Here is a 72,089-nt window from a genome sequence, read left to right as displayed (position 1 = left end):
TTGGACAACCATTTGTCCTAGTTCATTCTTGATTAGCTTATTAAATAATTATAGAAAATTATTTAAAAATGATTAAGAATTATAAAAATTGTACAAAATTATTATTTTAATTATTAAAACTATAAAAACTATATATACACATATTGTATTTTTAAAGAATTCAAATATACATATATAAACACACGAGGGCAAATCCAAAAAAATTTTCAGGGGGACAAAATTGAATTATAAATTTTTGAGAGGTCAAAATATAGATTTTATCATGTATTAATTTATGCTTTCATGATTTTTGAAGGGACTAAATAGGATTTTTGTTTCTTTTTTGAGGGGGCCAAAGCATAATTTTGTTATATATTAATTTATAATTTTACCATTTACAAGGTGATAGAATTGCAATTTTCCAATTTTCTTGCATTCATCCTTGTACGCACACATGCAGGGGCATAGAAGGGGGTTGGCAAGGGCCTTGAGCCCTTTACTGAATGAGAAAATTACTTTTTAGTCATTCCCCATAATTAAAATATTCATTTTAGTCTATTTTAAACTTTGATTAAATGGAAAGTTATAGTTTTAGACCTTTTGAAAAAATAATAATTTAATTTAAGCATTTTTAATATAAAATTTTTAGTTTTGGCCCTCCAAATTTATAATTTTATCTCGGCCCCTAAAATAAAATTTCTGACATCACCCCTACAAACATATATCTTCTTAATTGAGTTAATATTTTAGTTAATTAAGTTGATGACTCATATTTTATTATTTTTTTATAGTCTTAATATTTTCTATAATTTATTATAATTCAAATATATATACATGTATATATAGTAGTAAACTTTCATAATAATTTTTTTATTTTTAAAATTAATAATTTTTAAATAATTTTGTATACTTTTTATAACTATTTAATAATTACTTAAGGAATCACTCTAGAATAGACTTAGACAAATGGTTGCTCATATGTCCAGGTTCATTATGAACCTTATTTTAAATAATTTTAAATAATTCTATAATTTTTATAATTTTTATTGTTCATATTCATTTTAAAAATGATTTTTTAAAATAATTATTAAAATATTTTATTTTTTGTGATTTTTTAACTTTTAAATATTTGCTAACGCGACAAAATATTATATTAATATAAAGTACATATGGCACGCCATGTGCCGTTGTCTAGTTTCTCTATCAACCACATCATCACTTAATAGTAGAAGCAGATGGAATTTTTAACCATGGTAGTAGGTTTCACATTGATTCCAGATGCATCGGCAGATGTGCACCCTTCCAGTGCTAAACCAGAACACCCAAAACCCTTTTTCTGCACCAATGAAAATTTTGGTCCCTACTAGTCACGGTCGACTTGTTCTAATCAATTCTGGTCGCACTGACTGAAACATAGTGCATCATTCGGTGCATGAATAATATTAAAAAATAATTATTTACAATTATGCTAAAGTCTTAACTGGAATGTGACTAATCGAAAAAAGCTACATCGGAATGTAATGTTTAAGAAAAAAATTTAGGATATACTTCCGCATTTAAATTATAAAAACTAAAATATAATTAAGAAAAATCCACTCACTCAATTATTAAAGGAAAAATATCCGTTCACCCTTTGACTTCTTTTATAAAAAAAAAAGAAGAAGAAGAAGGAAATGAGCTAAATCCTTAAATTTTCATATTGAATAATGGATTTTTATTATCAATTTTGAATTTATTTGAAGAATAGATTTTTATTTATCGAGTTTGTTAACGAGTAATTTATATGATTGATGAATATTTTATATTTGAAATTTATTTAGTTTTATTCATTTGATATTTTAATGTATTTATATAGATATATTAAGTATTTTAAAAAATTGATAAATCTGAAACGGTACGCTAAAATAGATCACTACTGGTACGTACCAATTTCAGTAAAAAAACGGTGCATCTACCAATGGGATACTTGACCACTTTGTTAGGGAAAGCAAAGTGTAATCCAATTACTTGTACAGGGGGGCTCCATGATAGTTTTACCTAATCCTACTCATCTATTAATTCCATGTCACTTGCATAATCTTTTTAAATGAGTCAAATCATCACTTAATGACACTAATGGATTGATTTTTTAATAAAATGATCAACTTGAAATTTGTTTCTAACATATAGGGGCTTATTTGCCCATTTTTTGAGTCAATGGAGTAAAATGCAATCCAACTCCTAGTACAAGAGTAAAAAGAAGAGGGGTAAATTCAAAAACTATACATGAACTATGGTTTAATGTGTAATTGTATACATAAATTTTGATTTTGTGTAATTTTATACATGAAATTTTGATTTGATCTAATTCTTGTAAATTATTGACTCAATTATTGATATAACATCATTTTATATTTATATTTATATATTACATACATAAATAATCATATTTATCTAATATAAAAATAAATTGATGTATTTATTTCTTATATGCATGATTAAATCAAAATTAAAGTTTTAAATGTATATTTGAACAACAATTAGAGTTTAACGTGTATAATTACACCAAATTAAAGTTTATATATAGAATTATACATTAAATTAAAATCTATGTATGATTTTGATATTTAGGGTCTGTTTGATTGCCAGTAAAATATTTTCCGTAAAATGATTTCAGGAAAATGTTTTACTTTTCTGTAAAATGATTTACTGGAAAATATTTTCTGGTGTTTGATTGAATCTGTGTAAAATATTTTCTGTTGTTTGGCAGATTTCCTAAAAATATTTTCCGGAAAAGTTGTTTTTACATATATTAATATATATTAATAATTTTTTATATTTTAAATTGTTTTTACATATATTGCAATGATTTATTTATTATTAAATAAATCAAAATAAATATATAATAATACTCAATTATTAAGTTAGAGTATTAACCGTATGAACTAGATAAATGAATCAATGAATCGTAAAGTGGCAACAAACTTTATTCAAAAAAACATTGAAATTCAATTTTATCGTTTAAGATTTTGATGTTTGTATATAATACTGTCAATGTACACTTCTTAATTTGAACATCTATGGAACTGTCAGGATCTGCCTGCTGAACTTTTTGTGTATGAAGAAAGGGTTGGAACTTGGAAGTTGCGAGTCGCTACAAAGACAGAAGGAGCCAAAGATTGAAGAGAGTTAAAGCAAAGGATAGAAACCACAACATGAAAGCCATAGCTGCAGACAATTGATATCTACTGCATATCTTTGACGGGCAATATGTCGAGCTGACATTGACCAAAAGACTTGTCACACTAGCAGTTGAGCAAGCCGCGGCTAGTGAGAGAAATGACAAGGCCTGCAATCAGATAAAACAAATATTTTTACATCAAATTATGATAAGGGATAACACCATGGTGATGATATGCATAATAAGCCATGTAACATACCTAGTTTCCAACAATACCCTTGGTTGTCGTGGTAAGCCTTTAACGAACACGAAATATGTATCAACCAATGCTAATGACACACTCTATGGAGTCACTAAACCCATGACTGTCACCAAGTAGATGTGAAAAAATTTAAAGGAAAATTGGAGATTGATTTATCACCCAACAATTGGTGAGCAACAATGAAAACACAAACATTATCTTCTATATCATCATATCTAATGAGCAATTGAACATTATAGTTTGTACCTGCAATTGATCGAACAACACCATAGACAAGGCTAGTTTAGACATTAGAAGACCTTATCCTATGGCAATTTTTTATCATTCAATAGCTTCTGTTACTAGTGCAAAGGCTTTGAAATTGCAAGAACATATAAGGTAAGACGACCATTCCAGTCATAGCAAGTTGGTACTTATGGTCTTATGTCATAGTAAATTGGAACTTATGGTCTTGTACAAATGCTCCCAACATTGTGCATTTTATACACAAAAAAGACACATTTTTTGCATTTCCATTCACCTAGTGAAAACTTTTAACAGAGGAAGGAGAATAACAAATAATTTCAATCTGAATAGAGTCGAAAATAAGAAGTCCGAAAATCCAGCCTTGGATAACAAATATCATCAGCAAATAAGTTATACAAGTTTCTTCTCACTGCAGTATAGTAGAAACAAACTTTTATTGCCTACAAAGGATGGAAGATGCTAACTCAAGCCTTAAAATAGTTCATCTACCTGCAATTGCACTTCTCCTTAGGCAGGTAGCTTCTTCTCTTAAGTTTCGTGGATTTCGGCAACAAGAAATACAGGAAATCTACAAGTTCACCGGAGGACTTCCCTGTAAGAATCGAAATGGAAGCTAGAAGTGTTCATTGGTGTGCAGAGAAATCAGTATGGCAGTAAATGCAATTTATAAACTTTGATCTTTACCTTGAACAAAAGATCATAAGTAATATGTTCCCAAAGCAATGTTATAGACATTGAGCAACATTTGAGAGGTATCATTTCTTCATCAGAGGATGAAGTGGGAGAAGCCGCTGCATAAGCGTTCTTTGCTGCTATAGATGCAACAGAAGTTGCTTTACGAACAATGGAGCCAAGTCCGAAACTAAATAAGCATGAAGAAGACATTAAGAATAAACTAAAAGCTAAGGTGTTTAGAACATAAGTTAAGCAGTCTACATGTTTTGCTCCCTTTAAACTAGACCAGGCTTACTCGACATGAAATCAACTGCAAGTTTAAAGACTAAATGCGCATGTTTTTCCACAGACCATGATTATTTTTGATAAATGAAAAATATGTTGATTAAAAGGCACCAACAAGAGTGTCAACCCGTTGTAAAACTATAGTAAAACAGAATATGTTTAGCATATCAATCAATTTCTCACATTCACATTAACACAAGCAGAACATATTTATCAGATCATGAGCTAGGTTTTTGCAAAATTCTGAAAGAACAAAAACAGAAGGTAATTCTTGGAAAGATTGATTTCAGGTAGTATACCATCATATGCATCCCGGACCATTTGATAGCTGACAAATCCAGAAAAAAGTGTGAACCATCTGCAAAATGAGAGGTTGACGAGTACCTATTTCAATTTCACGCATATTGAAACGGAATCCAAGCAAAGCTTCAAGGAGAGAGCTTTTTCCATCAGATTGACTGCCGAGGGCTACAATTTTCGGGAATCGGCAACTTCTCTTCGAAGGCCACCGCCATGGCTTGGAGGCGATTGTAGGCTTCGAAACAGGAAAGGGAAGGGGTAGGGGAAAGGGAAGGATAAGGGGAAAGGGGTAGGGGAAAGGGAATGAGAATGAGAAGGAGAAAGGGGAGAAGAATGGGTCATTTTCTGGAAAATGTCTTACCGAATTCAAAACGGTAAGACATTTTCCTAAAACAACAACTCCTTTTCCCAAGTTTTGTAAAATATTTTATAATAGGAAATAATTTTCCCCCAATCAAACACCAGAAAATGTGGAAAACCAATTCCGAAAAATATTTTCCTCTATCAAACAGACCCTTATCCCAATAGAAAATCATCATCATCTATTATCTCTCTTTTTCTTTTTCTTTTTTAATTCTCTATGTTTTATTTTATTTTTATTTTGAATTTCCCCCAAAAGTCTCTCACTCTTGTTGTTGTTATTGACTTCATAACGATGGTTCATCGGGGACATTCTCAATATTTAATAGATCATCGAAATCCTTTATTTTACTAGTTCCATGATTTGGATTATCTCATCCCTAATTTTAGTAGGGTTTTGCTTTTGTTTACTTCATCTTATTGAAAATCATTTTTAAAGTGTATCAAAAGTGATAGAAACATTTGAAGGAAGTTTTTGCCTTTGCTTTGGTTGTTTTTGAGGTTTAATGTTTTGCAGAATTCATGTTTGTTTGACGATTTATAGAAATTAATTCTTTCAAAATTTGTGATCTTCAAAAGTAGGATTTGAATCTAATCTACGCTCTTCCACTAGGAAAAGTGTAATAGCCCGTTTTCAGTGAAATCGGAACAATGGTTTCGGGACCACAAATTCGAGTTAGAAAGAATAATTATTTTAATATTATTTCATGGTCTGCATTATGATAGGAATAACGTATGAAAATTTCATTAAGAAAATTTTACCGATTACATGTTTAATTGATAAAATGACCAAATTGCATAAAATGCAAAAGTTGAGTTCTAGTAGCCATAGGTAGCAAATACCTATGGAATTCAAAACTTGAGGTCCTTATATGGAAATTAGACCATTAAATGGAGTTAGTAGATAATTATGACGATTCATCCATGGAAAATTAAATAAAGAAAATGACTAAATTGGAAATTGAAATAATTAAAGATGATAATAATCTAAATCATCTTATTTTCATAATCTTCCCTAAATTTTTTTATGGAAACCTTAGCTAAGAGAAAAGAACTTAACCAAGCTTAATTGGGTAAGCATTCTTGTCCCATTTTTAGTAATTTTTATATTTCTGATATTGTAATAACATAATCTAGTTAATAAGGAGTTAAATCGAGGAAAAGAAAAAGTGTCGGATTAGTAGATTTTCACACACGAACAAGTGTTGAGGTAAGTTCGTGTAACTAAATTGTGTACATTTATATGTTTGAATTAAATGTTGTATATGTAAATATTGAATTGTACAATTGTTATGTTTATGAAATTAATCATATATCTGAAAAATGTTCGATAAATATTAAATCTCGTTTGAATACATGAAAATCGATTGGATACAGGGCTCCCGTATTGGTTGTGGTCTTGCATATGTTGCAGACACACTATAGCTCAAAAGAGCATCCCGTTATATGGTTCTTACGAGCTTTCCGTTATAGCTCTTTGGAGCGTCCCGATAAGTTGTGATTCTACACGTGTTGTGGACACACCTTAGCTCTTATGAACATATTGATATATGGCTCTTCGTGAGCTTTCTGTTAAGTTGGCTCTTTGTGAGCTTCCCGATATGGCTCGCTTGAACTTCCCAACATATGACTATCTGGAGCTTCCCGATTAATTGCTCTTCGAAGCTACTTATTATAGGCTAGCACGAGCTTCCCTGAATACGGCTCTTATGAGATTCCTGTTTTAGCCCGGATAAGCTTTCCGTTTATGTGCTTTTATAAGCACTCCCGAATATGAGTTGACAGATTTACCATATTGTACACTTTGTGTGTACTGCCCATGTATCCATCGATATTTTAAATGATTTAACAGGTAAATTTCTGGTATGAGATTATATGAATTCAAGATGAGTGACTATGGGAAATACTTGATATACAAACATGTGATATGTACATGTTCAATGGAAACTTGAAGTGATAAATATATGTACGTGGAAATGGAATATTGATGAGCTCATCCATATTTCTTGGTATTTATATGAATTACATATCTAACAAGTTTGATGAGGATGTATATGTGTTTAGGTTATTGATTACATTGATTTGGGTGTACTATGTATGCTTACTTTAAATGAACATGATTGGTAAGTTAAATTCCTGTTATACGAACTTACTAAGTATTAAATGCTTACTTTGTTTTATTTTCTCTGTTTTATAGTACTCGGAAGCTCGTAAACGGTGGAGCGGGTCGGAGCAAGATCACACTATCCTTCAGCTCTTTTTGGTATAAATATCAAACTTTAATTAAGATATAATGGCATGTATAGGTTAAATTGGTCAAATGTTGGCATACACATGTTTTGGTTGAAAATAGCCATTGGAATGGCTTGTAATGGTCATGTTTTGATATATATATATAGTATTATCATGTTTGAGGTATGAATTTGATTATGCATATATGCATTTGGTATCTAGGTAAGTATAAGTTCTGGAATGACGTAATAATAAACTGTCTATTGGGAAGCCTAAGGGCATATTGATCGTATGTGTAAAATTTCAAGTTTAAGACTTGATTTTGGCTTGGTTTAAATGTCTTAAATTGGTTGAAGAATGTGTTAAAATGTTGATGTAGGTGGAAGACTAGATTGGGTGAGAAATAAAGCTTGGAAATTGTCTTATTTCATCCACACGGGCAGAGACACGGACGTGTGTTTCAGCCGTGTGTGACACACGGCCTAGCACATGGGCGTGTGTTTCAGCCGTGTGTCCCCTGCATCTTAAAATTTTAAAACAGAATGCTCAGATATTTTCACATGGGTAGAGACATGGGCGTGTATCTCCGTAGTGTATGTCACACGGCCTAGCACATGGGCGTGTGTCTTGGCCGTATGAACCCTGCACCTAATTATTGCAAATTAAAATGTTCATACGGCCTAGCACACGAGTGTGTGGCTTGGCCGTGTAACCAAGTTAGTATACCCCCTAAATTGGACACGAGCTGGGACATGGCCGTGTGCCTCACACCGAATGCCCACACTACCTGGAACACGGGCGTGTCACTTGGCCGTGTAAGCCACACGGCCTGGCCACACAGGCGTGTGTCCCCTACACCTAAGAAAAATTTTGAAATTTCGTGAAAAATTCTCTGAGTTCCCAATTTAGTCCTAACTTGTTTCTAACGCATACATTGGGCCTCTACGGTCCATTTAAGGGACAATATGATTGATTATGTTTCATTTTTTGATATGAATAGTAAGTGATATGAGTTAACTGTATATAATCTGGAAACTTCGGTAATACTCCGTAACCCTGTTTCAGCGACAGATATGGGATAGAGGTGTTACATTTATTGGTATCAGATCTAAAGTTTAGTCGATTCTCAGACTAATGTAGCAAGTACGAGTCTAGCTATACATGCCATTATATAAATTGTGATAGTGTGATATCTCCTGACCATTTTAAACATGTTTTTCATATAGTAATGTCGTCCAACTGAGCTGAATCTGAGAAAGCTGAGAGCAATGCTCAAGCTTCAGTTCAAAGAGCTAGTTCAAGTAGTAGAAGGCCCGTATCTAAGGGCCAAGGTGAGGAATCTAAAGAACCCTTCTTTCAAATAATGAATGAATGGATCACTGAATTTTTAAGAACAAATCTTGTTGTACAACAACCTCCCCCTCCTGTTTCTCAACTGGTTCCTGATATGTCACAAGGTATTGAACCTGTTAGAACTGGTAAGCCTCCGGTAGATAAAATTAGTAAATATGGGGTAGAAGAATTTAGGGCTACTACTGAAGATGATCTGGAAGGGTTTGAATTCTAGCTAGAAAATACCATCAGAGTTTTAAATGTATTGTCTTACACCCCAGCTGAATGTTTGAAATGTGTTGTATCTCTATTAAAAAACTCAACCTATCAGTGGTGGAATACATTAACTTCTATTGTACCAAGAGAAAGTGTTACATAGGAATTTTTCCAAACAGAATTCAAAAAGAAGTATGTTAGCCAGAGATTTCTCGATCACAAATGAAAGGAATTTTTAAAACTTAAACAGGGATTAAATATGCCAGAGAATGTTTCTCGACTGAAGTTGCCATATATAAACGTTTTGAAGAGGGATTAAATGAAGACATCAAGTTGTTAATTGGGATTTTAGAATTAAAAGAACTCATTGTACTGGTTGACCGAGCACATAAAGCTGAACAACTAAATAAAAAAAAGAGATAAGCAGAGATGGAATCCCGGAATTCGAGTAAAATATTTATGGGAAAGTCACAATCATTAGCTTTAAAAAAATCAAAGAAATATCATGATCGTTCTACCACATCTGTAGGGTATTCTGAGAGAGACCAAGGTATTCAACGCTCTAATCCGAGATCTCTAACCCCATCAATAGTAAGTGCTGGAAGTGTCAGAAATCTCGAACCTAGATGTAAGCATTGTAATAAATTACATTTTGGTGAGTGCCATATGAGAAGTGGAGCCTGTTTTAGATGTGGTTCTCTTGACCACTATCTCAGAGATTGCCCGGAAAGGCCTGAAAAAGATATTGTTCAGACTTCAAGGTCGAGCAACCCCGCCTCAAGAGGTAGACAACCCCATCATCCAGGCAATGTCAGTGGTAGCCAGGGTGTGAGGAGAGATTCAACCGTCAAATCTGAAGCACGAGCACCGACAAGGGCATACGCTACTCGTGCACGTGAGGATGTCTCTACACCTGATGTTATTATTGGTACTTTTTCTTTTCTTGATAATGATATTACTGCTTTGATTGACCCTTGTTCAACATATTCATACATTTAAACGAATTTAGCGTTTATTAAAAATTTACCTGTTGAGTTCACTGAATTCGTGGTTAAAGTTTCAAACCCCCTAGGCCAATATGTGATGGTGGATAAAGTTTGTAAAAATTATCCGTTAATGGTATGGGGTTATTCTTTCCCGGCTGATTTGATGTTGTTGCCATTTGATGAATTTGATGTAATTCTGATAATATACTAACTTACTCAGCATGAAGTAGTGGTAAATTGTAAACAGAAGTATGTTGTGTTAAAATGTCAGAATAGTGAATTGCTCCGTGTCAAATTTGATAAACTAGACAGGTTGTCTAATGTGATTTCAACTATATCAGTACAAAAATATATTAAAAAAAGGGTATGATGCTTATCTTGCTTATGTGTTGGACACTAAAGTCTTCGAGTCCAATATTATGTTAGTACCGGTTGTTTGTGAGTATCCTGATGTGTTTCCAGAGGGATTACCTGGATTACCACCGGTCAGAGAGGTTGAATTTTCTATAGATATTCTTCCGGGGACAACATCGATATTTATAACACCTTACAGAATGGCTCCCACTAAATTAAAAGAGTTGAAAGCACAATTGCATGAACTAACTGACAGAGGTTTTGCTCGACCAAGTTTTTCATCGTAGGGTGCACCGATTTTATTTGTTAATAAGAAAGATGGATCGTTGAGACTATGTATTGATTACAGACAGCTCTACAAGGTTACAATTAAGAATAAATATCCACTGCCTCATATTAATACCAATTTGATCAATTGAAAGGTGCGACTGTATATTCGAAGATAAATCTCCGTTCCGGTTACTATCAGTTACAAGTGAAAGACTCGAATGTACCAAAGACAACCTTCAGGACCAGGTATGGGCATTATGAATTTCTTGTGATGCCATTTGGTTTAACAAATGCACCTGCGATATTTATGGATCTGATGAATAGAAATTTTAGACCGTATTGAGATAGATTTATGGTGGTATTTATTGATGATATCCTAGTATATTCCTTAGATGAAAATGAACATGCTGATCATTTGAGAATTGTTTTGCAGACGCTGCATGAGAAACAGTTGTATGCTAAATTTAGTAAATGTGAATTCTGGCTTAGAGAATTAAGTTTTCTTTGACATAGAGTATCTGCTGAAGGCGTCAGAGTGGACCCGAATAAAATTTTAGCAATTGTTAACTGGAAGCCACCGAAAAATGTGTCTGAAGTCAAGAATTTTCTGGGATTAGTTGGTTACTATCGGAGAATTGTGAAAGGGTTTTCGACGATAGCTTCTCCAATTGTAACACCTCAACCCATATCCCTCGCCAGAACCGGGTTATAGAGCATTACCGAAGTTTACAGATCAAACAGACAGAAATTTCAAACATTTCATATCATCAAAACAAGTAATCAAAGCATCATTGTAATCCAAACTATAGACATACCAAATCCAAATCAATTTGCCTAGTTCATGAGCACTTAAACATAGAATTAAATTCACATGCACCTATCTAGATTTAGTTCAATTTATCATGCCATAATATGACTTCAAAAACAAACACACATTTATATGTATAAAACCAACCAAAATTAAACTTATAACCTCATTTACAATCAAACCACAAAATAACTATTATTTAGACACCCGAGATACATGCTGACACAATGGATAAACATCACCACAATTGAGTTCAGGATCGTTGTTGGATGCTGAATCAACGATCAAAAGTTAAGTACCTCACCTACGCACGGAAAACAAAACCGTATGCTGAGCAAAACTCAGTGGTATTTCTATAATCCAAATATAAAAAAATATGAATCACAAATATACAATCTAAATATTTCAATAACCATATCACATTTCATTTGTTTCACAATATCTCAATTCTCATATTTGCTATATAAATAACTTTTCACAATATAATACACATATCATTTAAACTATAATTTTGTTCATTCCATATCCAATTCATGTGTCTCAATCCATATTTCAATTCACTGTCCCATTTTCATTTCACATACAATATCATCTAACATCAATCATAATGCAATTTCGATTAACTACCCCTATTAACACGACTCGGACTTGGACGAATACACAGATCCAACCAAAACACACCAGTTTGGCACCCAGTGCCCCATCGGATAATTCGAAGTAATAATTTGACACCTAGTGTCTCATCAGCTAAACCGAAGTGAATTGGCACCCAGTGCCTCATCGAATATATCCGAAGTAATAAATTGACACCCAGTGTCTCATCGACTCGAAGTCAAAGAAATCCTTGAACTCTTCCAATCCTATGGCATGCCATCTAGATTCGACTCAGCCCGATACAGTTAATAGGGTTCCAATTCACTTTTTAGATACAACCAATATTCATTTCAATTCAAATAATCAATATATTCAATATATATACCAATTCAAGCAATATAAATTCCATAAATTCATCACTTACTAAATCAATCCATTTCAATTGCAAAACACAATAATTCTCACCTCGACACTTACCATATATATTAAATTGAATTATAACAATTAACAACTAAATTCGGATTATAGAAATATAAACAAGAAATTCCGAGCTATTCCTCGTCGACTTTATCTTTCCCCTTTTTAGTCTTAGATTTCGGTACAATGTTAGCTACAGAATTAAAACAATTAAAATCCATCAATACAATACAATTCAATTTCATATTACATATTTCAATTTTTACTCAACATTTGTCTAAATTCCAATTTAGTCCCTAAACCAAGACTAATTTTATTTCTTCACAATAAATTCTATATTTCCATTCAATTTCCACTTTAAACTAGAATTAACTCTCTAATTTCACTTAAATCCCTAAATTTCAAAATTTTCACAATTTAGTCCCTATTACTCAAAATTTACAATTTATTATACAATTCAATCCTTTTTCACTTCTAACTTAAAAATATATCAATTTAATCCCTAATACTAAAGTTATTCAACAATAACAACATTTAATAACTCAATAATTTCTAAAATTTTGACATGGGTCGAGAAGTATTTAATACCGGGATTTCAAAAATAAAAAAAATTAAAAGAAAAAGGGACTAAATTGACTAACCAATTGAACTTGGAACTTTGAAACCCTAGTTTTCTCCTTTTTTACTTTTTCTCCTGCTTTGTTTTTGCTTCTCTGTTTCTTTTTGCTTCTCTGTTTCTTTCTCTATTTCTTTTTCTTCTTTTCTTTGTTTTATTATTATATAATATAATATATATAATATATATACTTAAACAGTAACATAGAATATTATAATATTATACTATATACTTTAACTTTAATTTTTTAATAATAAACACTTATGCTGTCCCATTTATGAGCAATGGCATAATTGCTTCTTTAGTCCTTTTACTTTTTCTTTAATCTATAATTCAACTTTCACCCTATATGCAATTTAGTCATTATGCCTAACTACTTTTAATTCAAGAAAATTTACTTAATCGAAACCTAATTAACCACACAACTAGCTTCGTAAATATTTTTAAGATACTTACGAGTTTGATTTACGGGAATGGAGTCCCGAGAATGCATTTTTTTAATATGATCCTTTTTAATTAATTAATCATCGAAATATTAAAATTTCATAATGACGCTTTAATACTACCTTAATGACACTCCGTAAATATTTATAAAAATATTTACGGCTCAGTTTATAAAAACAAGGTCTCGATACCTTATTTTCTAAAACACTTCAACTTAATTAATCACTTATATAACATAAATTATCAAATCAAAAACCTTTTTAAAAATCACATTTGACTCATAAATATTAAATAATAATATTTACGAACTTACTCGTCGAATTTGGTGGCCCTGAAACCACTGTTTCGGACACCACTGAAAAATGGACTGTTACAACTCTTTCCACCTTACAAAAATTTTGACCTCGAAATTTCTTACCAGGTAAAAGCTATTAAGTTAAGTCTTTCTTCCACCTTTTCAATCGAAGTCCATAAAAATCAATCATAACTCATATCATTTCCGAACTCATATCAGTCATTTGAGAACTTGATACTATACCTGAACTTAACTGAGTAGCTCTGATGTTCTCCTGTCATCACTTTATCATTAGTAGTATAACTATCGAGAAATTTCCAGTAATCGTCTGTCGAAACATAACCGAAAAACTCGGATTATCAAACTCTGACTGATATTTCTGACGTGGTTGCATCTGTAACTTTCAACTGATATTTGTTCCCCTTTTTCCATGAAAGCGTCAAGCAATATCATTTTACACAAGTGCTATAACTTTCACAATCGGGACGACTTTAACCCATAATAACATTTCCCGATTAGAACTGACCTGATAGATATATTTCTGTATCAAGTCTTCTAGAATCTGAATTTCTCATTCTGACAGTTTATCTATTTACCTATGAATGCACACAATATATTCTCGGACCTAAGGATAGACTCAAATGCGTATAACTCAATTAACTTTTCAATAAATAACCCACTTTGATTAAAACAACTGAGTCAATTTTATATATCAGATAATAACATTTCAAAATAATCTCTTCTTCTTGTTGTCAAGACAACACAGACATACAATCTATCTCAATTCCCTCAGAATACTAATCAAAGATCCTTAAAAACTGCATTAACTTAAACAACACATAACATCCCATTTGAACTTGTTGACATTAATCAAGATTACCTGAGGAATGAAAACCAATATAAAAGTTTGAGCTCAATCTTCCACCATATACTCTTTTATCGATGTCAACTTTTCACGAAAACTAGAAAGGGATTATATATAATAAAGCTATTTCAATTATTAGCATCGAAGCTTTGAACTATACCGAAGCCACAACCATCAGATAGATTAAAAACCATAGTGCTATAATAGGACCGACGTTTCAACTGTATAGATAGAACAATACCTCAAAATCAATAGTGCACTCCAAAATAGAAGAAGAAAACCAAAAGTAGTCCCAATAACAACTAGTGCAGTAATACAACTTCTATAATTTGATATCCATATCACCGAGCTGCCATGATCGAACTAGGATTTATAACAGTAATAAATGTAATTACCTCTGGCTAATGAATATCTTTTATAGATGAATCATGTTTGATAAATTAAACAAAAATAATGATAAGAAAACTAAGATAATGAAATCTAATATGTGAAGCTATACTGAATTTTCGAGACTAAACACCACATTGAATGATAAAGAAATCGATGATATCCTAGAGAAAGTCCAGAAGAAAAATATCGCTCATACACACTAGAAACAGTTGTGATAGAGATAATGTAAATTGCATATATGTAATTTAGAACATCGACTAGTAGAAATAGAAAATAGTATCATATGAGTCTTATCATCAAGTCTTCTATCGAACATAATGGATTAGAAAACCAAAGAAAGATAGAGCAATGCCGATCATGAATCAACCAGACTAATAATAATTCCATCTAACATTATGATTAGCTAACGTTATCTTACGATAAGAATCACCTCTGAAGATGAATTATTACATATACCTCTGAGAATAAATAAACATATAAAATACCTAGAAGAGATCACTATAAGATACTCGACTATAACAGCTGCATTCAGATATCTTTGCAATTTTATCACTACCCCACTGATTACTACAGTCATTAATGATCCCACATTATCCCAATCACTAAAGAAATCAATTTAGAAAAAATTTAGGTTAACCCGTTCTTTAAATACCATACTTGAGTAAGTTGATTACTCGTGAATAACTTCTTCCTTAATGGTGACATTGCGTAATAACTTCTTCCTTAACAGTGACATTGCGTATCCCGAATAATTTTTAGAAAAATCTAATATCTCTTCTAGAACTCTCTTTACTTGCTGACCCATCCTCGACTCTAGCCGCATTATTATTCATTCAGCTATTAAACTCTTCAGTTTCACACTTAAAAGCTTAATGAATATAAATATTGTAAATTCCATTGTATAAGGCTGTATAGGTGAGGGGGTGAAAGTCGTAAAGCCTCAAAATTTGACTCTCATATATACACACATATAACATAGCATTTATCATCAACATAATCATTATAATCATTCCATATTTTCAACTATAAAACAAAAACAAATATATCAGCATCCAAATCCCAACTCAATTCAACTCAATATGGCATGTACCTCTAAACTCAAATCCGAGCTCGATTTAGTCTGAGAATAAACTAAACCTGCAAATCTCTAATACCACTAAATGTAACACTTCCAACCCATATCCCTCGCCGGAACCGGATTACGAAGCTTTACCAGAGTTTACAGATCAAACAAACAAAAATTTCAAATATTTCATATCATCAAAACAAGTTATCAAAGCATCATTTTAATCTATATTATAAACATACCAAAACCAAATCAATTTGCCTAGTTCATGAGCACTTAAACATAGAATTAAGTTCACATGCAACTATCTAGATTGAGTTCAATTTATCATGCCATAATATGGCTTAAAAAAAACACATATTTATATGTATAAAACCAACCAAAATTAAACTTATAACCTCATTTACAATCAAACCACAAAATAACTATTATGTAGACACCCTATGTAACACCCCTTACCCGAGACCGTTGCCAGACTCGAGCACGAGGCGTTATCTGATTTAACTTACCAGTTAGGAGCATAAAAATTTGCTTTTAACATTAATTCGCTCACATTCAATCAATATGTCCCTAAAAATGACCCTCGAGACCCTAAAACATGCAACAGAAATGATTTGGGTCCAAACCAGAAACACTAAAATTTTTTCGAATACTTAAACAAATTAAAAAAATAACTTATATCACTATTCACAGAAAAGTTGTCCACTCGCGTGACAGTCACTAATTTAATTATAACTCAAGTTACGAAACTCGAAATTTAGATCCGAAAATTTTCCTTGAAACTACACTCAAATATCTTCTTACTATAAAATTTCCAGAATTTTTGGGTTAGCCAATTAGTACAGTTTATTAGTTAAAGTCTACCCTGTTTCTCTACTCGACAGTTCTGACTAAAGGTGCTCATGGACAGAACCGAGCCCAGAAAAAATTTCGGCCCACATCCTAGGCCAGGGACTAGCCCAGGTCAAAATATAGGCTTGAAATTTTGTCCAGACCCGGCCCGAGAAAAAATTCCAAAGCCAGGTCCATTTTTTTAATAAACACCAAAAATTTATTTTAAAAATAAAAAAGTATTTTAAAAATATTTTAAAATTAAAAAATAAAAAATAAATATTTATTATATATTCTAGCCAGGCCGGGGCCGGGCCAAAAAAGTGGTGCCTGAGGCCCGGACTGTTTTCTAAAAGGGCCTCGTTTTTTTTCCCAAACTCATATTTCGGGCCTATATTTTTACCCGAACCCTCCCATATTTTGGGCTGGCCGGGCCGCCCAACCCATGAGCACCTCTAGTTCTGACCTCTCTATACTAAAAATCAATTATCGCATTGTACAGAATTCATATAATGTTCTCGTTTGTTTCTTTTGAAAACAGACTCACTAAGGATTCTAGACATATAAATTATGAATCATAATTCTTTCCATAAAATTTTTAATGATTTTCTAAAGTCAGAACAGGGGACTTCAAAAACAACTCTGACCCTGTCTCACTAAAATTCAAATATCTCCTAATATAAAATTTCTTTGCCTACACCATTTCTTTCGTGTGAAAATAGACTCGATAAGCTTTAATTATATATCTCATTCACTCTCTAATTCCATTTCTACTATCCTTGGTGATTTTTCAAAATCATGTCACTGTTGTTGTCCAAAAACTATTCCATTGCAACTTTTTACTCTTTTATAATTTCTTTGTATTTACTATCAGTTAGGCATCCATAACACCAAACATGTTCTTAATTAGCCATTTCAATAGAAAATCATTAGCCATATCATATAAACACACTCAAAATGACTAAGTCTCTATACATGCCATAGCTTTGCACGTTTGGAAATCGCATAATACTGAAATGTCTGTAAATAGTGTGAGACGAACTCCGACGTCATTGTGATCCTCGAACTAACTTGGTGATACTATAAAAATAAGGAAAATAAAGAAAGTAAGCATAAAGCTTAGTAAGTTTACAAGTAAATAAATAACAACATTCATCATAAATAATCATACTCATAAATTTCATCAAACATTAGAATCTTTACTCGCTTCTTTACTTACTCACTTACTTGTTTACTTACTTGCTTACTTAAATAACTCATGATTATAACTTACTCTTCCTTTGCTGAAATTTCTTTCTGAACTGATAACGAGATATTCTCAATCCTTATATCTTACTTGAATTTATTATTATGATTTTATCTAAACTTTCATATAACATGGTCTATTTACTAGCCTGTTGAATCACTTGGAATACTAACGATACTCGGGTCTGTTGTCTGAATATAACATGCCAAAGCTATGTCCCAGACATAGTTTTACATGGAATGTTTTCTGTACTGCCAATGCCATATCCCAGATATGGTCTTACATGGGAGTTCTCATATCGGTGCCCATGCCATGTCCCAGACATGGTCTTACAGAGGACCTCTCATCTCGGTGCCAACGCCATATCCCAGACATGGTCTTACATGGGACCTCTCATAATCTTAATGATGCCAATGCCATGTCCTAGACATGGTCTTACATGGGATCTCATTCCTTTAATGTCATGACATTTGTATCCGATACATTCCCAATGTTTTAACGGGGTTTTTATCACTGATTCTCTGTCATCTCATACTTGAGTCAACATTAGATATTTCCACGAAATAAATACATAATTGCTGAAAAACAACAGCATTAATAATAATTATCAAAATATTGCATTTATTTACCATAAACTTACCTCGGTACAAAATATGATCAAATCTAGCACTTTAGTATTCAACCTTTTTCTTTCCTCAATCTAACTCTGGATTTTGTTCTTCTTGATCTATAATAGCAAATTTATCTTATTTAGTACTCACATTCATCAAAACAATCCTTGACTCGAACTTTGAAAAAATTATAATTTTGCCCCTAAACTTTTACATAATTACACTTTTACCCCAAAGCTCGAAAATTAAACTTAATCACTTATCCTTATGTGTTATGGCATGCTGAACATTTTTCCCTTCTATGGAAACATCAAATTCTCACTCTAACACTTATGAACATTAGGTATTTTTACCGATTATGTCGTTTTACTCGTTTTCACTTAAAATCGCTTAGCAAAAGTTGTTTAACATAATTCCAAGCTTCATATTCTACCATAAAACATCAAAATAAACACATTTCACCTATGGGTATTTTTCCAAATATGAACCATAGGTTAAATTATTGCTAGAATAAGCTAAATCAAGTTACCGGGACTCAAAAAACGTAAAGAACATTAAAAATGAGGCTTGGGATCACTTACTATAGAGCTTGGAAGCTTGAAAACCGTAACTATGGCTTCCCCCTAGCTAAATTCAGCCAAATGAAGAAGATGAGCATATTTTTCCATCTTTTATCATTTTTAATTCTTTTTTATTACAAAATGACTAAAATACCCTTTACTTAAAAATATCCTATTTCACTTATCTCATTCATTTTTGTCCATAATTTAACCAATGGTCTAATTTCCATTTAAGGACCTCCGATTTAAAATTTCATAACAATTGGACACCTCAAACATGTAGAACTCAACTTTTGCACTTTTTACAATTTAGTCCTTTTGACTAAATTGAGTGCCCAAACGTCGAAATTCTCAAATGAAATTTTCACAAAATCATTCTGTGAAATTGTAGACCATAAAAATATAATAAAATAATTTTTTTGATCAGATTTGTGGTCTTGAAACCACTGTTCCGAGTAGGCCTGAAATCGGGATGTTACACCCTAGGTTACGCCGACACAAAGGATAAACATCACCACATTTGAGTTCAGGATCATTTTTGGATGCTGAATCGGTGATAAAAAGTTACATACCTAACCTGCGCACGGAAAACAAAATCGTACGCTGAGTAAAACTCAGTGGTATTTCTATAATCCGAATATAAAAAAATATGAATAAAAAATATACAATCTAAATATTTCAATAACCATATCACATTTCATTTGCCTCACAATATCTCAATTCCCATATTTGCTACATAAATAGTTTTTCACAATATAATACACATTGTTCACAATATCTCAATTCCGAGCTCTTCATCGTCGACTTTATCCTTTCCCTTTTTAGTCGAGGATTCCGGTACGACGTTAGCTATGGAATTAAAACAATTAAAATTCATCAATACAATACAATTCAATTTCATATTGCACATTTCAATTTTTACTCAACATTTGTTTAAATTTCAATTTAGTTTCTAAACGGGGACTAAATTTATTTCTTCACAATCAATTCTATATTTTCATTCAATTTCCACTTTAAACTAGATTTAATTCTCTAATTTCACTTAAATCCCTAAATTTAAAATTTTCACAATTTAATCCCTATTACTCAAAATTTACAATTTGTTCTACAATTCAATCCTTTTTCACTTCTAAATTAAAAATCTATCAATTTAATTCCTAATACAAAAATTATTCAACATTTAAAAACTCAATAATTTCTAAAATTTTGACATAGGTCTGGTAGTATTTAATACGAGGATTCCAAAAACATAAAAATTAAAAGAAAAAGAGACTAAATTGACTAACCAATTGGACTTGGAACTTTGAAACCCTAGTTTTCTCCTTTCTTTCTTTTTCTCTAGATTCGTTTTTGTTTCTCTGTTTCTTTCTCTATTTCTTTTTCTTTTATTTCTTTGTTTTATTATAATATATATAATATATATTTTAACTTTAAATTTTTTAATAATAAACACTTATGTCGCCTCATTTATGAGCAATGGCATAATTGCTTCTTTAGTCCTTTTACTTTTTCTTTAATCTATGATCCTACTTTCACCTTATATGCAATTTAGTCATTATACCTAATTACTTTTAATTCAAGAAAATTCACTTAATCGAACCTAATTAACTACACAACTAGCTTCGTAAATATTTCTTAAAAATATTTACGAGTCCAATTTACAGGAACGGAGTCCCAGGAATGCATTTTTTTAATTTGATCCTTTTTAATTAATTAACCATCGGAACGTTAAAATTTCTTAATGAAACTTTAATACCACCTTAATGACACTCCGTAAATATTTATAAAAATATTTATGGCTTAATTTATAAAAACAATGTCCCGATACCTTATTTTCTAAAGCCACTTGAACTTAATAAATCACTTATATAACATGAATTATAAAATAAAAAACCTTCTTAAAAATCACATTTGACTCGTAAATATTAAATAATAGTATTTACGAACTTACTCGTCAGATTTGGTGGCCCCGAAACCACTGTTTCTGACACTACTGAAAAATAAGTTGTTACACCGATGACCCGGTTGTTGCAGAAAGATGTGAAATTTGAATGGACTGATAAGTGTCAGTAGAGTTTTCACAGACTGAAAGCCTTGTTGACTGAAGCACCAGTTCTAGTTCAGCCTGAATCGGGTAAAGAATTTGTGATTTAAAGTGATGCGTCGTTGAATGGTTTAGAGTGTGTTTTGATACAAGAAGGTAAAGTAATAGCCCATGCTTCTAAACAGTTAAAACCACATGAAAAGAATTACCCGATACATGATTTAGAATTGACAGCCATTTATTTTACATTGAAAATTTGACAACACTATCTGTTTGGTGAAAAGTGCCATATATTTACTTATCACAAGAGTTTAAAGTATCTGGTGTCGCCAAAAGACTTGAACTTGAGATAGCGCAAGTGGCTTGAATTATTGAAAGATTATAATATGGTTATCGACTATCATTCGGGAAAAGCAAATATGTTTGCAGATGCTTTGAACAAAAAAGTCATTGTTTGCATTGTGAGCAATGAATACCCTGTTGTTTTTATCTGATGATGGTTCAATTATAGCTGAACTACAAGCTAAACCAATATTTTTGCAGCAGATTTGTGAAGCTCAAAAAAATGATGATAAATTACAAGCTAAACGGGTACAGTGTGGATTAGTTTTTTATTCAGAATTTTAGATTGGTTCCGATGATTGTCTATTATTCAGAGGCAGAATATGTGTACCGAAGAATTCAGAACTTGTACAGAAAATTTTAAACAAAGCTCATAATGGTACTATGTATGTTTATTCGGGAAGTAATAAAATGTACAATGATTTGAAAAAGATGTATTGGTGGTCAGGAATAAAACGCAATATTTTTGAATTTGTATCTAAATGTTTGATATGTCAGCAAGTTAAAGCTGAATATCATGTGCCTTCAGGATTATTACAGCCAGTGACGATATCGGAATGGAAATAGGAAAGAGTTACTATGGACTTTGTATTAGGATTACCCCTATCTCCGAAAAAGGAAGATGTCATTTGGGTAATTGTTGATCGTTTGACGAAGTCTGCACAATTTATTCCTGTACCTATGGATTTCTCCCTGGATAGATTGGCTAAGTTATACGTTTCTGAGTTGTCAGACTACATGAAGTGCCAGTTTCCATTATTTCAGATAGAGATCCTTGGTTTACATCTCGATTTTGGAACAAGTTGCAAGAAGCTCTAGGTACACAATCCTCACACTAATGGACAATCCGAACATGTGATACATATTTTGGAAAATATGCTTCGGTGTTGTGTGTTCGAATTTGAAGGTAATTGGGAAAATTATCTGCCTTTAGTTGAATTTGCATATAATAATAGCTATCAGTCAAGCATTAAAATGGCACCGTACGAGGCTATGTATGGTCGTAAATGGAGAACTCCGTTATATTGGACTGAGCTCAGTGAGAAAAAGATACATGTAGTTGATTTAATCCGTGAGACTGAAGAAAAGGTAAAAGTGATCCAAGATAGTTTGAAAGCAGCCTCTGATCATCAAAATTCTTATGCTGATCTTAAATAAAAAGAGATAGAATTTCAAATTGGTGATAAGGTATTCTTGAAAGTATCGCCTTGGAAGAAAGTTCTCCTATTTAGCCGTAAAGGAAAACTAAGTCCACGATTCATCGGACCATATGAGATCACTGAAAGAATCAGACCTGTTGCGTACCGATTAGCATTACCACCAAAGCTTGATAGAATTCATAATGTTTTTCACGTGTCTATGTTGCGATGGCATCAGTCAGATCCTTCACATGTTATTTCTTCGACAGAAGTTGAAATTAGCCTGACATGACTTATAGTGAGGAACCGATCAAAATTCTAGCATGTGAGATGAAAGAGCTAAGAAATAAAAAAGGTAGCTTTAGTGAAAGTTCTTTGGCAACAACATGGGATAAAAAAGCTACCTACGAACTGGAAGAAACTATGAGAAAGCAATACCTGAACCTCTTTACTAGTAAGATTTTCGAGGACGAAAATTCTTTAAGGGGGGAGAGTTGTAACAGCTCGTTTTTAGTGAAATCGGAACAGTGGTTTCGGGACCACAAATCTGAGTCAGAAAGAAAAATGATTTTAATATTATTGTATAGTCTGCATTATGATAGGAATAACATATGAAAATTTTGTTAAGAAAATTTTACCGATTACATGTTTAATTGATAAAAGGACCAAATTGCATAAAATGAAAAGGTTGAGTTCTAGTAGCTATAAGTAGTAAATAACTATGGAATTCAAAACTTGAGGTCCTTATATGGCAATTAGACCATTAAATGGAGTTAGTAGATAATTATGATGATTCATCCATGGAAAATTAAATAAATAAAAGGACTAAATTGGAAATTAAAATAATTAAAGATGATAATAATCTAATATCATCTTATTTTAATCATCTTCCCCAAATTTTTTTATGGAAACCCTAGCTAAGAGAAAAGAACTCAAGCAAGCTTAATTGGGTAAGCATTCTTGTCCCGTTTTTAGTAATTTTTATATTTCCGAGATCGTAATAACCTAATCTAGTTAGTTTGGGGATTAATTTACAAAGTTATCAAAGTATTAAAATTTTTCCATGGATGAGTATGCTGAAATTTTGAAATTCATGGTAGAAAATGAAAGGTTGTTGATAGGTAAACAACTTTCGTAAAGGAAATTTCCATGAAATTGTGATTTAGGTACTAAATTAAAAAGATGTAAAATTTATGGAAATTTTCTAATTTCTGTGAAATACATGGACCGTTATTGTTATATGTAAAAATCAGTTAGGCTTGGAATAAGGATTAAATTGCATGAATTTCATTTTCCGAGCCTAGGGACGAAATTAAAATTAATTAAAAGTATAGGGGTAAAATGGTACTTTTGCCTAAGATATGAGTTGGGTTGATTTGAATATGAAATGTGATAAATTGATAATTAAATTCATTTATATAGATCCGAAAAGATCAAATAAGGAGTTAAATCGAGGAAAAGAAAAAATGTCGGATTAGTAGATTTTTAGACACAAACAAGTGTTGAGGTAAGTTTGTGTAACTAAATTGTGTACATTTATATGTTTGAATTAAATGTTGTATATGTGAATATTGAATTGTATAATTGTTATGTTTATGAAATTAATCATATATCCGAAAAATGCTTGATAAATATTAAATCCCGTTTGAATACATAAAAATCGATTGGATACAGGGCTCCCGTATTGATTGTGATCTTGCATATGTTGTAGGCAAACCATAGCTTGAAAGAGCATCCCGTTATTAGCTCTCATGAGCATCCCGTTATATGGTTCTTGCGAGCTTCCCGTTATAGCTCTTCGGAGCGTCCCGATAGGTTGTGATCCTACATGTGTTGTGGACACACCTTAGCTTTTATGAGCATCCCGATATATGGCTCTTCGTGAGCTTCTCGTTAAATTGGATCTTTGTGAGCTTCCCGGTATGGCTCGTTTGAACTTCCCGACATATAACTATCCGGAACTTCTCGATTCATGGCTCTTTGGAGCTACTTGTTATAGGCTCGCATGAGCTTCCCTAAATACGACTCTTATGAGCTTCCTATTTTAGCCCGCATAAGCTTCCCATTTATGTGTTTTCATAAGCACTCCCGGATATGAGTTGACGGATTTACTATATTATACACTTCGTGTGTACTGCCCATGAATCCATCGATATTTTAAATGATTTAATGGGTAAATTTCTGGTATGAGATAATATGAATTCAAAATGAGTGACTATGAGAAATACTTGATATACAAAGATGTGATATGTACATGTTTTATGGAAACTTGAAGTGATAAATATATGTACGTGGAAATGGAATATTGATGAGCTCATCCATATTTCTTGGTATTTATATAAATTACATATCTAACATGTTTGATGATGATGTATATGTGTTTATGTTATTGATTACATTGATTTGGGTGTACTATGTATGCTTACTTTAAATGAACATGATTGGTAAGTTAAATTCCTGTTATACGAACTTACTAAGCATTAAATGCTTACTCTGTTTTATTTTCAGTTTTCTAGTATTCGGAAGCTCATAAAGGTTAGAGCGGGTCAGAGCAAGATCATACTATCCTTCAGCTTTTTTTGGTATAAATAGCAAACTTTAATTAGGATATAATGGCTTGTATATGTTAAATTAGTCAAATGTTGGCATACACATGTTTTGGTTGAAAATAGCCATTGGAATGGCTTGTAATGGTCATGTTTTGATATATATATGGTATTATCATGTTTGAGGTATGAATTTGATTATGCATATATGCATTTGGTATCTAGGTAAGTATAAGTTTTGAAATGACATAATAATAAATTATCTATTGGGGAGCCTAAGGGCACATTGATTGTATGTGTAAAATGTCAAGTTTAAGACTTGGTTTTGGCTTAGTTTAAATGTCTTGAATTGGTTGGAGAATGTGTTAAAATGTTGATGTAGGTGGAAGACTAGATTAGGTGAAAAATAAGGCTTGGAAATGGCCTTATTTCGTCCACACGGGCGTGTGTTTCAGCCGTGTGTGACACACGGCCTAGCACATAGCACTTAGGCGTGTGTTTCGGCCATGTGACCTCTGCATCTTAAAATTTTAAAACAAAATGCTCAGGTATTTTCACACGGGTAGAGACACGGGCGTGTGTCTCCGTAGTGTGTGTCACACGGCCTAGCACATGGGCGTGTGTCTTGGTCGTGTGACCCCTACACCAAATTATTGCAAATTAAAATGTTCACACGGCCTAGCACACAGGTGTGTGGCTTGACTGTGTGACCAAGTCAGTATACCCCCATAAATTGGATATGGGCTGGGATACGGCCGTGTGCCTCACATCGAATGCTCACACGGCCTTGAACACAGGCATGTTACTTGGCTGTGTAAGCCACACGGCATGGCCACATGGGCGTGTGTCTCCTACATCTTAGAAAAATTTTGAAATTTTGCAAAAAATTATCTGAGTTCCCGATTTAGTCCCGACTTGTTTCTAACACATACATTGGGCCTCGAGGGTCCATTTAAGGGACAATATGATTGATTATGTTTGATTTTTGGATATGAATAGTATGTGATATGAGTTAACTGTATATAATCTATAAACTCCAGTAATACTTCGAAACCCTGTTCTGGCAACGGATATGGGATAGGGGTGTTACAAAAAAAAACTTGAGTTTGGCATCGTAGAAAAAGTAGAACCAACTTTAGATGAAGTATAAAGGTAAAGAAAATCAATCTCTTAGATAAAGGAAAACACTATTTTTTTTCAGTTCAATGATAAATATTATGTAGTCTATAAATTATTTTAATGATTATTTTTGACAGGAGAGTTAGGTTTTTCGAAGATGAAAGAGTTTTGTTGTTGTTGTCGTCTTTAATGGACTAAATTTGATAATAATAAAAAGTTAGTTTAAAAAAAAGGTTTTGGGCCGATTTTTGGAATATTTAGAAAAAATAGGTTGATTTTAAAAAGAGCAACAGAAAACGCGTCCTACAAGATGCACTTTCTTTCTTTTTGACTCATCAACTATTTTGGTAAATGTTAGTTATTTTATCTTTAAGTTTCTTTTTTATTGTTGAGTAACTGGTTCAATTTACCTTTTAAACATATTTGTATTTTTTATTTCATGTTGTTTCAAACATTTTTTTATTCTTAATTAATTTTTTAATTAATAAATATATTATTTTCAATTTTTTATTTTTAATTCATATTTTTAATTAATAAATATTTTATTTATAAAATCAAATAATTATTGTCAAATATCATTATGTTTAGTAAATATAATTTTTATATGTGTAATATTTATTTTTCAATCCATATCATTAGTGTAGTAAATTTTAGTATTATATATTTTTGTATGTATATTTGAAAGAATTATTTAAAATATTTCATGTATAAACATAATGATATTTGAAATAATTAATTGAAATATTTCATATGTAAAAATATTTGAAATTTCATACCCACAATGTAGATGAAAAAAATGATATTTGAAATATTTTACATATAAGTAGATATTTGAAATAATTATTTGATTTTATAATATTAAAAATCACCGTACAAACAATATAGGTGGAGAAAATAAATACTTCACATATAAATAGTATATATAAAAAAATCAATTTTACCAAATTTATATTTTTTATTATATAATTGGTAATAATCATTTTATTTTATAAATAAAATAATTATTAATTAAAAATATGAATTAAAAATAAAAAACTTGAAATCAATATATTTATTAATTAAAAAAAACTTAGAAACAATATAAAATAAAAAAATAAAATAAAGCTTGAAACAGATGAAATAAAAATACGAATGTGAGTAGAAGAGGAATCGAACCCGAAATTTAAATAATAAATACACTAATATTTAGTTATCTAGCTAGATGAACTAATATATCAAAAAAAATTGGAAAGCATGTCCTATAGGATACTTTTTCATTCTCTCTCAAAATTCGACTTATTTCTCCAAATATCCCAGAGAGCCCAAAACATAAAATTTCTTTTAAAACTGATTTTTTTTTATTATTATCAAATTTAACCGTCGGTTATTGTAAAAAATAATAATACTTATCTGTAAAAATGATACATAAATAAAGGTGATGTGGATTACCTTTTTCTGGTTGGGCCTGTAGTTTACATGGTAGGAAGCGCCTATAATATAACTTGTCCTTCGGTGGCAAACTTAATAACATTGATGTATGTTATTTTTAAATATTTAATTGAATTAATGTTGTCCATTAATTGGATGAAAAAAAGTTAATTTTTTTATAAAATGATAAATATTAGACTTAATGGTATAAAAAGCTTTTGAAGAATTTTTAAAAAAATTAATTAAACTCTTTCCAACCTTTTACATCCAATTGAGCCTCTGGTTAACTGATGTTAATCATTAACGGCCATCAGGTCAACCAACAAATGTGACTTGAAAATCCATGTTAACATTAATTGCTGATATGACACTATCATGACATCAAATATAAAAAATAAAAATTGTTTAAAATTATTTTTAAAATTGAAGTTTAAAATCAACATTGGCAAATTATTATTCAATTTCATTTAGATTTAGACACCTAATTATCTAGATTCGTTCTAAAATTATAAAATATCATAAACTATAAAAATAATTAACCTTTTAAAATTTTATATAAAATAGTCTAAATTTTAAAAAGTGATAATTGAATTTATAATCATTAAAAAATAAAAATAAGTATAAATTATAAATTATAAAAATTAAAAAATATATAAAATTAAAGAATCATTATAAATAATTTATTTTCATATCAAATTCAACCATAATGGAAATATAAAAAATTTGAATAAAATAAAAAAATCAATAAATTTACAATCGAACCATAATTTTCATTCTAATATCACATTGCTTCTTTTCGTAATAGATTGGTTGACTTTAGATTTAATTTATTTTTATTTTTGGTTTTTATAATTTTTATGTTTTCTATAACTTTGAATGATTTTTATAAGTTCTAAATACTTTTTTATTTTTACATTTTATAAACTTTATGATATTTTTTTAATTTTAGAGTTAATATGGACAAATGAGTATCTATTTTCGAGTAAACCTAGACAAAAATTTGTCTACATTAATTTTGAACTTGAATTTTTAAAATAAATGCTTTGTTTTTCCTGGCGTGGTAGTGCCAAGTCAGCAACTGATGTAGATGTGGCAACTACTAATGGTCACATCAACAATTTCATTAGAAATTATTAGTCAACGCCAGTCAAATAGTTGATTTGGTCAATTTTGTAAGTTCATGGGCTCAATTGAGTGTAAAAAAGTTGGAAGGGACTTAATTATTTTTTTTAATTCTTCGAGAGCCGTTTACATCATTAAGCCTAAATATTACTATAAAGGTATTTCTAGTTTCTCATATTTTTATATAAAATTTAGAAAATATATATACATATAATAAGATCTGAACCAAAGACATTATGATTTTCAATGTCTCAACTTTACTATTTCAACCAAAACCTTATAAATATTTTACAAATATATTTATTACATAAATTTTCTTCACCCGTACCATATCATGGGTGTACCATATCTAGTATTATTAAAGCATTTATTTATTACTACAAATTTACGCTTTGAAATTCATAATTTTTTATGTTCAAATCTTACAATGTGTAATTAATCTTTTATACTTATTTTGAAATTATTTATATTTATTTTGAACGTACTTGAATTCATATCTTATTACATTAATAATAATGTCGATTCGATTCGAATCGAATTAATACTCAATTAGCTAGAATATAATATAGATAAATTCACATGTGTAAACTTATTGAAAATATTTATATTAGCAATTTAATTAAAAAAGGTGAAAAAACCACCTTCATCTGTTTGTTGTTGATTTAAAATTCATGGTCATGGAAGATGATGATGATTAGTGATTAATGATGCTTTTGGCCCTTTAAATTTGTTGTTAATAATAGAGGCAACATAATTACCACCCATGCATGGGTGTTCAAATTAACAGGTGGCTTATAATGGAAATTTTTAAATAATATATTGTCCATTTCCGGTTTAGTGTATTTGTTTCAAGATTCCAATAAAAGACGCTTTATTGATTTATTTGGTGAAATTTAGAGCACTTTTTGAACATCTTTTTCTTTTGATAAGAAACTGTTGGATGTAAAGTTAAGAGAAGAGTTAGATCGGGAAAATTCACATAATTTGCTTGATAACAGATTCAAATGACAGGTGTAATGCCGGTGGACAATTTCTTTGAACAAGATCCAAGGCTATTCTGACAACCAATTGCTATTATCAACCTTGCTTATCATGAATGAATTGCGAATAATCCGCAATTATCAAATTAAGATAATCAGTTTTTTGGATTCTAAACTTATCCAGTTTGGTTTTCTTATGCAGTAACAATTCCTGCGGGAGGGGGTTTAGGCAACAGTTGACCAGTGAGCAGGGAATTCAATTTCATTTATTGAAATAGGAGCAGAAATGATGGTTCTGGGTTGTGCCAGAAACAATAGTTGTATCCATTGTTAAGCTTTTAACCTCCAAAACATCTAAACTCAACTATGTCTGTCTAGCTGATACATGCGCGAATGGGGTGAAATTTATTAGATTTCAATCATCAAAACTGTTAATTGTCAGGCTTGAGAAATTAGCAGACTTGCAACGACTGTTTGGATGGGATCCTGGCATTTTTAGGTTGAGATGTCTCATGGCATTTAAAGATCTATCTCTTAGTTTCGCAACGCATTTTAAGTCACTCGATTTTGAGTTCGGGAGCTCAAGTTATGACCATTTTAGTGAAGACTGTGCGAGCAAAATTTTTGAACAAGATTATGCCGAGAATTACGAATTTCGAACTTTTAATTTGAGTTTAAATCATATTGGGTTCGGGTTTTAGACTCAATTTTTATTATATATAAGCCCAATATTATATTTGTCAGATCTTATTATTTTATTATTATTTTATTATTATTTTTTTATGATTATTAAGTATTTTAAGTTATTTAGGAGATTTATGTTAATAAGAAATTTTAGTTTAAAACTACTTATTGTTTAAATTAAATTAGAGTTCTAGTATACTTAAGAGTTTTATTTAAATTTACTTAGCTAGCCTATATATAAACCTTTGCATTGTACAAAATAATTCATTATTATTCTATTTTTCTTTTAAGTTAATATATTCTCTATAGGCTTTTCTTTTTAAAAATTTCTCTTAAGTTTCTATTAAAAGAGTTTTAACAATCTTTTTATATTGTGGGATCAAACTTTTTCTTTTAGAGGAAAATTAAAGCTGCTTGGAGGGGTTGTGAATTCTTCGTGTTTCCAAGGCTTCTTAAGACTTTTACACGCTACGTTTTATATTTTCATTTATCTTTTTTATTTAACTTCGTTCCAGATTGTGCCAAAATTTAAATTTCTTTTCGAACGTCTAGAGCTTTAATTTAAATCTGCGATTTTAGCAAACTTTATAATCCGTTTTGTGTTCATCAATCTCAATCTTTATCACTAGCTAAAAGTCATAAACTGTTGAGTATAGTTTCAGTAGAGTCAAATTTCTTCTCTAGAACTCATTTACTCTAACTGTCCTCCATATCTGCTGAAAAACAAGATCGATTGCCATGAAAATCTGCGCTGCATCAAATAATGCCAAGGCTTTTATTTTGTCCACAATGAAGAAAATCGAGTATAATGCACAGTGCCAGAACCGGAGTGAAGTGAGAGCTACTAATTAATCATTCAGCCACGGAAACCAGATGTCACCTTGTGGTTTGGTAAAACATTGCAGTGGACCCCCAAACCATTTATTGTGCTGGACTGACCTCTTGATGCCGCAATACCCACACTTACTCTAACCTCATCATTCTTAAAGGTCCCCTACTTGAAAGGCCATTCAAATTTCAAAGTGCCAAATGTTTTACCATTTCCCATATCCCCAGACTTATATTCCCGTTGGAATCCTAGGGCTCAGAATCAGTCAAAGACATACATGTACGTCTCTGATTTAACATGGAGAGTGTTCATAACTTTTGCACTTCATTAAAAGTAGCAGAAGAACCAGTAATTGTTTTTTTGTTTCTTTAATGTCATAGGGATTAGGAAATCTTTTCATGTAAGGACTAGGATAGAAAACTTGCTTATATAAAGAGGTCAGGCCCCGAGGTTTTCTTTCACAAATTTAACTACTTTTATATTGCCAAGCTCTTCTGGGGTTTTCCTGCTTGTTCCTCTCTTAATTGCGTTCTATATTGAGGATGGGTTGTACTAAGAAAACTCTGGCTTTCCTTTTGATGCTGGCTTTTGTGGGAGTCTCTCTTGGTGCGGTTCACAAAGTGGGCGATTCCACCGGCTGGACTAGTCTTGGGAATATTGACTACCTCAAGTGGGCTTCCACCAAGAATTTCCATGTTGGCGACTCTCTTCGTAAGTACTTTTTCTCCTCTGCTTCCCCCTTCCCGCCAGGGGGGTTTCTCGTGTTCTTTTCCTACAACAAATAATGTTTAATGTATTTGAGAACCGACTACCCTTTTGACAATGCAGTTTTTCAGTACAACCCTCAATTCCACAACGCGATGCAAGTGACCCACGACGATTTCCAGTCATGCAACGGAACATCTGCCATCGCCTCCTACACCTCTGGATCCGACTCCGTAACCCTCAAAAGGCCTGGCCACTTTTATTTCCTTTGCGGTGTTCCAGGCCACTGCCAAGCCGGTCAGAAAGTCGACGTATTGGTCAAATCATCGTCCAAAGCCCCAATTGCAAGTCCTAGCCCATCCACTTTAGGTTCATCGCCTGCAAACCCACCGTCAGAAATGTTGGGTGCTCCTGGCCCAGCTCAGAGCAGTGCCCTGTCTCTCTTCTCCTCCAAGAATTCCCTGGCATGGAGTCTTGTCGCGGTTGGCGGCGTCTTCGGTTTTGCCTTCTACTTCTAGGCTGGCGCTCCTTACAATTGTGGTTGTGTTTGGGGCTATATTGTGATGGCATCATCATATTTAGGTCATATGGTATTAATGTATTATGTTTGTTAATCAATTCAAAAAAAATTATATAACTTTTACTTTTTCACCTTATGATTTGCTTTTCTCCATTTTGCGCTATTACAAAAAGAAGCATAAAATTTTCTAAACAGAGGGACTACGTAAGATACATCCTTCACATTATCAACAGGGGACTAAACAAGTCGCTTTTACAAACTTGGTATTGGTTGGATATTGGGCTGAAAATACTAGGGATGAATTTGAATTAAAAACAAGTAAGTTTAATTTTAAATTCAAAGATTAATTTAAAAATAAAAATGGGCACAAAAGTTAATTACGTAGTTTGGAAAAATTTTCTATGGGGCCTTACGAAGAGTGCAACTCCCTCTGTATAAACAATTCAAGTAAATTGTAACTTTATAATTGCGCATCAACTATGATCACTCTTCCCATTAACACTTTCCTCTTAAAAGTGTAACCTCATGCTTGTATATCAACTATGATCCAATCTTGAAAGCGCAAAGAATTTACAAAAAAAAAAGAAGTCATAAGATGAACTAAATTTGTGTTTTCTTCGATTAGTACATAATCAAGTAAACAAACCTTCTTTAAATAAACATTATAGTTTGTAAATCTCCATTCGAACCTACATATTTCTATATTAGCAACAATATCAATATCAATTGAGCTAAAACTCAATTGAAATCTTCTATTTTTTTAATTTCAATCGTTTAATTATTTTATATATTTTTTAATAACCTATAGGGGTTTTTTTACTAAAATGGGGTATAAAAAAAATTTTTGTACTAAAATGGGGTGTCAGAAAAATTATTTACCAAAATGGGGTACTTTTTTCATTGGTGCCATTTCAGAGGCACCAATGAATAAAAAAATATCAAATTTTATTTTTTTTAATGGCGCCTATTAGATAGGTGCCAATGAATATTTTATATTAATTTTTTTATAAAATATAATTAAATATTTTCTTGGGTCAGTATATGACCCGTATAATACATAGTATTGGCGCCTATCTCAAAGGCGCCAATGGTGGTGCCTATCTGAGAGGCGCCAATAGTGGTGCCATGTTAAGAGGCGCCAATGGTCTGATTTTTCCCTATATATACCCCCTAATACAGACATAATCTTTACCAGAGAAACAGAAGAAATAGAAAGGAAGGCAGAAGAAAAAAAGAAAGGTAAAGAAGAAGAAGGATAAGGTATTTTAATTTATTTATTTTTAAATAGAATGTAGAGTCTTGTTAGTAATTTTATTATTTGAAAGTTATTTTGTTAGGTTATTAATTTTGTTAGCTTCTGAATGAACAATTTTGCATTAAAAATTTTATGTAATTTTTTTACATTTCGAAACTGTTTTAAGAAATTTAAAATTGTTTTTAACAGATCTAGTATTGAAGATGAAGAATCAATTTTTTGTATGCGTTTATTTCGATGGAAATTTTGACAACAATTGTGGGATATATATTTGAATGTCGCAAACAAGTAGCAATGAGATTTAATAGAAACATCTCGTTTGATGATATGAAGGAAAAATTAGTGAAAAAATTTATAGACGTTGTGGGAGAAGGATATCAAAAGTTTTCTACAAGTTTCCAGTTTCAACAGATCCAATAAAATTTACTGAAATGGAACTTGTAGAGGATGAAGACGTGGAGACAATGGTCGCTCTTTATTGTGGGACTCAAAGTAACAAAAATGCACCGATTCAATTATTTTGCTGAGTTAGCCGATGTGGAAGCAACTGAAGATCTCACTCCATTAGGAAAAGAAGATGGAGTTCAAGTGTCGTGTATGGTGGTTCCGGTATCGTATGTTGATAGTCAATCAACTATACACGGGATCAATATTGATCTTAATGCTGCAGCCAAGACTGATGTGGTTGGTGATGATGTATGCTATAGTAGTGATCCTATTGATTACGAAGTGGATAGTGAGAGTGATCCCCACGTGGACGAGGTCCCGGATGATATTGATGACGAAGGCGTGAATGAGGATGGAAACGTTAACGCGTCTTCAGTCGGAAACCAGATTCGTCGTACTGTGATTGACAATAATCTTGGGGCACACATGTCTCGGATAGACCCCAATGCGACACGGGCAGCTGAGTTTCCGGAGTACCCTGAAATACTACCTACTAACTGAATGGGCGTATATTCTGATCTAGAAGAGTTATGTGTGGGCCAGAGGTTTGAAAGTAAGGAAGAATGCATATTTTCCATTAAGCGGTATAGCATGAATATATCAGTAGATTACAAAGTCATCGAGTCTAAACCAACATTATATGTTGGAGAGTGTTGGAGGTCGGCAGAAGGCTACAATTGGCGGATACGAGCTGCATTTATCCAGAAGTCGCAGATAAGGGAGATACGAAAATTGATTGGGCCTCACACATGCACTTCAACACGTATGACAGAAGATCATCGAAAACTTGACTCCAAAACTATCTGTACGTGCATCATGCCAATGGTGAAAGACATGCCAGCCATTAAAGTTTCGGTACTGATTGCCGAAATACAAGCACAATTCTAATATCGAGTATCATACCGGAAGACATGGATAGCTAAACAGATGGCAATGAAGTAATTGTACGGAGATTTCGATGCATCGTATAATGAGTTACAAGGATGGATAGCCGCTATGAGGGAACACGTGCCGGGGACTGTAATTGAGTTGCATACACGATCTTATTACGGGCCGAATGACCAACAACAATCGAGAAAAAGAATTTTTCATCGGATGTTCTGGACGTTTGATCAATGTGTGCGCGTATTTCCCCACTGCAAATCGTTTGTGCAAGTAGATGGAACCTGGCTATATGGAAAATACACATAGATCCTACTTCTTGCGCTTGCTCAAGACGGAAACAGGAATGTCCTCCCAATAGCATTTTCCATCGTCGATAAGGAGAATATAGAATCGTGGGAGTTCTTCCTTACCAACCTGCGGAGGTATGTTATTATCAACGATAATATTTGTTTCATCTCCGATAGAAGGAAAAGATTAATTGTAGCCATTAGGCGTTCTGGTGTGCCATGGAGATCTGTTTACTGCATCCAGCACATCGCGGCTAACTTTCAGCGAGATTACAAGAATGCAGACTAGAAGAGACAAGTTGTGAGAATGGGTAAAGAATTACCTTATCTTTTCAATATAAGTTTTAATGTTTTAGAGCAATACTGTATCTTAATTTTTTTTAATACATATGCAGCGCACGAGCTAGAGCCACATATTTTTCGCCAAAGAATGGCCCGACTTGAGAATGGCATGGAGGGTCAAACCAACAAATCTTTTCGGCAGTGGTTGGGTACCATAGAGCCGTGGCAATGGACTCAAAGTTTTGACGAGGGCTTTCTTTATGGTCAAATGACCACAAACTTGGTGGAGGGGATCAATGCTGTGTTTTTAAAAACACGACATCTTCCAATTTCATCTGTCTTCTCGGTAACATTCTACAGGTTGGCTACCTTGATGCCAAGAATGGGTCAGCAACAAGTGAACCAGATAGAGGTAGGGTACGTATTTGTCGAAGATATTAGGGATGCAATGATTGCAAATCGTTGGATGGTGAGGTCGATGACAGTAGAAGTATATTCACGACATAATGAAGCGTTTCGAGTTACAGAGACCATCGGTTGTCGACCCGGTATACCACCTAGGTCCTACGGAGTTGATCTCCGAAACAGACGGTGCGATTGCAGGATGTTTCAAACACTTCATTATCCATGTGCACATGTCATGGCAGCTTCTGCTAAAGTTGGGCTCAATGTAGAATAATTTATCGATGAAGTGTACACCATCGAACGCACGTTGCGTGTATGGGAAAACGAGTTCCCTGTGCTTCCTGACCTATCTACTTGGGAGGTACCTCCGACGACCTTCGAGCTTGTCTCAAGCAAAAGGTTGCATAAGAACCCGAAAGGTCGTCCGCAATCATCCAGAATCCATAACGAAATGGACATTAGTGAGAAATCTGATGGGAAGCTGTGTGGCATATGCAGATTAGCCGATCATAATCGGAGTAAATACCCGCTCCTAAACTACCATGTTGGACAATAGTCTCAATCGGGTAGAAATTGATATGTACTTCATTACATAAAGGTATAGCATGAATTACAAATTTGTTGCAGTTATGAAGCAATTTGAAATTAAAAAATTAAAAAAAAACATAAAAATTTTATTTACATAAAAGGTAAAAAGTCTTTATATAAATACACAGTTGACTATTTAAATTGAAAACGTAAAAAAATTATCTCCATCTGATAAATAAAATGCCAACAAAATTCATTACATAAATATGAGGTTGTTTATTACAAAAACCCCTAAAATTGATGGTTTGATGGTGTGGTTCTAGGGGTATATTTTTGTGGAGCTCGACACTTGCGTTGCGGGCGATTACGGTTATCAACGTTCTCTTTAACCGTATGTTGGGGTGTGTGAAACATAGATGAAAAATCATATGTCTCAAATGCCATTGATGAACTTGATCCGGGAGGCGAGGAGTACGACAGCGGATACGGGCCGGAAGGAGCGAAGTACTAAGGTGGATACGAGCTCGCGAAATAGTAATCGCCCTCCTAATTCTGGATGATAAGAACTATTCCTATAATGTAGTCCCGTTTCTGGCACTGGCTCTGGCTTCGGCTCTGGTGCATGATGCGGATCTGGAAGGGGTTACGTAATTCGTGTCGTATGCGGAGGGACTACCATCGACCGCCCACCAAACAGAAATGGTTTCCTTATCTCACAGTACCACTGTATGTATTCTAACGAGTGCTGCAAATCCAGAGCACGATCCATCTGAGGTACCCTCCCGAACCGGTTGTTCCACATCGTAATATATTCTTCGTGCACTTCTCTCCAATTATCTCCATACCTTCTCCTCTTGTTCATCCCATGGATCTCCTCCAATTGTACTGGCAGTGTCGGGATATACTGTATGCAACCGAACTGCTTGAGTACTCGATTGCCATGATACCACTCCATTACGTTAAAATTGATAATGGTTGCGCTAATGCACCATAGGTTTGAGTGGACGTTGGCAGATGAGGGGATAACTGCCATAATTTCTGGAATAGAATACGACATCCAAATGAACTGCACAGTTAATAACGTTGTTATATTAAGGCTGGTCGAATGAGATAAAATAATAAAATTAAGTTTATATTCGAAACACTTACCCCCTCTCCAGCATGATTCTCAATTATTAGACGGTATATCGAAACCGTGTATGACCTCCCGATACCCGTATTAGTACTCCACCTACGAAAATAAATTGTTAGAATAATATAATATAAAAAAAGTAAACTAATTATTATAACGAGTAAAAATTCATCACCTATTAACGAGTGAAAATATATATGATTGATGACTAATGGATGCCAAGAATGGCATCCGATAAAGTGCCCACGACTGCAGCAGTATGAGGCATTCGCCTATGTCAACCGCAGAAGGATCTGTCGTCCGACAAAGTTCGCGATACAGCATAGCTAAAACTGCGGACCCTCAACTGTATGAACGAGTGTTATGCAAATTGGATAATAAGGGTAAGTACATCAAGTGGACCTTACTGCCGTTTGTATCCGGCATGAGTACACCCTCTATAAGGTGCATAATGTAAGCTCGAGCAGCCTGCATCACCTCCCATTCATTAGCAGTACTTGGCAAATGCTCAAAATTGGCCTCTAGCCATGAAAATCTCAAAATGGTAAATTTCCCCTCACTTGGCGAGCGTCCAAGTAATTCATTGCAAAGGGTAGCCGGCCTAGAGATTAAACTTACGCCCGTGACCACATTCTCGTTTATGGGAGGCCCGAGCTGTACTGCAACATCCTCTAGAGTGACGGTACACTCTCCGCACGGTAAATGAAATGTGTGCGTCTCCGGACGCCATCGCTCGACTAAAGCGGAAATCAAGTCGTATCGCAGATCAAAAAGTTCGGATCAATGCTGCTGATCCGAACCCGACTAACTCTAAGTATGGTATTAGGCGTTCATCTGGATGAAACCCTAACTATTAACACGGCCCCTTAATACACGGTACGGACCTTGACATTATTAAATTAGTAAAATAATTAATACAATATAATTTAATTCAGTAAATAACATGAGTATCAAACAAAAATTATATTACCATCTCATTAATAGTACTTGATATGTGATTATCATTATTAATCAAAGAACCCATTTCCTGCAATCTGCAATTAAAAAAATGAATTCATTTTTTTGATTCAAAAAATCAATAAATATTGTTAAATAAATACAAAATCAAATAAAATTAAATTATATAAAAGTTACATTATATAAAAATTAAATGAGTTAACAACAACTATATGATTAAAAAAATCAGTTATAATTAAACTTTTAATAAAATGATTTTTATTTTTTTTATAAACTTATATGTTAAACTCACCAAATACTAAACTAAACACAACAACTTATAGCTTAATCCTAAATTACTAATAAATTAAATTTTAAATAATTACAAACACAAAAATTTATAACATAATCCTAAATTACTAACAAATTAATTATAAAATAATTACAATATTCATACAAAAATTTACAATATTACAATATATCCCGAAATTACAACATTCATACAAAAAATTACAATATTCATACAAAATTACAATATTCATACAAAATACTAATCCAAAACTAAAAATATTAATTTAATTATAAAATAATTACAATATTCATACAAAATTACAATATTCATATAAAATACTAATCCAAACTATAAACACTAAATATATATAATTTATAATTAATAATTAATAACAAAAAATTCACAATATCCTAATTAAACTCTTTAAATTATAAACAAAACTATTTACTAAAATAATACATTACCTTTTTTTTCTTTCTTTCTTTTTCTTCTTCTTCTCTTCTTCTCCTTTCTCTCTTTTTTTTTTCCTACCGTCCATTGCATGTTGTTGGGGGACCATTACTTATAGGCCATTTACTTATGGTGTTGAAAGAACAACAACAGCTGCTCTTGCAGCCGTGCAACGGTGGGCAGAAGGCCACCATTGGCGCCTCCCTAAGAGGCACATTTCTTGGTGCCTCTCTATGAGGCACTTTCATTGGCGCCTACCTGATAAGCACCACCCAAACCGACCCGACCCGTTGACCCGTATTTAAAAAATTTTTTTTTTTTAAAATAAAAAAATAATTTATTCAAAAAAAATTTTAATATTTTTTTATTCATTGGCGCATCTAAGATAAGCACCAATGAAAAATTACCTTATTTTGATAAATAATTTTTCTGACACTCCATTTCAGTAAAAAAAATTTTTATTCCATTTTAGTAAAAAACCTTAACCTATAGGCTATAACATATAAAAAAATATATTTTATTATCTACATATCAGTATCATTAATGACCTGTTCCCTAAAAAAATATGTGTCATCGTCGACCAAACACTCAGGCGGCATGCTATTAATTTGAATTTATCAATAGAGGAACTTTAAAAATAGAGGAACTTTACGGTATAAAAGAAAAAGAACGAGAAAAACTCACCACTACAGCAACCTTTTTGAAGGGGCATTACGTCGACCTATGTGTAGCGCCGTCTTCCTTAGGCCCAATAGCTAGTTCAAGCCCATCCTCTTGTGGTCCATGCCTAACCCAGTTCAAAGCATTACTCTGTTTCTCCTTTCCTAGCCGTTGAGTCAGCTGCTTTTTTATCTTTCGGGGGATTCTCCAAACACTGCAATACCGATACGGACAGAAGTTTGTCATCTACGTCCATGAAGCTTCCTGCCCCACCGTCCCTCCACCTATTTCCACACGCATCCCCACCTTTGCAGATGTTATGTCGCACTAATATTTGCTTCACCACTACTGCATACACAATTCCATTCTCAAATTGCTGACAAATTCCCAGCTTTTACCGTTATTGTACTAATAGCGCTTCATCACTCCATTGTCAACTTCCTAGTTCTTACCCTACATTACCACTAACACTTCTGCATATTCCATAATTCCATTGTCTGATTGCAGCCGATGTTTTTTCTTATAATATTGAATCAATAAAAAAAAATTGGTCATACTATATAGGCTTTATTCCAACTGAACAGAACTTTTAAGCCAAGTCCCGCAGTGGCAATTAGTTTGCTATTTGACTCTGGTCGCTCTTGTTCCACAGGGAAGGCATTTCATAGTTGATTAAAGGATAGCTTTTACCTTTCACCAAAAAAAAAGAACAAGGGTAGCTTTTACCTCTAATATCCGTAGAATAGTTTGAACGCATTTTATAGGGTTCCTTTTCCCTCTAATATTCGTATATCACATTTTATTTTCATGTTAAGATTTTGTCGGTTTTAAAGATGTGGTTGTTGCTATAATAGAAAGATAATTATTATAAATTTGTAATAGAATTTCTATTACATAAAAAAAAGTGAGAATTATATGAAAAAAAAATAAAAATTAAATTAATAAAATTAAAAGATGCATAGTAGGTGCATACATTATTATTTTTATGCATATTTTATTTTATATTCTTTCACATGATTAATTATGAAGTTTGTCAATCTAATATGTTTAATTAATTAGTATGAGTCATTAAATTTAATTAATTAATTTATCATGCGTTATTAAATTTAAGTAATCAATTTATAATATTTCAAATTCATAGTAGAATATTTAATTAGAGAACTTAATGGTTTAATGAATTGATATATTTAACTTCACTCATTAAAGATTAATGATTATTTTCATTTAATAAAATATGATTAATGGATTTTTTAATGTAAATTTTAAACATTTGAGATCATCTTTATTTAATAAATTATAAGCAATAGACTTGCTTATATGAAATAACTATAATTTTATTTAAAATTTTAGGCAATATGCTATTAAAGAGAACTAGTTTAATAAAGAATGGGTTTCATAACCATGATTGTTATAACGAGTGACTATTATAGAGAGAGCAAATTGTATGTGCTAGTTTCACTCCTATGTAATAAAAGAAAAATGTAACAGGTGTCGATTACAGTCAACAAGTCAAGTCAAGTATCAATCAATGTTAGCCCTCTATAAAGGTGAAACCAAATGATGCAAGAGGTCAAATTTGTGTACAGGGAATCGAAAGCAAGTTGCCCCAAACCGATTTCCTTACACAGATCATTTGGTTTGACCTGTATAATGGACTGGCATTGATTCATACCTAACTTGATCTGTTGACTCTTGCACATTTTATGCTATTTTTTTCCTTCAAATTTTGTTTGGATTGATAAAATTATTGAAATCAGTTAAAGAAAACCAATTTAACCTCCTTTAAAACATGTTCTATTTTAAAACATCTTATGGAGGGTGTACTATTTTGATAAAAAGAAACCCCTTCAAAATCTTAAGTGGAGTGGCAAAACTAAAAGAGAGTAGCAGGGAATCATATGTAATGTACAGCATGAGTTATAATTAACCAACTTCATTTATGGAGAGTTAGATGTTTATAGTTGAAGATTTGAAATTAGGGTAAGTGTTAATGTGAACTAAGCAAAGAATATTGAAGATGCAGGTTTTTAATGTAAGCATAGAATTAGAGAATGAAAGAGAAGACTGCAAAATGGGACCAATGTTAATAAAGTGATTAGTACTATTTGTACCAAACTAAGTACCTTTTTCAAGGGTGTTGGCAGAGAAATTAAGTGTCCATAAAAACCATTTCCCACAACAAACAACAATTGTATTTACCAATGCTGATGGCCAAATTTATTATCCTTAAATGTCCTCAATAATTATAATTTTCAATCTCAAAGTAATCTATGCATTGTCTGCTCAATTAAATATACAATCTACTATTTAACTTACATCAAAATGAAGTATGAAAAACAAAACCAATGCCCCTCAAACCTCGACTCCTTTGCCAAAGGGGAAGCAATAAATATATATATTTTTATAATAAAAATAAATATTTAACCGAATTATACTTGTGGAATTCGTGTCGATTTTTTCAGAAGCAGAACTGCTGCCCGGTAACTATAATTTTTTTTTCCTTTTCCAAAATTAGTCTGTAAGTTCTGCATACATAGGTAGGCTCTGTATAATACAAATATTAAGGAACGGAAACCGGAAGCCGAAGTGGGCGCTTCCCATAATCCAATAAGAACACGTGCAAGAACAGTACAAACTCCAAACACATAAGACTTCCAGTAAAACAATAAAAAAAATGAAGGAAAAAACAAAAGAAGAAGTGAGGAAGAAAGAACGCTGCGTATATATAAACAAAAAAGGCTTAACCATCCTCCTTCTATTCATCTCCTCACATTCCCCTTTTTAAGTTTAACTCTCTCTCTCTCCCTGTAGCCCACACAGAAAACCTCGCTCTCTCAACTTTTATTCCTCAGTCTGCAGACATATTAATTCCAAGCCAGAGTGATAGCAAGAAACAGCTTTGCAAATACTACAGTTTTGCTTCTCGCCGCCATTAATGCTTATCAGCAATATAGCGTGAATAGAGCCAAACTCTCTTTTGCTTTTTTCACGGACTTTCAAGACGCCAGCGAGCCCCCCCTCCCAAAATCTTATTTCTTCCTTGACGTTTCCTACCAAGAGAGGAAGTGTCTAAAATGGAGCTGAGTAAGGTAACTTTGGAGATCTTCACGAAACTGGAGCAGAAATGGCTATCGCACTGTGAATCCACCACCAAGAAGGTCCGGATCCTCAGCATTGACGGTGGTGGAACCTCCGGCATTGTCTCTGGTGCCGCTCTTATACACCTTGAAGACCAGATCCGCCTCAAAGCGGGTGATCCTCATGCTCAAATTGCCGATTTCTTTGACATGATAGCCGGCACTGGCGTCGGTGCTCTTATTGCTGCCATGCTCTCTGCCGACGATGGAACTGGGCATCCAATTTTCTCTGCTAGAGAAGCTGTCAAGTTCATCACTCAGAATAACTCCAAGCTCTTCAAAGTGAATAGGCTCGCCAGAGTTCTTCACCGTCGGAAAAGATTCTCCGGTAAGAGCATGGATAAGGTGCTGAAGGAAATGTTTAAGAGAGAAGACGGAACGGTTTTGACACTAAAGGACATGTGTAAGCATCTCCTGATTCCTTGCTTTGACCTCAAGAGTTGCGCTCCCTTTGTTTTCTCTCGGGCCGATGCTTCCGAATCATCAAGCTTCAACTTCGACCTTTGGAAAGTGTGTCGCGCCACGTCAGCCACTCCAAGCCTCTTCAAACCTTTCCCCTTGACATCCGTCGACGGAAAGACCACGTGTTCCGCCGTGGACGGCGGTTTGGTCATGAACAATCCTACTGCCGCTGCAATCACGCACGTGCTCCATAACAAGAGAGATTTCCCATCCGTTAATGGCGTGGAGGATCTGCTGGTTTTGTCGTTAGGCAGCGGTCCATCAACGTGTGGAAAGTCAAAGGTTAGTAATAATGGCGAATGCTCGACTTCTTCAGTCGTTGACATTGTGCTTGAAGGTGTCTCGGAGACCGTTGACCAGATGTTGGGGAACGCTTTCTGTTGGAACCGTGCAGACTACGTTAGAATTCAGGTATGCATATTAAGCTCTCTTTTCTTTTCCTTCTTAAGAAAGTTTTCAATCCGTGGTTAAATAAGTTTGACTGCATTAAAGTTTTTTTTTTCTTCTCAAAAGCCGAACCTATTTAAACGTTTTTATTTTATATTTTGCATGTTATTATAAGTTCGTACTGATCGACATTGGACGGCTTGTGATGTGCAGGCAAACGGACTGGGGAGTGATAGGATGGTGGAGTCGAGAATGGAGGAGGTCCTGGAGGAAAGAGGAGTAGAGTCGTTACCCTTTGGCGGGAAGCGGTTACTGACGGAGACTAACGGACAGAGAATTGAGTGCTTTGTGCAACGCCTAGTTGCCTCCGGGAAAACCAGCCTTCCTCCAAGTCCCTGCAAGGAATCAGCCGTTAGTCCGCTTGCCAACGGCCGTTAAACTACTTTTTTTTTTCACTGTTTTAACCCCTTGTAACCAACCGACCCTTCAAGTTTTATTTTAACTGTCCCCACTTGGGACTTAAAAGAAAAGGGTGGCAAGTAGTGGAATAATAATGTCTCCGTTGTGAATTAGTTAATGTTGGATTAATTAGTACTAAGAGAAGCCTGATATTTTGAGTCCCTCAAAAAAAGATAACCCTACCATATAATTAGGAAAATTAAGTAAATTATATTTGTGTTTTCGTCTGGTGGACGCTATGCTAACATCTATGAATTTCTTTTTTAAATTGTTCCCTTACAAAGAAAAGAATGTCAGGCGCAACTAATTGGTTGTCAAGTATTAGTGTCATCATGTTTTCAACTGAAAATGTGCATTAAACCTAAAATTCTCGGCCGCATAGCTGAGAATTATGAAAAGAGGGATCTAAGCAACAGCGGATTCATGCCATGGTCATTGGTTTGTGAGGCAAAGGACCACCCAGCGTTCAACATACAGTAGTAAAAGGTGGATCAACCAATCAAGAAATATCTTAGCATTGAGGTAAGTAGAGAAGGTGCAGAGAGCTCAACTACCATGAGTGACAGCTTGTATGATACAAGCAGCCAGGAAAGAGGGGATTCAAACAGTCGACTGGGGTGGGGGCACAGTACTAGTCGTGCATTAAATTGAATTTCCCTTCTGTAAACGTTGTAGCTGTGGATGCAAACAGAAGAATAGACATGGGAAGGGAACCAAATCCTCTTAATACTTGGATGGATATCCTACACTGTCAAACCAAGTATATATAAATAACCCCTTCTCAATATCAACTATAAAAAAGTTGTAGAAAAAGAAACCAACTTTTCCCTTCAATGATTTCCTTCATAGCATGTTCCTCTGGATTTCATTTGCTTCACTTTTGGTAGGTAAGTTTGGAGGATTGCAACATGTACTTCTCTCTCACTCAGTTAAATCTCAATGATTTAATTGCTTTATTTTCATTGGTTTTAATGAGTTTTAATTATTAATCTTACTGTTCAAATATACCCTGAATAACCCCTCTCATAGCCCTGCTCCTGGGGATTTTTACGCTTGGTTTTCATGGGTGAGGGGGACCGATCTAATCTGTGCGTACAGTTAAATAGGGAGGGGGACCTCTCTCAAGTCTCAACTCAACCAAAACCTTTCGACTGTTAACTGTGATTAAAATTAATAAACAAGGGATATTTTTCTTTCTTTAAGAAATTAATCCCAAGTTTAAATGATTGGTATAATTGATAAAAATATAGTTTAAATGCTTAGCCAAGGCCTTTTCAGCTGATAATAACAGGTTCCACAAAAACATTGGTTTCCTTTCTCTAGCAGAAGAAATTCAAAGTTCATAATCTCCTGCATAAAAGAGAAAAAAGAAGATAAAAAGAAAGTTGTTTGGATATTACTTACCTACAAGAGAAGTGAGTGACTGTTTTGTAAGCATTATTCTCCCAGTTTCTTATATTTAAATAGGAAACTTGTTCATGTTACTAGTTTCACACAACCAACCATCCTTTTTCTTTACAATTTTCCACACTTCAAATGTATGTAAATTGCGTGAACACTATTGTCTCAAAATCTTGATCCCTTGGAATGGAACAACACCTGAATTTGAATTAAGTATCTTTTAAATAATATCTTAATTTTAAGGAGATAATATTAAAATAATTTGTACTTTTAAATTTACTCGAAACTCATCAAACATTTCTTGTATACATAAATATCTTACAACCCTGCCGACGTTTCTTTTCTTTTATATTCTGAAAGAAAAATCACTGTTTTAGTCCAAATAAATGTGCACATCACTACAATTTTAACATAGATTCATTTTTCCAAAAATATCAATTATTTATATATTTTATAGCAAATATAAACCATTGCTCGACCCTTCATCCATATTCTTCTTCTCTCTACTGTTTCTTTCAATTATTGATCGTCGATAAAAGTGCCAACACCCCTAATTAATTATTAATTACCTAGTGTAAATTTACAAATAAAAAGTCAAAATGTGCAGAAGCCATGCACAGAGCACTATGGTAAAAAAAAAAAAGTTTGGGTATTATATGATACCCTAGGGAAACTCCAAAGTTAGCACTTAATTAGCACCTAGTTTTTAACTTCGCTCCCAACTAACAATATGGTTAAAAACAGCTTCAGAGTAGCTAGTAACTACCATACCATTCCCATTTTATTTTAATTTTTTTTTTACTTTTTCATATTCGACAATAATATTAAATCTTGACTAAATTTAAAATTAAATCTGATCGAATATTTAAATGGAAAACACTTTTTTAAAATATTATTTTACTTTCTTTATTCATAAGACTTAAACCTAAAACCTTACCACATTACCATTATTTACCATTTCATTTTATTATATTACTCAAGTACATCTCCACTTAATTAGTTTATTTGTTGTCTTCTTTTGGTAAAGCAGATTCCTTGACCCTTTTGTTTCTCCATAAAGATAAAATAAGCTTAATTAACATCTATTTTGGTATGTTGGTTCTCCATCTATCTTCCACCCGGGCCCCAATTTGATTAAGTTCTCCAACATCATGGAATTAAAAAAAAGTAAAAAGGATAAGGGAATCTAGAGTTTAATTGTCGATGTATAGCCTCTCATGCAAGCTAAGCCCAAATTTAATATTATATTATTCACTGTTGATGAGTGTGACCCATCCTATTCATTTGATGAAGACCACGTCATCTAAGAGTTTCTAATTTGATTAGTGAATGGGAAAGCGAATTGTGTAAGGTTGAAGTGATACAAATTTTCCATAGGAGGCAATCAAAGTCCCCACGCCCAATTTTTATTAAGACCCTATGTTTAGAATCCTTGGCCATTTCCCAATCATTACTTAGCTCCTCCAACCTTTCTAGTATCTTGGTTCTTCGTCTAGACTAGCTTTAATAATATAATTATTGCCACCAACTTCCTTTTCATATTCAAGCCAAAGCGTATACACCGAATGCTTGGGGAATACTTCAAGCTCGCTACCGCTTATTGAGGTGATATACCTTTAGTTATGGAATTCGGCAATTATTGTGTAACTAACAAGCTTTTTAAAATATGTATACCGTACACTCTCAAGTCAGGATAGGACCGTGTCAAGCTCCACTTGGTGCCATCGGGTAACTCGTGCATAATGTCCCCATAGGGTTGAATTGTCTTGGTAGCTCTCAGGTCTCTAAACCACTTGAATCTTGGTTTTTAATGTCCCTATACCAGAGCAAAAATCAACATACAGTGGCGGATTAGATCAGTCAGTCTTTATTATTATAAGAATCTCATGACTCTTGTTCCATCATGTAAGGATTCAAAGAAAAAATAACCAAATATAAAAACAATTTAATTAATTACTACAATATAAATAAATTAATTGCGTCGTGTAGTCGTGATCAGCCGTAGTTGATGATACCGGAACCAGCCAAGCAGCAATATCTAAATTCAACCTCCTTAGGAAAATTGTATGCATCGTACGTACAGCTGCCCTGCCCTTATAAATGAAATCTGATACCAGTAGGTATATATAAGTTAAGATATGGAAGGTGTGGGGGGGTATCAGTACTGGAGTACTGACTCACTGATCGCCTAGCTTAGCTATATATAAAGCCAAAGCCAATCACTCTCTCTCTCTCTCAGTGGTTATTTTTCATGTTGAGATGGGAGAGATTTAAGAGTCCTTCTCCGGACAGATAATGCCCATACAAGTACGTAAGATTACCATACAACCGCCCTCACTGAACTGCTGTGTTGTCAATTAAATACAAACAAAAAAGTCGAAATCCAAGTGACTAGGTGATGCATGCACTGCTTCATAATAACTGTTTGTTTTTTCCCCTACTTTTCTCATTATTGCTGTAAAGTTAAATGTCATTATATAAAATTTAGTTTACATATCCATATTTATAACTAGTAGATAACTAAGGAAACACTAATATAACATACAATAGGAAGCACCGATTGGCAACAGTACTGCCCATTCCGCCATGTCTCTCCTCCACATATCTCAGTCTCAGTCTCAGGCATGTTATATTTATGTACCGGTATAGATTATGATAAGATTTTGTCTCCTAGGGTTAAGTTTCTTCTATACAATAACGACAAAATTAAACTAAATTACGTGTATGTATGTCTCCTTTCAAAGAGCAAAGCTATATATACATGCCACTCCTCTTGACCGTCGGATCCATACGAACCCTACCCTACCAACTCATTCTTGATGAATCAATCAAGCAGAGCATATAAATTTTATGAATCTGTTTCCTAAACCCACTTCAGATTATCAACTATTAATGGAACTTTTTATTTTTGGAAGTTTACTGATTGAATTAAGGGAAGAAAATCCAAGTCTAAAAAGTGGAGAAAGTGACCAGTCTCCTGATGAAGATTATAAAAAACATAGATATGGGGCAGCATGTCATTTAGATGTTGGAAATCTTTTTGGGTGTGGGAAATCGATTGTTTGGGTTTTTAATTGTTTGCTTCTAATTCTGTGTCCATGGGGGAAAAAAAGGTGGAAAACCCCCAATTTCTGTAAAAGCTACTTAAATGGGAATTTAAAATGCACTACTTGTTGGAGTCACGAGATTTAACAAGAACTTGAGATATAGAACAAAATGTAAAACAACAACCACTAAGAAAGTTTTGTTTATCACTGAATTTCAAAAGTATTATGCTAACAACAAAAAATATATATACGAAATTATAATGTTACATGCAACTTTTCTGTTTTATTACATTCGTACACCTTAATAAGAAGAATGTGTACGATGGTGAACTTTTTTCCATTTGAGGTTGCACTATTGTATTCCGTTTTTCCTGTTTGGTTCAACCAGAGTTTAATTTCTCATCGTAAGCTGCGGAAAATTCCACGTGCTAAGCACATGGATGAAACTGATCTCCGCTGAATAGCATGCATCGGATCCTTAGCTTAAGCCTCACAAGTACACCACATGGAAGCACTTGGCATCCATGCAGGGGCGGCCGCCTGCGCATCTGTTATTTTTCAACAATAGCACCCATATGACCCCATTTTCCGATTTGCTTCATTCCCACACCATAAAACGCAATCAATTACTGAACCCTTTGTTAAGACTTAACAAAGAGTTAATAGAAAATCATGTGAACATGCTGTACTTTGACTAACCCAAAACTAGCCCATGATTCCCCCCAAAATTAAGCTGATGATCTAATTGGATGCTAGCGACAAACAATTCAAACAATATTTGTTTATACTATGGTACTGTAGCAAATTGCTACTAGGCTCTACTAGTTCCAAGGGTTTTCTTTTATGAGGTCCTTGGTGACACTGGACTGTACGGGTCACGTGGCAAGTAGATGTGAGCTAGATAGTATATTTTGTGAAACAGAGGTGGAGCTCGTGAAGGTTGTGGAGAAGGGGCTGCTATGGAATGGAGGGTCAGATGTTGAAATCCCTTTGTTTTTTTGATTGTTTTCCGAGACAAATACCTGGCAATGGTTTTTTGTCGCTTCAGTATGTGAAGAAAGAGAATTGGGAACTGTTGTGTAGGGTTGGTTTTTGATTGCTAGAGACATTAGATCATAAAAATAAAACTAAAGTAGAAAACAAAAAACGACAAGATTCTAGAGCAGTTAAAAATGGCAGGAAAGCTGTGATGGGAGAATCTTAAAAAGGGGTCCATCTCCTTTAGAAATACCATGGGAAGGTTCTTTTCCCTGTTTTTCTAACATCTCACCTTTTACACCCGTCGAGAACTACTCCTCCTTTTCTGCATGGTGAAGGGTCTTTGTGGTACTCCATCCGTGATGTATTATATTCTTTTCTTTTTATTTGCGTTGCTGTTTGCAAGATTCTCATGGTTTGTTATAGCGTTAGGAAAATTGTTGGCTATGGAATATATAAAACATATCGCACCTGCCTCAGTTGAAATTGGGTTTTCCTTTTTCTATTGATAAAGTCTGAATGAAGGCCCAGTTCGTAGATGTCAAATCCCATTACCATTGGGATGTTCAAGTTTGATATCCTACTTCAATTTTCTTTTCAGTATACAGTGTTGAAAGTTGAAACTTGTCCATGTGGAGGCATCTTGGTCAGGGGCATAGCTGGGGGCTGTGGCAAGGGCCTTGCCCCTTGGTTAAACAGTATAATTGTCATTTTTCGGGATAAGTGTAATTTGTTTTTTTTTTTTTCTAATAGTAACAGAAAGCTTGGAAATGTGCAAGGCAAAACAAATAAGTTTGTCCCATCTGACATTCGTTTTCTGCTTTCTAGCCCCGTTCCAAGTCTTAGAAACAGACTGCCTTGGAGCATCAGGAGAAATAATCACAGTCGAAGCAAATTCCTCACCTTCAAAATCTTCATCAATACTAACACTTTGTTATTTTCATATGCCAAAAAGACACGGTGCCACCCAAAAGCAGCCCTCCTTAGCCAAGATTGCCCTTATATGCTGCATCATACAAGCTTACTAAATCTTTTAATCCAAGTCCACCTTCAGGTTTAGAGAGCAGATAGAGCTCCAACTTACCTTGCCTGCTTTTGCAGCTTCATTTTCCCCCTTCCAAAAGAACCGGGGAAGCTGTAATCTACTTGTCGAATTATGAATTCTGGTTGAGATCTTTTGCAATAATGGAGCACAGTAATTTTGCGTAAGCCTTCTAGTCACAAGTGGAACACCTATGTAAATCCTAGACAAAATTTCACTCTTACAGGTACTAATAATTAAGCTGCAACTTGAGGTGAGTATCTATACAACGCTTCCAAAACACACCATACTCCTACTACTGAATCCAGGCTCCCATTAGTAAACGATTTTACATTTTTTAAATTATTTTAAAATATAGTTGAAGTATCAAATTAATTATATATTTTAATGAAGATAAAATGTAATAAGTAATAAGTTACATCACTTTTGAAAGTCGGTTGATGTAGTTTACCTAAACCAGAAAAAAAATAAAGTGAAAGTTGCGTACTAACTTCTAACTTTTCAAATCCTACTCTTGAAAATAAATTCAAATCATAGCCAGGAATCTGTGTGAAACTCCAAAATGTTATTCTCTTCAATTAACATTGTTGGAATTGGTATTGGATTGTTTTGATGTATCTATTTTTTTAAATATTAAATATAATTAAATTAAATAATTTTAAATATAAAAATATTAATTGATTATTTAAAATACTCATCAATAAACTTCATCAACAAAAATATTCCACACATTAAACAATAAATTTATCCACAACATTATATAAAAAAAATCTACATTCCATTTTAAATATATAAATACAAGTTCAACAAAAACATACATAAAATATTGTCAAGAATTCAGATTTTTTTTTCTTTATAGTTTATGTGTTATATAAATTCTTATTTTTTTATTATTCATTAAATTTCTACTTTAAAATTTAAAGTTGCTTTACTTTGGTTAAAAATTCCAATCTTAAATTTGATTAATAAAAAATATTAAAGTTAGTTAAAAAATAATAATTTTATTTGTTTTTAACATTATTCATGCTTCGGTAGGAGCACATTATCTTGATTGGTGCAACCGAAGGTTAAAACGAGTTGGTGTAATTGGTATAGGCTAAAATTTACACTAATGTGAAAATAAAAGGTAATCATTTTGGTTTGTTATTGAACGGTGTGTACCAGCCAGTGTAACTACATTAGTTGAATGTTCAAGCTAGAGGTGCTTATGGGTTGGGTTGGGTTGAATCTAAGCATGATATTAATATACTTTATGCTTGCCCAAGCTCGGCTTGACCCCAAAATTTTGTTCAAATCTACTCATATTTGTAAAAGACTAACCTAAGCCCATTTTAGGCCCGTCCTTTTTATTTTTTAAAAAATTATTTATATTATACTATTTTAGTATTTAATAATCTTATACATTTTTTATTTATTGGAATTTTTTGTATAGTCATCTTAACATAATATAAAATATTATAAACTTAAAATAGATCGAGTTAGTTAGGCTCGAGCCTTGAATGTTCAAACCCAAGCCCAATTCATATTTTAAATGAGCTTATTTTTTTGCTCAATCCCATTTTTGAACATAATATTTTTGCTTAAATTCTTTTAAATTTCAGGCGGACTTCATATCTAAACAAGTAGCCTGAGCATGAACAATTCTAACTACTCAAAATATTTCCCCAATTTGTCACAACGGATTAACGATGACTAACCCAATGATTTGGGGCCTAAAAGGCTTCAACTAGTATAAGTGGTCACAAATGACTGACATTGAAATGGCTTTGTTATGGGGCTTTGGCTGAAAGCCCGAAACAGGTAACCAGCACCATGGGACTGGGACCCGTACTATGGTTTTAAAGTATCTTATCTCAAATAAAAGATGCTAAAATTCACTCCAACTCTCCCGCAATTCATCGTTCTGTTCATTAACATTACCTGAGCTAAGTAACTGGCCTGAAATTCCGACTTACCTAGAGGGATCTCCAATTAGAGAGAAGCTGTTTTGTGATACGCAGATGACTTTACAGCTATCAGGACGATGGTTTCTGCCGTGTCCGCATGTCTCCACTCACTCAATTCAATGCCGAACCTCTCCATACCCAAACCCCAAATTTCCTCAAACGAGAGCTCTCTCAGCCACAGCTTCTCTCTTCTCGCCTCCACCCGCCATTCAGGCAAGCTTATTTTATCCCCATAACATAGCCCATGATGTCATTGTTTTGTTTCTGTAATTCTCCCTTCATTTATTCCTGGACTTACTCGCTGACAAGGCGTTGCAGATTGTGGGTGGAAAAACACCAACATGGCGTGAAAACGGGAGTGTGACTGAGGCGGTTGACGATGAAATTGATTGGGCTGAAATGGATGCTGATCTTTACTACTGGACCAGGGCACTGCGTCCAGTCCAGGTATGGGTTGCTGTTTACTCTCTTGTTAAATTTCTGATGAGCCTTAAAAATGATATTGAATTTATCTTTTGGCAAATGGTACACAGTGGTATCCTGGGCATATTGCAAAAACAGAAAAAGAATTAAAAGAGCAACTCAAGTTAATAGATGTGGTTATAGAAGTACGAGATGCTAGAATTCCTTTATCGACCACACATCCTCAGGTTAGCCTTTTCCACGATTTGTTTATTACATGTTTAGCTGAATGACCACTCTTGCTTTTGCCTGCCTGCCTGTGTTAACTTAGTATGTGCTGAGTTTGCTATGCCCACAGATGGATTTATGGCTTGGTAATCGAAAGAGGATTTTGGTTTTGAACCGGGAAGACATGATATCCACTGCAGATAGGAATGCTTGGGCAATGCATTTCTCAAGGCAGGGAACCAAAGTTGTCTTCTCAAATGGGCAACTTGGAATGGTATATGAATCAAATATTTCTATTTTGACCTTTTTACTTTTGTGGTTTTGAAAATTGTTTTGGTAAGTTACTTATCTGAATTTGGCAAACTCAGGGGACTATGAAGCTTAGTCGATTGGCAAAGTCTTTAGCAGCAGGAGTAAATGTTAAACGTAGAGCCAAAGGTCTCCTTCCTCGTCCGGTGGGTTTCACTGCATTAGTTGCATGCTTGTATCTTCTTTCTTGAGTCGTGTCTTAGCTTCTTTGGTCACTTTAATTTTTGCATGTTTTTTCTGTTTATTTCGTGAACTATATAATGCAAACATTGGTTTGGATTGTTGACAAGTTTTATGTCCAAAGACTGACTGTGATGAATTTTGTTCAATAAGCTGGTTAACTCCTACTGGAGTTGCATGAGTTAGGTGTGTAGAAATGTTAGAATTATTTAGATACCTCTGTAATGTACCTATATATCAGTATTGAACCCATATTCTAAAGCTTCATATCAAATGTTAATATAAATGTTGGTGGCTTTCAAAATTTTTTCCAGGTTCGAGCTGGAATAGTTGGGTACCCAAATGTTGGGAAGTCATCTTTGATCAACCGTTTGCTAAAACGAAGAATGTGCCCAGCTGCTTCCAGACCTGGAGTTACAAGAGAACTGAAGTATGTATTCTTTTGGTTTTTGTTTCTTAACTGTGATATAGATGTGAAATTAACGAGGAAGAGGAAAGGTAAGGGTTTAAAGAAGAAGATCATTGAAAGAGTTTTGAAAGTTCTAATCTTGCACTGTGAAATCCTAAAAAGTCCTGAGTTTTGTTATCGTTGACAATTACTGGGTTTCTTTTACAATTTTTCTGTGATTAGAAATTTTGTTTATTGTATGCTATAATGATTTCTTTTTCCGTTAAATGTACTATAAGAATTTCAGAGTTAAAGTGATCTGTTATATCATTTCATCTGCATAGAACAACTTTTCTCTTTTGTTTTTACAGAACAACATTTTGAAATTTCTTTTAAGCTTGACATGAAACAGCATCTTTCAAATTACTCATATTTTTATCCCTTTTACTTCTTTTGAAAGATGGGTTCGGTTTGGGAAAGATCTTGAGTTGCTGGATTCTCCTGGGATACTCCCAATGCGAATTAGTGATCAAGCAGCGGCAATAAAGCTTGCCATTTGTGATGACATTGGAGAGAGGTCATATGACGTTGCTGATGTTGCTGCCATTCTTGTGCAGATGTTAGCAAAACTTCCAACAGTAGGTATGTAATTATGCATCATGCATATAACATTATTTGGTGTCATTTCCTTTTCCTTTCTGTCAAGAAAGCACTTCAGTTCCATAGCTTGGACTTTCATGTCAAATTGAATAGTGCTTCACAATTTCAATTTGCATCACATCACATATTGGAAAGCAATAAACTGAAAGGCTGGTTAATATTGGCATCTTCTATGTTAGTAACAGACTGCTAACAATAGCTTCTGTGGTATGACTATACTAAAATGGGTGATGAATACAAAGAACTAATAATCTTGTAGAAAAGTGATCTTGCTTCCTTTTTTGTTTGATCAAGATGATGTAATTACCGTAGCTACAGGGGGACTATGAATAGATGTAAGAAGCTGAACTGAAGAAGTTAAGGATAATTGAGATTCAAAACCGGGACAGGGTATTTAATAGACATTTCATGACCGATAAGATACTTGTTTCTTTTTCAGGAGGTATATAATGGATGCGTTTGCAATTTTTTCCCCTCCCTCAAAGCATTTTGTGAATAAGCTGATGGTTGTGTTTCTTATGCCATATATAATGAAGATTTTGAGAAAAAGCTGGGAAAACAAGTGGTTTCCATAAATAAAAGTCCTCTAGTTATTTTCTTTGTAGACCTAAAACCCTGTATTAGGAGCTAAGGAAGAGTTGGCAGAATTAAATTATTTATTCCAACTGATAGAATTAACCTTGTCCAAAACTATTGCTTATTCTAGGCTGTAGAAATAATGCGTTACAAACAATGTGGTATACTGATTTGGTATTTGAAGAGCTTAATAAAGTAAATTTTCTGTTGATTTGCAATTCTGAATCGCACAAGTCTTGTTCTTTACATTTTTCCTTGAGGTTTTCTTTTTCCTAAAACAATTTATGATTTAAAGCTTTAAACTTTTGGCTGAAACTAGCTGCTGCTAACAGTTTTTATTTTTGTGCTTGCCAGGGATGAAAGCTCTTCAAAACCGCTACAAGATCGATGTGGATGGTCAGTGCGGTAAAATGTATGTCTTGATCTGCCACTTCATAATTTAACTTCAGAAAGATAGGCTGACGATCTGTAAAATATTCTAGAAGTCCTATCAGGAAGAACAAATCAACAAAAATATATAGGCAATCATTGCCGTGATAATCAAATAAAAACCCAGTCTTATGCACACTGAGAAAGGATTTAGTTTCGGAAGCTTTTCATGGAGTTAAAACTCATCTGGACATTTCCTTTTACCTGAATCCCAAATTGATTTGGTTGTTTATCTTCTGCATTTCAGGTTCATTGAGAAGTTAGCCCTTCGATTGTTCAATGGGGATGTCCACCAAGCAGCCTTTCGTGTCCTGTCTGATTTTCGAAAAGGGAAGTTTGGTTGGGTTGCACTGGAAAGACCTAGATAATACCGTTGGATGTATGTGGCTATCAAGTCTTAAATTTTCTCAGCTCGAGGATACAACGGTGGATATAAACAGACACCAGAAGCATATTGCATATTGATGGTGGAGAAATGTGATGACATACAGAGTTTACAGCTATATGTTGGTGGAAATCATGACAGCCTTGATTAAATAGATGCTGCTGGGTTGTCGGGAGCTTACTGAATGGCCTGAATTTACAAAGGGGCCCTGAATCTGTAGATTCATGTGGTGTAAGATTAGGTTCTAAAATTTTCCAACCTCTGCTATCATAACCTCGCTGTATTTTATATTCATTTCAAATTTCATTATGTATATTCCTCCATTGACAAGAATTCTTTGTCGCTCGTTCTTATCATCTATGAGAATTGAACTGCAATGCAATAAAAAATGCATATGGTTTCAGTTTTATCTCAATTCAACATTAAAAGGAAGGAAGATGATAGGAAGAGATGAAAGCTATGACCAAAACTTGGAAAAATATGGATTGGGGAAACTCCAACCACTAAATTTGATGAGCAGCACAAAGTCAGCATTTAGTATACAACATGCCTTCTGCACAAGGAGGTTAGAAAGGTAAAAACACAAGGTGCAGGGAAGAAATAAACAAGAGCTTCAAAGATGGAAACAATCATGCCAACTGATGGCCTAAAAATTTATGCAAAAAAAAAAAACCAAGTTTGGTGTTCCTTGAAGAATCATCACTAAAACTACGTTTGGCACAAGAATTGATAAAACCAAATTCTCTAGGACTCAGAATTTGACTTCATCTTGCAATTGTGGGAGCACACTGCGTATCACTTTTGCTGGGCCAACTCTCTTTAATCCCACAAGCTCGGATAGGCCGTTCAACTTGATTCCCTTCCTTTTGGAGCTGTAAACAGTATCTTTGAAACGTATTGATGCTCACTTGAAGTCTAAAATCTAGACTAAGCAAAAATTTCATCTCCAACCTGTTCAATTCAGCTGTGCTTATTCCTCCCACTCGGGCATAATATGCATTGTTGAAATACCTGCAAAAGACAATGGAATGAAGTGCTGCAAAATGGAATGTACTTTTCTTCTAACTGAACTTATACATGTTTATCATTAAATTGTTGCGCAAAGGCTATCTAAGATAAACCTCTATATACAATCCTATAGGAGATATTTGTCTCGGTACAAATGCATAAACCCCAACCACCTAAAGGAAAGGCTTGCATTTTCCACCCAATAAACCCTAGCTTGTAAAACAACGAGAAAGAGTTCATTATCAATGAGTCGTGAAATTGGTTAACACTTACGTGTCATCAATAAATTTTGCTGCCACCATAACACTGGTAATAAGGAGCCGATGAACATTACGGGAAGTCAACTGCACATCAGTTTGTTGACCGAACCTATCCAAGTAAATGTATGCAACAAGAAAGCAGGAAGGACTGCACCGAGCATACTTGAAGATTCGATCAATATATTGTCGAATGCTTATGGTGGGAACTCTTAAGCCATGGAAGATTGCAATGTTGACTTTAGCGCTCACTGTCTCTATTTGCATCTCATTCTTTTGGACAGATTTCTCAAGGAGTGAAGAAAGAAGTGTTAAAATCCGTGGAGTACCAATAGCTCCTTTACCTAATCTTTTGAGCCCCAAAGCAAGGTATATATCCGAATCCAAATCCTCGTTGTCAATTGCAAGAGTTCCCATAACTAATCTGAAATGCAAAAGATCAACATGAAAGGGCTCATTAGTCTCAACACTCAAAAGAGTAATAAATGCATCATCATCATTTATGGAAACAGTTTGAGATTTCATTCAGTGCCCTCTGTCTCTCCATTTTTTTAAGAGGAAGAACAGTAAAGTTGTGTGTGATTTACAAGTAGCCTACATATATGGAGTAGGAAGCATTTTATAGAACTATTTGCATAGCCAGAAAAAGAAAGGTATCCAAGTTGGGTTTAAAAATGAAAACAATAGCTTAGCTCCACATTGATTTTCTTTCTATCTACGAAGTTAAGTATCAGATCCCAAATATATTGAAAAACATTTAATTATTAAGTATTGCATACCTTTTTCAATCGAATTAGTTCTGTATCTCAAAATTCAACACCCAACAACCATCCCAAAGAAACAAATCGATTAACCATCCAACCTACAGAAATGCCAAGAAATCCCTTTGCTTAGCTCGCAAAGAAGATCCCCCCCAAAAGAAGAGAAATTAAGCAAAACCCCATAAAATCAAATCAGCTAAAAACACACTATTCATCAACCCACACCAAAAATCACAAAAGAAAAAGCTTTTGGGTGCAAATCATCTGACTTAACAAAACAGAAGAAACATGTCATAAAAAAAAAAAGCTTACATAAGGTTTAGAAGCCAGTTCCCAGTAGTGTGAATGGAATCGGCTTGTAGGTACAAAACCAGAGGAGATGGATGGGTCAAAGCACCATAAAGCGAGAGACAGGGAAAGAGAGTTTAGATAAGGTGTTTGTAGGGTTTATTTGAAGGTAGGGATGGGTGAGTGCTTGAAGTTTTCCAGGGACAGTGGGTTTCACGCGTTGTTAGTGGCCACCGTGAAGCAGGATGAATCGATTAATTCCATCCCTACCTAATGGTTAACGTGCATGCTCTTTTTATTATTTTATTTTTATAAAGCAGTATTGATTTATGCTTTTAAAAACAATCAATAACCTCTGTCATGTTCATTTACAGATGTCACATTCCCAACAACATCACGATATTATTTAATTTTTATTAATCTCTCAATATGTATTAAAATTATTTCATCGTATGCAACGCGTTTAGATTTTGTTTTAAATTTAATGCACAATATTCAAAGTTTTTATTATTTACAAATTTTAATATTATTAATGATAAGAAAACCATATTTAAAATTTAATTTAAAACTTTAAATATAACAAAAAATATATATTTTAAAAATTAAAAACTATCCCAAAGCTCAAAGTTTCTACTCTCTACTTCTTTTATATAATATACTTAATACTTCTTTGGGTCTCTATACTATAAATAAATTATCACTTTGGTATTATTCTATTTTTTTATCCGTTTGGTCTTGTACTTTATTTTTGTAATCCCCATTATCTAACCCAAATTTTTGTTAAAAAAAATTAAACCAACCAATAACACGATACCATGTGTCAAGAAAAATAACAAAAAAGTGCTTTACTTTTTTTCAAAAAAATATAACAAGACTATGAAAATTTTTTTAAAAGCCCAGGAAATCTTAAAACTCAGTTAAAAAAATTATAATCTATTTTGAAATATTATATACAAAAAATTTAAAATTATAAGTATGCAAAACTTTAAAAAGTTTGTTTGTTTGAAATTTCATATTTTTGAAAAAAAAAAAGAATTCTATTATAAATTTTAAGAATTTTATGCTATTTTTTACTAAAAATTTCAAAATTCTTTTTAAAATATTAAAAATTTCATTAAAATGTAAAAAAAAATCCTAAATTAAATAAAACCATTAAATTCTTAAAATTTTTCTAAAAACCTTAAATTCCAAACAAACAATTTTTTTAATTTTATGATTTTTTTAAATTTCGCATATTTGTAATTTTTAAAAAATATTTTTTATAATTTTTGAAAAAAATATGATTTTTTAGTTTTTATAATTTCCTAAGTTTTAATATTTTTGGGTTTTTTTATTTGTAAGTATTTTTTTACAGATGACAGTGTCATTTGGTGGTTTAAATTTTTTAACGAAAAATTGAATTGGGGTAACGAGCTATACAAGATGAAAATATAAAAGCCAAACTGATAAAAAAAACAATACAAGTGCGAAAGTGATAATTTAGCTATATTTATAGAACCAAAAGAGGTATTAAATGATATTTAAAATTTTTAAAGTTTATATAACATTACTATTGCATTGGATCTTGAGTCTCATAATTATCTTTTTATAGGGTTGGATATGAAAACATTGAAGGTTGATAAGTCTCGAAAGTAGTTTGATGTGATGGTTATAATGGCGTAAGATCTATCCTTAAAGTGTGAGAAGTAATTTAAGGCAAAGCTATAATAAAAATCAAACATTATGGAGCATTAGTAGACTAATAACCAAAATATATTCAAAGAGGACAGAATTAAATCTATAGAGAATTATACGTAGTTAGACTTAAGTTAAACTAGATCTAAAGACAAATCGTACATAATTTAGAGTTCAATATTTGCCAACAATATAAAAAACGGTTATATATTTCCTATATTGGGATTCTACTTCCACATTTGCATATTAGAAGCTAATTTACCTACAAAACAGTGTTAAATGTATACGTCGTTGTTTAGCCAGCACGGTCCTTTCTTTGGTTTTCGTATGAAAATTATATGCTTTCACAAATTATACTGAAATGGCAAACATTGTAATTTGTATGTTTCTGGTTGAAATTTAATAAATAGTTGGTGAGGCTTTAACTGGAAGCACACGTAACCAGAATTGCAGAAGAAGAGGAAAACGATGGAGATGGTAATGATGTTGATAATTAAAAGGTATATTCCAACGCAAGCAAATGAAATTACTAACGTCAACACATACTGGCAGACAAAGATATTAACATCTCATGTTTGATAATACAAATTATAATTATAAAGAATAAAGGAAATATATAAGTCTGAAGATCACGTGGCTTATTACCCACGTAATTGAAATGCCATCGCAACTAAATTGTGGTAACTTCACTCAACTATTAACAGTTATTTGCAGAAAGTTCTCCAACACTTCAAAATGTAGAAGGAAAACAGTGCAACTAGAGACTATTAACTTTTGTTGAAAAGTGGCCAACCCTGCTGCAGCTCGTATACTTGCTGCAATAATGTTCTTTGTTTATGTTTGATTGAAGCTTGATGTGTTTAAGTAGCTGAATGACTTGTTTCAGTGTACAAACAAGGCTGATTAGTGATAGTAGTTGTGTTTGGTTGGGTAATGAAAATCAGTTTTTCATTCATTGCTGCACGTTTGTGAGCAAGTAAAATGTTTCATGCATCTTGTTGCTTTGTTCTTTGTCCTGTTTTCTACTTTGGTTGCTGATAAAACGCCAACACCTTTGTAATAAAAGAAAAGGATGGTGAAAGCAAATTAGCATTACCAAACACAAAAGTCGGAAGTTGGGATGAAACGATAACACCATCGACTTGTCAATTCCAAACCAAAACCAACTAAGATAAAGAGCTATCTAAAAACAAAAGCCTATTTCCCAGTACGAGGTTTCTTTCTTCTAGGACTAGCCATTGCCTCAGCACCTCCATCCATTGAAGGAAAGGTTTGTGTAGAAAAATTCACTGCTGTTTCAGTTGATCTTGTCAAATTCGCCACCAATATCATCTCCTTCATTTTCTGCAGTCCTTCAGAAGCTGCACACGCCCCATTATCGTACTGCACACATACACAACATCTTATAACTTCCTATAAAAAGACTCGATTTTTAAATTTTCCTCCAGAAGCATAATGTATTTCATAACATGCCTAAAGGAATAATAGCATAAGAACTAGCCATGCGATTGCCACCAAAGCATCTAAACTGAATGCCCTCATTTATTCCATCATGGAAAGATGAAATTTTCAAAAATTTCACATAGAAAGGAATTAGAAAAGGTCTCACTTCATCGTCCACAAGAGATCCAGGTAATAACAACATCATGTACGTATCTAGTAGAAGAGCTAAGAGTCATCATCACCCCCGGTATGATAAATTATCAAACAAAAACTTAAAAATATACTGTATAATGTGATGATGATAGTGCTCTTTGGCAGCAGATTTAAGCTAAGATAGTGTTACAGAGACATACTGCTTCAAGTTTACCGAGAGCTCGTTCCAACTTGAGAGCAAGCTGGTGGTTTTCATTTGTCAGTGCTTCGATCTGCATTCAAGCAAAATACAATTTAGGGGGAAAAACCATAACTTAAACCTTTAAAATAAAAGCTAATATAACAGTGGAAAAAGTAACCTTCTTCTGTGATTCAAAATACAAGTTTCTATATCGGACATCTGCTGCCCTAGGGCTTCCAGTTGGGGAAGAATCCCTTGTAGCCTGTTGTAATTAATGTCAATAAAACAATTTATTAGAACTCACAGGATTTCACCTTTACAAAACCAAATCATGATGTGCATAATGAAATTGACATAAAGGCAAAAGAAGCTTGAATACCTTGAACTTTAAGGTTTCTAGAGTCTTTTGTAGTTCTTCAATTTGTTGAAAAAGATAGTCAAATTTTTCTTCCATGGTCATCTGTGTCTGGATTGGCTGTGGTAGTTCCCCATCCTCATGATCGAGTGGCACCTCATCTTTCTCACCTTCACTTAGAGTTATCTCATCAATTAAACGTTCGATTTCCTTGTCTTGAGAAGGAGAAATCACGGCTTGAAGGCGTTCGGATCTCCTAACCGCATAAAGAATACCATGTTTCTTGACCTTCGTAAGTGAAGACAAATCGGCAGAATTTGTCTGCGTTTTAGGCTGTGATTCTACAGTCTCCAACGGAGGATTTCTTTTCTTAGGTTGCAAAATTGCATTTTGGGACAAAGGGTTGGAGCTTTCAGGTTGCTTATCCACTCCTCCAGAAGGGTCCTTAGGCTGAAGCTTAGATTAGAACTTTACAATTAAAATGAGATAGAATCGTATATGGTTTCATTTGCAAAAGAATTTCTTCTCCAAACGCTAAATTTTGTTTCCATTGCAGAACATAGTAGCAAGTAAAGGGCAGGGCAAATTCAGATATTAGGAGATATTATATACAAAATTTAACACATATCACATACGACTGTTGTTTACAAAATTCAACATGCAACTTACTCCATGGATTAAAAAAGAAGAAGAAAAGAACAGAAAAGTAGATAACATTTTATGTTTTGGGCAGGAAAATCTCATAGAGCTTGCACCAGAAAAAGGGCCCTACAGCATCGGGAGTCGTTGTCATCATAATAAAACGAAGACAAGGCAGTTTGTTCTTTTGTCATCAAACACAAACCCAAACCCAAACCCTAACCCTAAACAACCTTTTCCTCTATTCAAATCAAATCCATATTTTATTTAAGAAAAAGTGAAGGAAGTCAGAAGGTTTTTTATTTTATTTTGAAGGAACAAAGTAAAAGGAAGTTTGATTATTTACCATGGCCGTGGTACCCTTTCCTTGACGCTTCCGAGCTATAGGTTTCTTACCCATTTTTTCTTTCACACCCAAGGAACCTCCCACAACTAAAACTGTTTCCCTTTCACAATAGAAAAATAATAATAATTAATCTAAATTCTAGTAAAGGCTGAAGTAGTGGAATTGCTTTCAAAATTATTAGGATAATTAAGGATAACTATGTGTTTTAAATTTAAAGAAATACTCGTTTCGCATTCAACTCACCCACAAAATATCGCCAAAACAATGACCGTAGTCAAACATTCTACCCTAAATCACCACTCATTCTCTTCCTTAAAAAGAGGTTAGTGCTTGTTGACGAAGCGCGTTGATATTGCCGCCGCTTTCGGTGTTTGCCATTTTTGTCCTTGCATGAAATTAAGTCATTTTCTTTTTACTGTTAGACTCTTTAGGCAACGAACCTCTTGTTTTCAAAATGAAATTGACCCTGTTTATGGCAGCTATCTTTTACTTGTTTACTGGAATCGGTAGCTTTTATAAAAGGAAATCTCCTGCATTAACAATTTCTAGTTTTCTGGATTTAAGTTCTTCCACAAAACATTCAACTTTTCATTCTTAACAGTTACAGCTTCTGTTAAACCTTAAAAAGAAAATGCATATCATCAACTTAAGAAAGGACTGCAATATTGTTTTTAATCAACTAATGAAGGTACCCAGAAACTAATTACTGTATAAAAGAAAAGAAAAAAAAATCAATTCTTGAGTACTGATAAAAGTTGGTTCTCCTTCTTTCAAAAATAATGGTTGTCAAGTTCATTTCATCTTCTCCGTTTTTTCTTTTTATCCGGGTTCATTTGACATTTGAAGGCATTGAAAAAAAATTCAACATCTTGTGATTTCAATTTGAGAGATTAACGTTAAAAATATGGAGTGGAAAAGATAGACGACAGATGATATAAATGTGGAATATATTGAAAAAGAGAGCGCCAACCCAAGTATGGGGTTATTCAATTAGGTAGTGAATCTCAACAAAGATTTGTCAGTTGAATCCCAATTTCGCCATATTTGAAGCAAATTGAAAAAGGATGCTCGATTTCTTGCAACTCAAGAGTTTGATGCGCCGAATCTTATGCCATTTTAGAGGGGGGATTCCGCATTTATGACATTTCTCAATTTCCTTTTTTATTTGAATTTTAGGGTTTAAATTTATCAATTCCACGTGTACTGGTTACATCACCAACCTATTCTATTTTCAATCTATAATTAAGTCAAAATGTGCTATTCCTATGGGATTTGAAGTTTGTCCTTTATACTTTTTCAGTTTAAAATTTTAATATAATCATTATTATTATTGGTAATTTCTGTCAAAAATTATTAATTTAATATATCTATTTTCTATAAATTATATGACTCATTATATGGAAACAATCTAATTAAATTGACAAATTTTGACAGAAAGTACTTACAATTTCAATGACTAAATTGAGATTTTTAAATAAAAAAAATAAAGTAGAAGACTTAATTTGTAAGTTCAATGATTAAACCTTAAATGTTGTCAAAGTATAAGGACTAACAACATATTTTAACCTATAATTAATTTTCATCAAATAATAGTGGAGAGACATAAATGTAGTAGAAGTGCTCATGGATTGGAAGAGGAGATTTGAGTTGGGCCCATACAAAGTACCTAGATTAAATTTTCAAGTCCGGCTCAAAAATGAGTTTACTTTTTTACCCAAAGTCTGACCCAAATAAAGTAAACTCAAACTTGATCTAGCTCGCCTATATTTGATTTTTTTTAGATTAGTTTTTGTTTAACAATAAATTCTTTAAAAAATATGATACACTAAAAAAACGCTAAAGTAAAAACTTTCTAACTCATTAAAAATAGTATTTATACTAAAAAGCACTACCATAAATATAATAAATATTTTATCTTACCAAATAGATATAACAAATAAACAAGCTTCCGACCCATACGCAAGTAAACATGATTTACAGAATCTAACCTTTCTGTTATATATCTTACCAAATGTTGAACAGAAAACAAAATCTTTGGTGTGGTAGACATTCATTCCACATTGGTGAACCCAAATTGACATCTAACCAGATTTGGGGGCATAATATAAAGGGAATCAAGTTGAATTGATAAATTTTGTGTAGTTGGATGGGCTCCAATTTTAACCCAAAACGGATTGCCAGGCCTACAACTATACTCAACCAAACATGACGCTTTACAACCCTGAAGGTGAGAATTATTGTTAACAAGGAAAACCAAGTTCCATTCTTGTTGACATTTTTTTCGCTTTAGAAATCATCACCTGCAGCTATGTTTGGTATTATAGGTTATGTTCCAATCTTCTATTCCATTGTCTGTCGATACATCCCATTTCACTTGAGGTGGTGAGATAGTTGTACCAATACTCAGCTTGAGATTGATGGAGATGACATCAGTCCCAATGCTGCTTGCAAATTTGAGTTAAGAATTCCTTAAAATAACAATAAAACTTGTCCAAAAGGAAGTTATCATAACAAGGAAGTGGTCTCTATGACATCCGAATGCATTGCATTTGAGAGACCATAATATAAATATTGGAACTTGGAAGTGTTATTGCATGGTGTCCGTAGTTCTCCTCATTCTTCCTTTTTGGACGAGGGTCACCATATTAATGTCTGCTCTTCTAACGTTGCATTACTAGTATTTTCTTCTGCTAAATTTGATCTTCAACTTGCGGGCAGGTTTTAGGTAATTTGCGAGTTGTATGCAACTAAGATATAAAGCAGAGAGTAAAGCATCTTATGCTGCTTTACCATTTTTAGATGGGATGAGTGGTATTAAGTAAAGAATAATTTCATTTTACAGATAAAATTATTGTCTATAAGTTTTCAATTACAATTTAATTAAGGACTATTCCTTCTCATTTCTTGTATAATTTATATTTAATACAAATAATTTTATCAACCGGTTAATATTTAATATTATAATTTGACGTATATTTTTTCAAAATTTACAAATACGTATAAATATTTATCCTTCTAATAAAAAATTACTTAATATAGAATCAAATTATAATTTAAATTACAACCTATAATAACAATTCATGATGAACTTACAAATAATACATGCATGAATATTGAGTTCACCATAAAAGGCAAGTCTGAATTTCAACTAGTAATCGCATAAACTTTGTTTTTTAAAGAAGGAAAATGTTAATTATTAATTGAAACAAGTATTATCATTATAATAATCCCTTGATTTTATTAAATTCATAAATCTCGCGGTTATAAATATTGGTTGCACTTAATTAGTTTTAAAAAACAAATGTTGTACTTAATTAAATTATTCTCTACAACAATCCTTTCATATTAAAAGTTTATTTTTTATTGCATTCAATTTTGGGTAAACTTTATTAAAAACCTAATACTTTTACGATTTAAAAAAAAATCTTGATTGAATTGTAATTTGTAAGTCGAAAAATAAAATAATTTGTTTTTTTAATTTTAAAAACACTTATAATATATTATATCCAAGCATTTGTGGACAAAAGTCAACCCTTTTATATTTAATATTTGGTAAAATGACAAATAAGAAAGGTTGAAGTAGTGAGAGCATGGTGCCTTTGTTGGTTCTATTTATAAAAAAGAACAGTCAACAGTTACTGCAGGAGTGCGGCTTTGGGTTGCCATACTGATAAACTATGAATTTGATTCCGTCTTTTAAAAACTTGTGTTTAATTATATCGAATTTTTAAGTATCGATATATTTTCAAGTTTATAACACGTGTCAAAATATGTGCGATAGTATCACATGAACAATTTCCTAAATTTTTCATGTAGCATTTAGTTATACTATTTGGAGATAACTAAACAAACACACAAGTGCAACTGACAAATAGCCAATGGTAGCATGACTCCTTTCCCCTTACCATTTAAGAAATATTTTCTTTTTCCACTGCTTGGTTGGCTAACCTAAAAAGAGAAAAACATTAATGATAAAAAGGGAAGACTTTTTTCAAAGCAATTTCGATGGTTAGGGCAAAGACTGTGTGCAGTTGGTACATATTCCTTGTCACCCTCCCAAGTATCCCATAACATGTTTAAATTTAATTTAAAATAAAAAAATATTATACATGAAACATAAATTTGACTCGATTTTGATCCGAACGTTACCGTGCAAGTGACTCTACAATCCTAACCTATCATTTCCATTTCCTGCGTCTGTTGGAATTGAGGTGGAGAATTTTGGACAAAATCTTTGTACAGATGAAAAGGGCGTACTCTCAAATATTGAGTAAATATGCTAAAGATGAAAAGTTTCGACCACCAAATCCAAAGTTGAGATATTTTCTTTATATATAAATAGGCTTTTTGGTAAAAGATTATGATTGTTTGGTGAGGACAGAATAGCATGTCTGCTTCGATTTAAAATTTTGATGATCACAACTCTCTCTACAATTCCTGCTTTGCCTTTGCCAATGTTTAATTTCGCATCCAGTTTCTAAGTGGCCGTACTCCGCCAGACAAGCAGACAGACATGCCTCTAATTTTGACTTCCTCTTCTTAATGATTAATTTGCACCTACATATTTTAACCACAAAAAGGTATTATTTATTATCATCCTCTATGTAAATGCTTCAATTAAGACAAACTAGAACAAGAAAAATTAGATTTTTAATTTTTTTCAGATATATTGGTTGCAATTTTACTATGATTCAAAAAGGACATATGATTACAAAGTAGCAGAATATTAAAATATTAATTATAAAACAACCTTCAAATTCAGTTTAACTTATTACTTTTAAAACAGGAAACAAAAAATGTATATCCATTTCTTTCTATAATTAAAGCATATAAAAACTACTGTTATGAATCAAGTTAACATCAATGATTCGTAACATAAATTTAGCTGTAAAATTATTAAAATATTTTTATCTTAAAAGGTAATTAATATCATTATAAGAGTATTTTTTCCATCTTTTCAAAAGCACTTATCATTCCATTAATAGTCGTTTACCTATATAATGAGTGTGATAAAATTCAATGAAGATTAATCCTTTTCTAATTTATGATTAATTCTCGTTTAAAATTTAAATTAAAATCATTTCGTAAAAAATAATATCACACTTTTTTAATTAAATTTACTGCACCGTTTAATTTGGTTTTATCTATTTTATTTTCTGTGGAGTAGTGTTTTAGTGGGTTTAAATAATCCCCCCCTTCCTTTTTCTTTTCTTTATCCTCAGTTCTAGTATAAATATTCCCCACCCCTTTCACCTTCCCTTCAAGTTCACTGCTTTGGTCTTTCCCCGTCCCAAAAACCACCCATCTTCATTTACATCCTAACACCAAATATATGTGTCATTTTTGTTTCTAAACCGAAGGTTTCTCTTTCATTTGCATCCTCACCTCCTCACAAAACTCCAAAAAAGAAAAAAAAAATCGAGGTGAGAGGGAAAAAAATAGAATTTTTTTAAAATTTTTTTCATATAAGCACCCCTGTTTCTCCTCTGTTTCCTTTGTTGTTTTTTCATCCCTTGCAACATTTTTTTTTTGGATAAGAAAATGTCGTCAAGTGTGTGTCAAGGGTTGCAATCATGCCTGGAGGTGGTTGAATCACGGGTTTCGAGGCTGAAACTGGCTCCACCAAAATCGAATTTCCCTCCCTCCATTGTTACTACTGACCCCAAACCTACGGTGTATAATGAAGAAAAAAACACCACCATCACCAACACCAATGACATGGGCGGCTGGAGTTGCATCCAGTCCCTCTCCAACGCCAAAGCTTCCACCGAGAATGACAAAGTTTACGTCCACCCTCTTGTGAAGCGTTCAGCCTCTAGGCTAAGTGAAAAAAGTCTTGAGATGTGCACCGAAAGGCTAGGGAGTGAGACTGGAAGCGAAGTTAGCGATTGCAGCGATGACATTTCCTTGTTTTCAATGGACACTCGGTCTCAAACAGTGGCTTGCAATATTCCACCCAAACCAAGGGCGATACGAAAAATGAGTCGTAGCAGCAGCTTTCCGCCTCCTTTGACATCCATTAGCGGTTCAAATTGTGTTCAAGTCAAGTCTCATCGAGAAGGCGGCCGCTTGGTTCTTCAAGCCGTTAGTTTCCCTCCCTCTCATACTTACTTCCATGCAGAACGTAGCTATGGGAGGCTTAGGCTTTCCCTTTATAAGGATGCTTCCCCAGTGTTCCAGGACCAGGACCAGGACGGCCAAGAGGAAGACCAAGAAGAAGAAGAAGAAGAAGAAACTGTGGTAGAGGAAGAGGAGTTTTATGGGGAAACTGAGATTAAGGAATCAAACAGTGGGAATGTTGGGGGTGAAGTTGGGACAGGGAAGTTGCCTATTCCAAGCAGCTGCAAAGAAAATGGGTGTGGCCACAAAGGCTTGCTTCATTGGAAGCCATTCTTGGTGGCTACTTGAAAAAATAAAAAAGCTAAAAATTGGGAGAATTTGATCATCCCCTCAAGTGATCCCTGATTTCCTAGTTTTCTCCCTTAGAAGTAACCAGTTATTACAAGTTTAAGATTACGTACCATGGATTTCCTAAAATATGCTTATGGTAGTTATTGTCGTTATAGGATCAATCCTTTTGTCCATCTCATGTTACAGTTCCCTTTTTTATTTTTAACTTTATGTTCCTTTTTCTATCTCTTCTAGTATTTGCTGTACATCTACTTGAGTTACTTGCATAGCATGATCAACTTGCTTTAAGCAAGGATTTACTCAAGGAAATGACATCTCTCCCAATTAAACATACCAATCGACATCAATCAAGGGCTGCCCTAATTTTGTTCAACCACCAAGTGCAGTGAATTGTCTGGTCCCAACCAAGCAGAATCGGTTAATGGGGTTCCTCTAATTTTTGCGCTCATCGCTTTCATAAGGCACGTTTGTTGGACCATCACCAATAAAAAAAAAGGAAAAAGAAAAAGAAAACAGGAAAAATTACTACTACCTGCTTTCAAATGTATGGTACAAAAAAACGTGTACTTGCAATGCAATGCAATGCAATGCGAAACTATAAAATTATTTCCAACTGGTTTTAAGAGATATTTTAATAGTTAATACTGCCAAAGTTGATTTATTATTAAAAAAGAGCTATAGTATGGGTGGGAGAGAAAACATGACATTGAGCGTGATTAGTTTCAGTATCTTTCTGGTTAAGCCAAGGTAATAAAAAATGTAGTGACCACAGGAAATTCACTCTATCTTAATACATACATATTAATATTTAATTATTTGCATTTATCGTATTACTAAAACAAATAGAATGCCAGGAAAGCCTAGAAGTTCTGGCCCCACCAATACAACATGCAAGTGACCTCATCACACATGATCATCCATGTGGTTTGGGTAGCTGCTGCTTCCCCTGTTTAACTCAGTTTAAACTTCTTTCCAACGCCATTGACGATGATCAGTTTCATGAGGTCTGCCTTCTTCATTGTTATGTCATGTGAAACACCTCGATTCTTACATCTAAAATTCCTCCACTAGTAAATTTCCTTGCCTCCAATAATACGTGTTTCTTTGTGAATTAAGAAAGATAAAATGTTCTATATATGTTAGAGAACTGGTTTTGTTGTGTATGAGTGTACTGAAAATGAAAGTTCATGAAAAGAATCAACAATAGATATTGAAAATGTACTACAACATTAAAAACAAAAAAATAATAACAGTATTCATATCAATACTTGAATCGAGTGGCAACAAGTAGATTTCTCTCAACTTTAGATAGAAATTTTTTTGAAAATGGTCATAATTGTATTTTTAAGCTTTTTGTACGTTAAAATGGAATATTTTTAATAAGATGTAATTTATTACTTAAATAACCTAATAAAATAATTACATGTGAAAGATAATAAAATAAATAAATCATACATAAAATTAAAAAATAACTCTTAATTTAAAGACGTAATTATCTAAAAAAAGATTTGTTTACTGAGAGATTTCAAAAAGATAATTAATAAATCAAACTGAAAATACTGAATGTGTGCATTCATTTTGAAACTTTTTTTAGATAATTACCTTAACTTTCTTTAAATTAAGAGTTATTTTTTTAACTTCATAAATTATTTATTTATTTTATTTTTTTCACACATAATTATTTATTGAGTTATATATATATAAGTAATAAATTACATCTCATTAAAAATATTCCACGTATAAAATTTCACATCATCGTGT

At 33.1% G+C, this 72,089-nt stretch overlaps 6 protein-coding genes across 9 annotated transcripts; 4 read left to right on the top strand and 2 right to left on the bottom strand.

Moving 5' to 3' along the window:
* Positions 1-31,773: 31,773 nt before the first annotated feature.
* Positions 31,774-32,968, top strand: LOC107912436 (mavicyanin). Its single transcript, XM_016840619.2, has 2 exons — positions 31,774-32,323; positions 32,441-32,968. Exons 1-2 carry the CDS (start codon positions 32,155-32,157, stop codon positions 32,833-32,835), a joined length of 564 nt encoding a protein of 187 aa, XP_016696108.1. The 5' UTR covers positions 31,774-32,154; the 3' UTR covers positions 32,836-32,968.
* Positions 32,969-43,077: 10,109 nt separating this feature from the next.
* On the top strand, positions 43,078-44,951 carry LOC107912435 (probable inactive patatin-like protein 9). Its single transcript, XM_016840618.2, has 2 exons — positions 43,078-44,406; positions 44,596-44,951. Exons 1-2 carry the CDS (start codon positions 43,471-43,473, stop codon positions 44,818-44,820), a joined length of 1,161 nt encoding a protein of 386 aa, XP_016696107.1. The 5' UTR covers positions 43,078-43,470; the 3' UTR covers positions 44,821-44,951.
* Positions 44,952-53,076: 8,125 nt separating this feature from the next.
* LOC107912433 (DAR GTPase 3, chloroplastic) lies at positions 53,077-57,219 on the top strand. Its single transcript, XM_016840613.2, has 9 exons — positions 53,077-53,468; positions 53,574-53,702; positions 53,789-53,905; positions 54,016-54,159; positions 54,254-54,340; positions 54,689-54,804; positions 55,223-55,404; positions 56,353-56,410; positions 56,675-57,219. Exons 1-9 carry the CDS (start codon positions 53,310-53,312, stop codon positions 56,793-56,795), a joined length of 1,113 nt encoding a protein of 370 aa, XP_016696102.1. The 5' UTR covers positions 53,077-53,309; the 3' UTR covers positions 56,796-57,219.
* Positions 57,220-57,282: 63 nt separating this feature from the next.
* LOC107912434 (cyclin-P3-1) lies at positions 57,283-59,415 on the bottom strand. Of its 3 annotated transcripts, none has more exons than XM_016840616.2 (4): positions 59,151-59,414; positions 58,857-58,961; positions 58,094-58,501; positions 57,283-57,823 (listed from the first exon to the last, which is right to left on the bottom strand). In XM_016840616.2, exons 3-4 carry the CDS (start codon positions 58,492-58,494, stop codon positions 57,577-57,579), a joined length of 648 nt encoding a protein of 215 aa, XP_016696105.1. In that variant the 5' UTR covers positions 58,495-58,501; positions 58,857-58,961; positions 59,151-59,414; the 3' UTR covers positions 57,283-57,576. The 3 variants fall into 3 exon arrangements, with proteins under 3 accessions (XP_016696105.1, XP_016696104.1, XP_016696106.1); XM_016840615.2 differs by having other exon boundaries at positions 58,857-58,939; XM_016840617.2 differs by lacking the exon at positions 58,857-58,961 and having other exon boundaries at positions 59,151-59,415.
* A 2,458-nt stretch (positions 59,416-61,873) lies between these two features.
* Positions 61,874-64,100, bottom strand: LOC107911289 (uncharacterized). 2 transcript variants are annotated; one of them, XM_016839157.2, is made up of 5 exons: positions 63,918-64,100; positions 62,957-63,388; positions 62,756-62,839; positions 62,597-62,668; positions 61,874-62,183 (listed from the first exon to the last, which is right to left on the bottom strand). In XM_016839157.2, the coding sequence occupies exons 1-5, from the start codon at positions 63,969-63,971 to the stop codon at positions 61,998-62,000; spliced, it is 828 nt and encodes a 275-aa protein (XP_016694646.1). In that variant the 5' UTR covers positions 63,972-64,100; the 3' UTR covers positions 61,874-61,997. The 2 variants fall into 2 exon arrangements, with proteins under 2 accessions (XP_016694646.1, XP_016694647.1); XM_016839158.2 differs by having other exon boundaries at positions 62,957-63,382; positions 63,918-64,096.
* A 5,358-nt stretch (positions 64,101-69,458) lies between these two features.
* LOC107912432 (protein FANTASTIC FOUR 1) lies at positions 69,459-70,325 on the top strand. The gene has a single exon (XM_016840612.2). It carries the CDS (start codon positions 69,459-69,461, stop codon positions 70,323-70,325), a length of 867 nt encoding a protein of 288 aa, XP_016696101.1.
* Positions 70,326-72,089: the final 1,764 nt, after the last annotated feature.

Source organism: Gossypium hirsutum, chromosome D11, assembly GCF_007990345.1.
Source record: "Gossypium hirsutum isolate 1008001.06 chromosome D11, Gossypium_hirsutum_v2.1, whole genome shotgun sequence".
Lineage (NCBI taxonomy): Eukaryota > Viridiplantae > Streptophyta > Magnoliopsida > Malvales > Malvaceae > Gossypium > Gossypium hirsutum.
This window is presented reverse-complemented; position numbering and strand designations above follow the sequence as displayed.

Bases quoted from the DNA above. Each gene is read 5' to 3' on its own strand.
- LOC107912433 (XM_016840613.2), top strand. From the start codon at position 53,310: ATGACTTTACAGCTATCAGGACGATGGTTTCTGCCGTGTCCGCATGTC. The intron at 53,906-54,015 runs GTTAGCCTTTTC...CTATGCCCACAG, and splicing joins TATCGACCACACATCCTCAG to ATGGATTTATGGCTTGGTAA. The intron at 55,405-56,352 runs GTATGTAATTAT...TGTGCTTGCCAG, and splicing joins AGCAAAACTTCCAACAGTAG to GGATGAAAGCTCTTCAAAAC.
- LOC107911289 (XM_016839157.2), bottom strand. From the start codon at position 63,971: ATGGGTAAGAAACCTATAGCTCGGAAGCGTCAAGGAAAGGGTACCACG. The intron at 63,389-63,917 runs GTAAATAATCAA...TTCTAATCTAAG, and splicing joins GAAAGGGTACCACGGCCATG to CTTCAGCCTAAGGACCCTTC. The intron at 62,184-62,596 runs GTATGTCTCTGT...GTATGTGTGCAG, and splicing joins CTCTCGGTAAACTTGAAGCA to TACGATAATGGGGCGTGTGC.
- LOC107912436 (XM_016840619.2), top strand. From the start codon at position 32,155: ATGGGTTGTACTAAGAAAACTCTGGCTTTCCTTTTGATGCTGGCTTTT. The intron at 32,324-32,440 runs GTAAGTACTTTT...TTGACAATGCAG, and splicing joins CCATGTTGGCGACTCTCTTC to TTTTTCAGTACAACCCTCAA.
- LOC107912434 (XM_016840617.2), bottom strand. From the start codon at position 58,494: ATGGGAACTCTTGCAATTGACAACGAGGATTTGGATTCGGATATATAC. The intron at 57,824-58,093 runs GTAAGTGTTAAC...TGTCTTTTGCAG, and splicing joins GCAAAATTTATTGATGACAC to GTATTTCAACAATGCATATT.
- LOC107912432 (XM_016840612.2), top strand. From the start codon at position 69,459: ATGTCGTCAAGTGTGTGTCAAGGGTTGCAATCATGCCTGGAGGTGGTT.
- LOC107912435 (XM_016840618.2), top strand. From the start codon at position 43,471: ATGGAGCTGAGTAAGGTAACTTTGGAGATCTTCACGAAACTGGAGCAG. The intron at 44,407-44,595 runs GTATGCATATTA...TGTGATGTGCAG, and splicing joins CAGACTACGTTAGAATTCAG to GCAAACGGACTGGGGAGTGA.